This window comes from Rhinolophus sinicus, chromosome 17 (genome assembly GCF_057876585.1).
Source record: "Rhinolophus sinicus isolate RSI-liver-muscle chromosome 17, RSI-T2T, whole genome shotgun sequence".
NCBI lineage: Eukaryota > Metazoa > Chordata > Mammalia > Chiroptera > Rhinolophidae > Rhinolophus > Rhinolophus sinicus.
The window spans coordinates 10884634-10956722 of record NC_142517.1 but is presented as its reverse complement, the minus strand read 5'-3'; the positions used below and the strand labels follow the sequence as shown (position 1 = coordinate 10956722).

At 43.4% G+C, this 72089-nt stretch overlaps 1 pseudogene; it reads right to left on the bottom strand.

The window, feature by feature from the left end:
* Positions 1 to 24026: 24026 nt before the first annotated feature.
* On the bottom strand, positions 24027 to 25515 carry LOC109446647 (isocitrate dehydrogenase [NADP] cytoplasmic pseudogene; annotated as a pseudogene).
* Between the last annotated feature and the right edge of the window lie 46574 nt (positions 25516 to 72089).

The window sequence follows — 72089 nt, the reverse complement described above, 5'->3', positions numbered from 1 at the left end:
CATTGGATCTAGGGCCCACCCTAAATCCAAGATGATCTCATCTCAAGATCCTCAACTTGCTTATGTCTGCAAAGACGCTATTTCTAAATAAGGTCACAGTCACAGGTACTAGGGGTTAGGACGTGGACATACCTTTTGGAAGGATACAGTTCAACCCACTATAGCTTCCAAGCAAATACATGTTTAATCCTTTTCCCACCCAAGTGAAATCCTGCACTTTGTTCTCCCCTTTGCAGTGCATCTTGAAGATTCTCCCATGTCAGCCATTTGTGTGCCTAGTTCTCCACTGTGGGAAATACCACCATTTAGGGGACCCACCCTCTATTGATGGGCATTTGGGAAAGTCCGCTGTCACATTCTAGCAGTGGCTTCGGTCTCTGGCCTCAGGCTCCTCCGCTGTAAGCCAGGCAGCTAGAGAGATGGTTGCAGCCTGCCTTCCAGCTGCCAAGTGTCAGGGTCTACAACTCCCCACCCCTTCCTCCTGTGTGCTGTCATGGGGGGTCTGGGAGGAAAGAGAGGGCAGCACTACCTCCCCTGCTTCATGCCTGGGCACAGACTGCTGGTGGCTTGCACATGTGGGAGGGAAGTGCTGGAGGAGCAAACAGTCCTGACTCGGGCGGAGGAAGCTTCCTGAGTGAGGTCCAGATGGCTGAACACTCCTGCCCCGTCCATGGTGTCAAAACCAGTGGCTCGGAGTGCTGGGAGGAGAAAGACTGCCAGAGCTAGGTACCCTTTGCCAGCCGCATCGCCTCCCTTTGGAAGCACAAGCAGGGCTGTCCCCAGCCTTCATACCGTCCAGGCCACTTTTCAACTTCTTGCCTTTGTGTTGTAATCCTCTTGGCAACCTCCACGCCTTATTAAGGTCCGCATTTCTGAAATAAAAACCAGATGCTGGATGTCTCAGTCCTGTGAATGCTTTTCTAAAACTCCTGAGCCGCTTGTCTCAGATGGTACATGGCTGCCACAAGCAGTGTGGCTGCTGGTGACTCCGGGGTGCTCAAAAGCTCTGCTGAAAATAGTCTCGTGTCATAATATTATTCTTCAGCATGGGTTAATTATAGTCATTTTTCTCAGCTCGCAGCAGCTAGAAAATCCTCAGTGACATGCAAGGATCCAGTGCTGGCATCTGGTACATCTTGCCTTCCTTCCCGCTTCGGCTTCCCTGGCCTCTGGCAAGAGGCTGCTGTCTTCATTCCTTTAGGTCGCTTTGGCTGCTTTGTGCAGTGGCCTGTCACCACGCTGGAAGCCAGGATGCCCGCACCCACTGGCATAGCTAGTGAATCCCAGGGCCCTAATAGGGGTCGGTGGGCACAGGACGCAGCCACACGTGTCCCAAGTGTCTTCCCCAATTTATCCTTTGCACCTGGAAAGGTTCCTGTTTCTTTGTAAAAGCCAAGTTTTCAGATACCAAAACCAACAAGCAGGGTGTGTGGGTCTCCGTGGCAGAGTGAGGGGAGCTGGCTTGGGGTGGGCAGAGACGGATCTTCTGGCTCTGGCTCCCCCTTGAAAGCTCTGGTCCTGTGATCCACCATCACAGACACCGAATATCTGAGCCTCCGTTTACCCATTTCTGTATTCAACCAGGTGCTGAGCCTACAGAAAGAATCAGGCACAACCCAAGCTCTCAAGGGGCTTACGACCTGAGGCGGGAGACAAACTTGAAAACAAGGGCTTAAAGGTGTTCTCGGGGTTTCCACAGAGGAATGTAGGGGTTGAGCAGGAGGAAACAGTGGAGGAAAAGCTCAAATCTTCCCATACTGGAGAGATACACAAGACGGACTGTGGAAAACCCAGTGGGAACAAAAAAGGGGCTCCTAGAGGTTAGAGGTGGAAAAAGCCTGCCATGCCTGTGTAGGGGTTCAGAATGAGCCACCCCAAGATAGGCCTTAGTGGTATCAGATTATTTTGAGCTAAAGACTACCGAAACCCTGAGGGCTCAAGAGAACCTTCTGCTCCCCCTCTTAACTATCTAGAATAATTTAAATTAGGAGCCTGACCCAGGATAAGAGTTATCACCAGAAACTTTTTACTTATCTGTACGGCAGGGCAAACTAATCATTCCTGAACTTGTGTTCTCCCTGCAGTTACCTTTTGGAGCTCCAATGTGCATTACCTCATCCCTAGCTCAGAATGTCTGAAATACCTCAATTTCCCTTTCTGTCTCCGACTCTCTCATGTATATGGGGTTCCCACACATGTGTATGTAGTTAAATTTTGTCATTGTCTCTTGTTAATCCGTCTCATGTCTATTTGATTATTAAACCAGCCCACACAGCTTAAAACCTTTGCTATTTGGTCCTTTATAGAAAAAGTTTGTCAACTCCTGACTTAAACCAAGGTAATAATGTGGAGATGGCAGAAGGGTATAGGCCCAAGAATGATATAAAAAGAGTAGAATTAATGGGCTTAGGCCCCTGTTGAACATGGAGGGAGAAAAAGAGATCATTTTTGTAACTTGGAAGCTTTGGTAAGAGAGAAAAACGATCCAGGTTTCAGGAGAAGATAATGAATTGGGTCTTGGACCTATTGAGTTTGAAGTAACTGTGAAACATCTAGGTTGGGATACACCTTTCTTAAGAAAGATATAAAAGCTAGAGACGAAGACTCAGAAATCTTCAGCCTGTGAAGAATTGATGAAGCCAGGACAGAAAGTGAAATGGCCTGAGACAATGAGGTTTCACCATATAGAGGGCACAGCTCTTTTGGGGAATCTACTAAAAGCTTTGGCCTTCTCACCAGAAAAATAACACACTCAGAAGTCTCTGTATGGTTTCTGGCTCCAGAATCATGGACATCACGAAGTTGTAGACTCAAGGTTAAGAACCTCTGGCCTGGAACAAACTTGAGAGCAAAAAGAGGGTCAAGCATAGGCTGTCGAGGCACATCAACCTTCAAAGCATGAATAGAGAAAAAGAAGCCTGTGAAGGAGGTTGATTAGAGAGTTGGGAAGAGAACCAAGATGCTCTAAGAACTAAGCCAAGGAGGAGATTGTCCCAAGAAGAAGAGATTGAATGATCGAAGTGTTTTGTGCTGGGGGGAAGTTCAGCCACATGATTGAAGAGTCTATTTGGGATTTGGCCGTGGTGGTCATTGGTGAGCTTTGTCTGGATCTGTCAAGGGAAAGCTGGGACTGGGTGCGGGCTGGAATGTGAGTGGGAGGTGAGGAAGGGTAGACAGTGAGTATGGGCTCTTTTGTTGAGGGTTTGGGTGTGAGAAAAGGGGAAAGCCATGGCTGTAGTGGTGGGTGGGATACAAGGAGCCCAGGGACACTTAGTGTGTGGTGCTGGTATTGTCTTAATCTGAGATGAACTTGATATATGGTCCAAAATACAATAGTTTGGCAATAAACCAGCAGAGAAGGAGACGTTGAAAATATAGAAGTAAGCAGAGAAAACTGAGGAGCAAGATTCTGGTCCTGAAGAAGGTGGTGCAGGCGGGTGGGGAGTAGAGGTGTCAGGAGATTTCATTGCTGACTCTCCGGGTTTCCACACTCCCCTCTACTCACCAGCAACACCTCGCTCTCTGTCCACCACCAGAGTGACTTCAGCTGAATGTCTGTGACCTCCTTTAGTCCTTCCTGCCAATTTGTGATAAACGCTGATCAGGTTGGAAAAGTTTTTGTATCCAAAATCTTCGCTTACGTCGAATCTCACCAAAAAAGTCTGGAGCCTAAGTAATATCTGAGCTCAAATTTATCGATGCCATTAGCTGCTTTTAAGGGAAGAAAAAGTAGATGTTGATAGTTTAATGACAGTTATCTTGTTGAGTGGCATATAAAAGTAGTCGTTTTAAGATGTTTGAACCGATCAAATACACACTATGTCAAATGAGAGGTGCAAATTAGTAGCAAATTATATAACAAACCATCCTTTTACAGGTACTGCTGAGTGTAAGAATTCCTATACAGGGAAATAGAAATTACATTAGTAATCGATCAGTGTACATTTCCAGAGAATTGCTAAAATATTCCTGTAAATTCTGAGTGTGGGAGGCTGTTCCTTTGGTGGCCCCCAATGATGCTGGTCCCCACCAGTATTCCCTCCCCTTGAATCTGGACTGGCCAAGACCTGCTCAAATGTAGAAAATGCAGCAGAAATGATGCTGCCCCAATTCTGGGGCTACACATTAAAAAGTCCAACAGCTTCTACTGTTGTGCTTCTGACGTGTAAGAAGTCCAACTACCCTGAGATGAGCTACCAGGAGGAAGTTCAAACTAACTATGTGAAGAAGACACACAGAGGAGAATCAGGGACCGACTCTTACTAGTGCCGAGGCCCCCGACATACGACCCAAGGTGAACCACTTCAGCCAGCCCAAACTGGACCAGCTGCCATGTTGACACTATGTTGGGAGACAAGCTCTCCCCACCAAACTCGATTCATTTTGCAACATCTTGAGCACATAATAAAATGGTGGCTATTTTAAGTTACTAAATTTGGGGTATATTATTTTGTAAGAGTAGATGACAGAAACAAAGAGGTTTCAGGTACATTTAAAACATACAGAATGGGAGAAAATCACATACATTTAACATTTGCAAAGGATCGGTCAGTGGAACTGGCTCAGTTGTTTCGCCTTGGGTGGGGAGGAGAGGGATAAACTTAGGGCCGTGACTTCATCCTACACAAAATTAATTCCGGGCACTAGTTGTATAACGTTTCTGTAAGATGTTATAAGACATGTCAGTAAGACTATATTCATCAGCTTTTGTTCTAATTGTCAAGGTGTACGGCTGGGAAGGGAGCACAGGCATACATACTGTATACTCCTGGTATAAAAATCCTAAAGTCCAGATAAGCAAAAAAAGGAGAAAGTGAGAATTATCTACAGTCCCATTACACTGTCGAGAGATAACCACTGTCGGCATTTTTGTTTATATTCTTCTGGGGATTTTCCATGCATGCTAATAATCATAAAAGTGGGCTCTTTTGTGTAATTGTTATGATCTATTTTGTTTTACTTTGTATCATGAACATCTTTTCATGTCTATCAATAATGTATGTATGAGGGCTGCATAATATTACATCAAATGCATGTTCCATAATTTGTTCAATGAAATGCTGATTGCCGGACATGGAGGCTGGTTCCAATTTTTCAATTCCATGGTGAGTGCTTCGGTGAACATCTGTGTAGTTAGATCTTTGTGCACATATATAAGATTTGTTAGAATAAATTCCAATAAGTGGAATTGCTGAGTAAATAAGTTTGCATATATTAAAGGCTTTTCGATATGTAATTTCAAATTGCTGTGAGGAAACAGACTAAAAATATCCACCTTCCCCAGTAGTTTCAGAGTAAGTTTCCCTGCATATATCCTCTCCCAAACGCTAGGTAAAATCACTCCTTTGGTTTCCGAAGAAGGCACTACCTCCTGAAAATTGTTACTAGTGTTTGACTAAAGTGGACCTGTGCTCCAACTCCAAATGGCCAAACACCAAGTGGAGGGTGGGTGAGGGGGTCGGCTAGTAAAGATTTCAGGTTTTGTGGCCCAAGAAGTAAACATAGTCATTTAAAAATATAAAAACTATTCTTAGCTCCTGCTTGTACCAAAACAGGCAGTGGGTGAATTTGGGCCTTGTCTGGGTGGCAAGTCCACGTTGGGTGATTCATAGGGTGAAACTTTGCACAGAAGTCCCCTCTGGAAGAATTTACTAGAATCCTAGGTTGCCATCATTGTGTGTGGCCTATTAAAATACCCCAGCCATGGCTCCGGTACCTGAGGGGGCCATGGCTGTGTGAGTGTGTACTCACAGTTATGGGGTAGCCAGTTAGCAGAGCCTATGCTGTCATGTCGCTGTTAGGAGATGGGGCTCATTCTCACTGTATATTTTATAATATGAAGAGTTTTCCCCCCCTGATTATAGACATATTACGTACTTGTAAAAAAGTACAAAAAATTATTAAGACACGCACCTTTCAGAGGTAACCTCTGTTAATATTTTGGTTAATTTCCTTTTAGTGATGTGTGTGTGTCTGTGTGCATGTGACTTGTGTGTGTGTGTGTGGCACACACAGAAAGAGAGACAGACAGAAACAGAGAGACATAGAGATGAAGAGACACACAGAAAGAGACAGAGAGAGACAAAGACAGAAATGATGGAGAGAGAGAAAGACAGAGAAAGAGAGATAGGAGAGAGAGAGAGAGAGAGAGAGAGAGAGAGAGAGAGAGAGAGACATAAATAGGGAGAGGAGAGAGAGACACTCCAAAACTGGAATCATATTTGTATATTGTGTGGTGTATCTCTACTCACTTAGCCCTGAGTTACGAGCACCATTGGTTGCTTGATACCATATCACATAGTTGTGCCTTTTTCAAACGAATTCTCAGCTGACAGACATTGGGTCTTTCCCAATTTCCCAATGTTATAAATGATGTTACATGAATATCTTTAAATGTAAGTCTTCATCCATGTCCTTAAGCCTTTATTATTTCCTTAGAATAAATTCCAAGAGCAAGAATTGCCTTTCAAAGAGTGGGCGTGTATTTAATATCTTTTATATATATTGTCATTTGCTTTCCAGAAAAGTTGCACTAATTTTGGCAATGTACTCATATGATCATAATCACATCCTTAGGACAACATAATTTTCAAAGTATTTGCTAGTTTTGATAGCTAAGATGACATTTCATTGTTGGTTTTAATTATGTTTATTTGATTTTTAGTTGATTTTACTACTTTCATATGTATGTTACTATTGGTATCTCTTTTGTGACATGTGTCTGTGGGGACAGAGTCCCAGAGAGCAGTTTTCAGGCTCTCGGCCTCACATGGAAAGGTGCTGGCTCGGGCAGTAGATGGCCATCAGCTGTGACTAGTTGGCCATCAGCTGTAACCAGTGAGCCATTGGCCACTAGTATAACTGCCGTGGCTACACTAGCAAGCGTGGATTGCGGCAGCAAGTGTGGTTAGCAAGCAGATTGTGGATTGCGGCTCATGTAGATCCTACTTCCTGTGTCTCGCCTGGCTGCCAGCAAGACTGGGGTGCAGGAAGACCCCTCGTTGGGGTGCTGGAGGATGTTTGCTTCTGTATCTCAACCAGCCACCATCGAGAGTATTGTGGTATGACTCCCCTATCTGGGGCTCCGTTGTTCCTTTTTGGCCTCATCATATTCTGTGTCCAACCGCCGAGAGCGGGACCAGAGACAGCGTGGTCCTGCCTATTTTCCTATTTTCCTTGCCTATTTTGCTATTTTTTCATTTTCTTATTGTTTTGTAAGCATTCTTTGACTATGAATACTATTAACCCTCGTGTATATATTATTATTGCATATGTTGCAAATATTTTAAGATTTGCTCTTTAGTTGTATTTAGGTGTCTTTTTGGTGTAGAGACGTTTTGCATTTTTCTGTGTTCAAATCTAGCAAGCTCTTTGTATGTGACTTCTTCCCTCGCTTTTATGTTGAGGAGGTTCATCTGTGGGATCATCCTCTAACCCGTAGCACATTTGAAGTTTCTTTGTAAATGGCTCCCTGTTTTCTATCTAATTCTTTAAGCCATCTGGAATTAATTGGAATCTAGGTTGAAGTATAGGATCTAACTTCATCCTCCGCCCTCTCCCCAGAGCTAACCATCTGATCTAGCTTTATGGATTAATCCTTTCCAAACAGTTAATGTGCATGACTTTCTCCTACGCTGAGGCAAGGGGGCTGGGAGGCGGAAGAGGAAAGGAGGAAGGGAGAGAGAGAGAGAGAGAGAGATATTCTGCGCGCCACACTCCACAGCTGCCCAATAAGCTCTGCCAGGACTTTTGTCCCCAGCAGCCTGTGATCCTCTGCAATGCACTGAAAATCCCTGTGCACGGAACCCCAGTCCTCAGCAAGGATCAAGTGGGTGACAGAGGCCACCTGTGGCCTCAACTCGGAGACCTCTGAACAATTCAGGCCTACGCTGAATTATCAGTCCAGGTATGGGGGACAGGTGTCACCATCCCACCGACGTGGGCTCCAGCAGCTTTGTTGCAGAACTGCACTGACCCACCAGGTGAGAATTGCCCTTCTTTTATATGTGTGTAAACAGATTCCCAGTACCCAGGAATTTTCAGAGATGCATCTGTATTGTGATCTGACTCCTGGAGGCCAGGCCCTAGTGTGACTAGTGTGAGCTCCCTTGCTCACACGGCTCACACCACGGACTAGTGTGAGCTCCCTTGCTCATTTCCACTCCGCTACGTTATTTGTCTAAATAGTTAGTTACCATGGAACAACATGGTAACTCACTCAGGACACCCACTCCCCCTCCCTGCCTCTAGGAACCAACGGTCCAAATAGCGTGTGGCCAACAGATGTTTCACTGCTCCTTGGGCCAAAGCAGGACATGTAGGAGGCTCACTCTTCTCGGGACTTTGACCCTGAGCCCACCATCTAACCCTATGCATATTTACTCCAAAGTGCCTGCAGTGTACCCGGACACTTGGCGTTAGAGGAAAGAAGTGCAGACACATTTTAAATAAATATACTACATTCACATAGGTATAAATATTCTTATAATTATACACACACTGTTTGTGTTGTGAGTGCTTATACACATAATAATTCACAAAGACTTTCCTGGCTAGTTTCCACTATTGGTCAAAATGACCCCCAGGAAATGGCAGGCCTGGGAGTCAACCCGAGGCAACCTGCTCGCCTCCTGCCTGTGTCCCCTCCCAGGTTCATGGCCCTTGATCAGGATGGGTCAGTGCGTCATGACCCGTCCTTTTCCCCTTTGACCTCATCTCCGTGTACCTTGCATTGACCTTTTCTTGTCCTAAGTCTAAGGACCCATTGGGGTTACTTCTCTTTCTGTTCTCTTGCTTCTTGCTGGCACCCAACAGCATGTCTATTTATCCCCACCCCGGAGAGCTCTTACTCTTCACACATCTACACTTACAGAATGATGGCATTTGTATAAAAGGCTCTGGCCTTCAGCCCAGAGGGGCGCAATTATATTACATATACAATTGAATATGGTGGCGATTTGCCTTAACGCTCAATCGGTGGATCTCGATGACATACCAGAGTAGAGAGGTCATATGTGCAAAGATTTGCACATTAGGATGATAATAAGTCCTGAGGGACTTTGCTTTTGTTTCTCTCCCGTTTCCCTCCCTCCCTCAGCATAATTATTACTGACATTCTGAGTGAATACATTTTTTTTTTTTTTTATTAACCAGAGAAAGATGCTTGTCTACTGCAGGGTGTCTTCCTGCAAGACTATCCAAGGACAATTTTGGTGTTTCTACTGTGTAGTGGTACATCAGCATTTCCAAGGTCACAGGAAAGATTGTTTGTGGTCTGTTCATACTGGCTGTAACGTGTGTGCAGAGGGAAACAAAAGTAAGCACATTGTTCAAAGCATTTTCTTTTTAGCGGGCTCAGACCCTATTGTTCAGGGAGTGTCAGTCTGCTCACCTCTTGGCTCCTCGACCTCCCTTGATACAGCCGTGAGAGCCCACCTAAAAGGAATGATACTAACAATAGTCCCACTGTGCCAGCAGCTGACATTTCAGTCCCCAGGTGCTGGCACTCTGCTTGGTGCTTTATGTGGATCACTGACTGAGGCAGGAGTTCCTTTTGCTGTACCCATTTTGCAGATTTGGAAGCTGACGACCAGAGAAATTAAGAAACTAGCCCCAAGTCACATAGCTGGTCAGTGCTAGAGCTGGGGTTTGAACTAGGCTTCCTGGCCTCAGGGTCCCCGCTCCTAATCTTTGAGCTATTCTGCCTCTAGCACCAAAGCTTAGTTTAAGGGGATGTTGCGGGGCCGGCCTGGCACCTATGAAGGGCCCTGAGGTGTAGCAGTGATGGTGGTAAGTGCCGGGATTTGTGACGTGCTTAGTGTATGGCTGTCCCTGGGCCGGGCCATGCCCTGACAGGGTCCTGGCCCCTCCATGACACCTCCCCCTCGTAATTGGAGCCACTTGATGTCCACCTGTGGATATGGGCCCTATTTTCATGAGTGATGCTGAACTGACGGCAGTCCCTTACCCTCTAGATGGATGCATTTTACTTGTGCAAACTCCCCTAGACCTCTCGGCCCAGTGAGGTATTATCATTCCCATTTTACACATGAGGAAACTGGCACAGAGAAGGTGAGTAACTCTCTCTGGTCACACAGCTCGTAAGTGGCAGAGCTGGGATCTGAACCCAGGTTGCACAGCTCCAAAACCATCTGTCCGGTCAGTTTGAGAACCTACTGTCTCAGACAGAGAAGTCCTGTCCGCTCTCAGGAATGGTTTTTCAATTGCAAATCATAAATTTAAAGAGAATCTCATTGATTTATAAAATTCATATTAACCCAGCAGTCATGCTCCTTGGTATTTATCCAAAGGAGTTGAAAACTTATGTCCATATAAAAGCTGCACACGGATGTTTATAGCAGCTTCATTCATAATCACAATGCTTGGAAGCAACCAAGATGTCCAGCAAGTGAAGAGATAAACTGGTCCATCCAGATGGCGAAATATTAGCACTAAAAAGAAGTGAGCTATCTAGCCATGAAAAGACAGAGAAAACTTAAATGCACATTGCTAAGTGAAAGAAACCAATCTGAAAAGACTACATACTGTATGATTCTAACTCTATGACATTCTGGAAGGGGAAAAACTATGGAGGTGGTAAAAAGATCAGTGGTTACCAGGGGTTACAAGGGAGGGAGGGATGAATAAGCAGAGCACAGAGGATGTTTAGGACAGTGAAACTATGCTGTGTGACACTGTAATGCTGGATACGTGTCATTTTACATTTGCCCAAACCCGTAGAATCTACCACAGAATGAGCCCTAATGTAAATTACGGACTTTGAGTGGTGATGATGTATCAGTCAATGTAGGTTCATCTATTGTAACAAATGGACCGCAATGGTTGGGGCTGTTGATAATGGAGGTGTTGCATTCGTGGGGGTGGGAATTATATGTGAAATCTCTGCACTTTCTGCTCAGTTTTACTATGAACCTAAAACTGCTCTAAGTAAAGTCTTTGAACAAAAATGATATTACAGTGGTTCTTGGTTGAGCAGCCACCTCACTGCCCTCTAAACGAGGTGGTGTTATCTTCCCAAACTCTGTAAGAAGGTTCTTAACCTACTTGGAAGTCGCTTACCCTTTTGAGAATCTCATGAAAGTGTGGATTCTCTTCCCGTAAAAGAGGCACTTACCAACATGCACGCACATTTTATGTGTAATAGTGGGGATTCCCCAGGAAACCTATGAACCCCACGTTGAGAACCACAACCTGGAGAAAAACATTCATCTTCTTCTCCCCACCCTGCTTGTCTTTTTTAAAATTCTTGGTAAGAAAGAAAGAATACCTAGGAAAATTATTTGGTTGGAGGCAAAGTGATTAAGGCACATTTTTCTTTGGTATTTATAAACATTCATCTTAATTAAAGAGCTCATTAGGAGAGGCAAGCTACGGGCTGCTAGGGGCAGGCTGATACAGAAACCCTTGGGATTATGAAAGGTCATTCATTGCTTGCTGGACCCGGGATTCTGAGTACTAAAGTGACCCTCTGTCTTGCCTGGGTAGCTTTAAAATATTCTACCTGGCAGCAGATTTGGGTTTTTATTTTTCTCTGAAGTCAGCTTTTGCTACAAACTATTGAGTTATGGTATTGTGTGTTATATAACAAATGTTCTTTCCTTATGATTCTACCTTGGGTAAGTAGGCTCCTCTTCCACTTGTTGTGTAAACAGACTCCCATTAAACCAATTAAGAAACATTCTGTGAGGGTTAGTTTCAGGTGTCAACATGGCTGGGCTCTAGTGCCCATTATGTAATCAAACACTAATCTAGGTGTTGCTGTGATGGTATTTTGTAGGAGTTGTTACTATCTTCAAAGAACTGAGGTTTCCCAAAGAAGAAATTCTGCCTCAAGTCTTACCTGTATTTTCAGCCTCCTGGTCTGATCTACAAATTTTGGATTTGACAGCCCCACAGTTACATGAGCTTATTCCTTAAAATAAATCTAGATAGATAGATAAAAACATAGATCTATCTATCATCTAATCATCCATCCATCCATCCATCCATCCATCCATCCATCCATCCATCCATCCATCCATCCATATGTATCTCCTATTGGTTCCATTTCTCAGGAGAATCCTGACTAATAACACATCCCAAGGAGCCCAGCAATCCATGTGGATGGCAATTGCTCTGTAAGAAATGAAAGATCTGTATCTTGTCAAATGTCACCTGCCTATCTATACCCCATGCTCAGCGCTCCTGGCCCCTGGGAGGAGAGATGTGAAATCAGAATGGTGATCTATGAGGCAGACGACTCGGTGCTTCTCCAGTTTTGCTGTGCAGTCGCGTCACTGAGGCCAGGGTGAAAGGTGTGGCGTAAGGAGAGTTTGTTCAAAATGCAGACTCTCAGAGTCCCATCTCCCAGATTTCCGGGTCTATGAGCCTGGGCCCAGAACTCTGCATTTTAGCAATCCTTCACAGCAATTCTGCTAGAGGTGACCCTTTGAGAACTAGAGCATACAGGATGGTCCCCTAGTCCCCAAACCAGATCAAAGTCTATTCTCCACCTGAGGAACTTTTCCTTTGGTCCCTCAGGCTCTGAAGTTGGCCCAGTTTCTACCCTCCGAGTCTCTTCACAAGATTAGTACCTGTTGAAGTGCAAATGCCTAATAACAGGGAACTGTGTAACTTTACTAACAATTGTCGCCCCAATAAACTTTAAAGAAAACACAGGGAAGGCACATATTAGTCCCTATGGCTTCCATGGTATAGTGGTTAAGCTCATGGCCCCTTAGACCAGCCTGCCTAGGCTTCAAATCCCAGCAAACCCTTCCACTGACCATTCTTGTTTTTTGTATTGGCTTATAATTGTACACCACACAAATTCTTTTCTTTCGCATTGTGGTACCAGCATATAGTGAACTTGCGTGACTTGCCAATCCAATAACAGTTTTGTTTTTTCCTCCACAATTCAAAGTTTAAACAATAAAATGTAAATGTCTTGATGTTAACATCTGGGTGGCCTCACAGGTTGACGCTGATCTGCAGACTCATTTCACGGTGCAAACCTCACTGTGAGAGTAAGATAGAAAGGGGCCCCACACCCACGCCAGGCCCTGGCCCTACAACAACCCCCAGCCTTCCTCCCTCCTGACCGGCCTCACCAGGCGATGTTTGCCTGTGTTTGAGGCTGATGAATGGGGCTGACCTAACAGTTCACTGGAGCTTTATTAAAATCTTTACCAGGCAGAGAGCTATTGGGATACCGGGTAGGTTTCTGGGGCAGAGTGCGGAGGACAGTGGGGAGGAGTAATGGTCATAAAACACGAAGATAGGGAGGCACAGGCCTCTTCCTGCAGTGTTTGTTCAGTTGGAGCAGACCCCCCACCTTCGCATGGCGTTCTGGGATGGAGGTCTCCCTTATCCTCCCAGCACTCGCCTACTTCCCCCATCCTTCACCTCCGGCCTTTCCTAGAAATGGGCCTGCAAACCATCTGAAAAAACAGTGCTGGGCTGCCGTGGCCAGAAAAAGAGGACTCAAGGAGTCTGTTTAGTTTTTAAGTTCTGATTTTATCTTGTTTATAAAATCCATACGGAGAGAGAAGGAAAAGAACAGTGAGTTGGGAACAAATTACTGTGGGCTGCTCCCAGGGTATGTTTGTTTCTGGCAGATGTGGAATCTCGCTTGGGCCTGGGGTTTTGCTTTGCCCGTTGCATTGCTCACAGCATCTCATCGGGGCAGACTGTGCTGCTTTGAGAGTAACTCGTAGAAAACCTTTAGTAGAAGAGGAAGCTAAAACTCAAGGCTTAAACTCCACTTTTGGGATTGCTACCAATTTCATCACCCGAGGTCCTCCTTTCCTGTCACCTGAAGAGACAATGTATGTATCTAATCTGGGCTGGGCTCAGAAGACTTCGTCCAGGTCTCTGTGCCCTGATGGTGTGTGACCCTGGGTGAGCTCATTAGCCTTTCTAAGTCATAGTTTTCTCATCCAGGGAGTAGAGGTAATGCCTCAAGGATTGCTTATGAGGACCTGGCACAGTGAGGGCTCAAAAGATGTTAGCTGTTTGGTGACTGAACAAGTACCATATTTCCTTTCCTGGAATTACCACCCCCCGCCCCGGCCCTCCCCACACCTGCCACGCACACACCTTATGGGGTTGTTGGAGAATTGATTGAGACGAGGATTCAACCACCTTGTGAATGTGATTCAAATGGCACATGAACATCAGGACCGTGACCGTCACCTGTCCAGCCCACACCAGGTTGTTGCTCATCTTTGCTTCTCTGTCTGGAATTCCCTCTCTCTCCCCTATTTTCTGCCTAATGCATTACTCAAGACCCAACTATAAGTCACTCCCTCCAAGAAGCCCTCCCCAGCCTCTGCAGACCTTTGGTTATTTCTCTTACTGAATTCATGAAGCTGTAGTTACAGGTTTCCAACCAGACTCCACCACTAGAATCCAGGTTCTTCTAAGGGCAGGAGCTTTGTCTTGTTCTTTTGTAAATCCTAAGGTCTAGCAGAATATTTGCACAGAGTACAGACCCAGTGAATAAATTAATGAGTGGATGGATGGATGGATGGATGGATGGATGGATGGATGGATGGATAGGTTGACATATGGATAAGTGGATGGATGGATGAATGAATGTTTGGATGGATGCATGAATGCATGGATGGGTGGATGGATGGATGGATGGATAAATGGTGAATGGATAGAAAAATGTTGTAGACATGTCTCAAGAACCACCAACAACTGATATCTGCTCTCAGCTGTCTCTGAATATTACGCTAAAGTGATTCCCTTGTTTTCCGTGATATTGAGCAGTGATTTGCACAATTAGCACAGGAGGACTGAGAGACTTTTAACAAAAAGTTAGTTCACTAGACTCCACACCTAAAATGTGGTCCTGGGAGATTTCAGCCTGCATTTGGTCTCCCTCAAGGGATTAGCTTGCAGCAGGTTGGATGCTTGTCCCAGTTGGGAGTCATGATATCTCTCCCACTTTTCAAACTCCCGTGGAACATCTGCCATGGAAAGCCCCATCAAATACGTCACAACCTTAGTGCTCAGAGTTTCTCAGTATTTTGAAGAATCTCTCAGGCCGTGGTAGAAAATTACTCCCTCTTTTTAAGATGAAACATGGTATTTAACAAGGATCGCTGGATTGAAAACAGGACATCTGCTCCTGACCTGGTTTTGCCACTAATTTGCTCTGGGATTCGGGGCCAATCACTTCACCTCAATAGACCTCAGCTTCCTTGTGAGAGAAATGAGAACTGTGTGGATTTCAAGGCCCCCTTCAGCTCGACAGGGTGTGGTTTTACGATCTGCAGGGCCAGTAGGCTCAGAGGGAGACAAAATGCCTGGACCAGGCCCTTGACCTTGCCTCTCACAACTTCAGGGGAACTCTACCAGTCCTGCTCTGCCTGCTGTCTGCCCAAGGACTTCCCACCATGGGGAGCACACAGCCAAGGCGGAAGCTGTTTAGCACGGTGGTTATGAGCACACAGCTTGGCTCTACCGTCTACTAGCTCTGTGGACTTGGGCAAGTTCCTTAAGCCCTCTGTGCCTCAGTTTCCTCATGTGTAAGATGGGAGAATGAAAGGAGTCAACTCCTAGAGCAGTTAGAGGATGAAAGGACACGACATACATGAAGCACCTATCCTAGTGCCTAATGCACAGTAAGTTCTGGAAGATTCGAGTTGCTCCTTCAGGAGTTTATGAGAAACTGATGGCGGAAGCACGGCTTCTGGCCTCCTGTCCTCTGAGTGCTCACTGCAGCTCAACAGCAGAATGCTGAGCCTCGTAGGGTCTGCTCTGTAAAGGGACATTCAGCCTACACACTGTCGGCAAGCGCCTGCGCCAAGAACTGGAGCCCTAGTGGCTTGGATTAAACCGTTGTCTGGATTAAGGGGCAGCCCAGGTCTAAGAGCAGGTCATGAGGAGCAGGGACCTTCCAGGGCTTTCTGGCCTGCCTATATGCCTTTTGCTCTGTTTCCTGCCTTTGTCCTGTGGCCTTGTCGGTACTTTTAATGAGCACAGGGGCTCTGATCCCTGACCGGGAAATGGCCGCATTCCTCCTGTGTGGCCATAATTGAAAGCTGCACCAGAGCTGGATCTCCCTGGGCCCAGGAGGGCCGCTTCCACACGAGGGCACCTGGAGCAGGCAGCTGCTGCATGTCTGAACATGCCAAGCATGGCATTGTCTCCAACAAGCAGCCCTTGGCTGCTAGCCTCCTCCATGCAGTCGAGCAAGAAGGTGGCAAAGTGGGGCATCACTCACAGAGTAGATAATGTGGCTGTCCCACTGCTGGTGAGAAGGGAGCTCTGAGGTGACATTTCAGTCTGTTCAGGCCACTGGAACAAAGTACCACACACTGCGGGGCTTAAAGAACAGAAGTGTACTGTCTCACAGTTCTGGAGACTAGAAGTCTGAGATCAAGGTGTTGCTTCCTCCGGAGGACTGTGGGGACCATCTGTTCCATGCTCTGCCCTGGCTTCTGGCGGTTTCCTAGCATTCTTTGGTGTTCTTGGCATGTAGATGCATCACCCCGATCTCTGCCTTCATACTGACATGGACTCCTCCCTATGTGGGTCTGTGTCCTAATTTCTTTCTTTTCTAAGGACAGCAGTCATATTGGGTCAGGGGCCCCTTACTTCAGTACACCCTCATCTTAACTAATTTTATCTGCAATGACCCTATTTCTAAGTGTGGTCATAATTTGAGGTATAGGGGGTTAGGATTTCATATGAATATGGGAGAAGACAGACACAGTTCAACCCGTAACAGTTGGTTTTTCCAAAGAAGGGTCCATTATTGAGTCTACATATGTGTTTCAAAGCTCATGGGAGACCATCACCAAGTGTTTCTGAGGCCTCTCGTAGAAAGGAGCTTGGAGGTCAAGGTGATCCATCCTCTGTTGATTGGTCACCTCTCTGTCACTCATGATGTCCATCCTGAGTTGGAATACCTCAAACAAGAAGAACTTATTTCTACATTTCCCTTCTTTGGGCAGCTCTTTAATATAGCTGAAATCTTTCCCCATAGCTCCATCCAATGCATCCTGCTTCTTTCTTTTGGACCACAAAGAGCACATTGAACACCTTTAACTTCGGCCTCCTTAAATCACAATAGCCAACATTTATTGAGCACTTACTATGCTCTTAGAACTCTTCTAGGCCTTTCACACATCATGGCATCTTTACAACGATCTTATGAAATGTGTGATGTTTCTTAATATTCCCATTCTACAGATAAGGAAGCTGAGGCACAGAGAAGTTCAGTAGCTTGCTCACAATAACCCAGCTGGAAAGGAGCAGAGAAGTGTAAACCCAGAGATCATGCTCCTACCCCGACACAAGATATCCAGCAGGCCTACTAGCTTCCCAGCAGGTGGAGGCCTAGGCTGACTCAGTTTCAGGAGTTGTTCTACCCAGAAGGCATTCACTATGGGCCGTGGGGGCTGGTGAACCACAGGATAGCCTTTGGGTGCAGAAGACCCGTAGACAAGACAGTGCATCTCATAGATCCCTTCAGAATGGGCATGTTTCATTCACTGGGCTGTGACTGGGGACTCTTTCGCCATGAAAAGGCAGCAGGGGAGACTCATAATGTGACTGAGAAAAGAAACTTGGGAAGAGGGACTGAGGGAACAGGAAAGTGGAAGGAGAGGAAAGAATAGAGAGAGGGGACCTGGGGAAGATAAACTCCTTCAGGGTGGCTTCTTCCTGAGGCTTCCTTTTGCTGCTCACTGTGGCAAGCAACAGGGGGGAGAGAGGCAGACGCAGGAGCAAGCAGGTGGAAGGCAAAGGGAGCCAACTCCACAGGCAGAGGGTGGTTACCTTTAATATCAAGGAGACCTGACAGAGCCATGTGGGAAAGGCCCAAGTAAAGATACACAAGGGACGCCAGTAAGTAATTCACAGAGGACCAGCGCAAATTTCTAATGATCATGCAATAGATATGCAAACCTATTGGGAAAGTTTTCAGTGACAACACCTAATTTGGGTGAGAGAAGTATACAGGAGGCTCAATGTGGGAGGTCCTGACAGCTGTTGTAGTTACAGCACAGATGGAGCGGGGGGTGTGAGAGGTGCCCTGGGCTGGTGTCTGAAGACCTGGCTGGTACCCCATCTCTGTCATCCACTCCAACAACTTGATGGATGACCTTGGACTGGTCATCTGGCCTCAACAAAACGGGATGCTGTGAGCAGTCAGTAAAATAAGGCATGTGAGAGTGGGTGGGCCATGGTGGACTCTCAGAGGAGTAAGCTGAGCAGAGCCGGGAGTGTGGGGCCACGGGCTCCCACTCCCCAGCTCGGTGACCACAGGCAGCTTAGTCACCGGCACTGGGCTCCTGAATTCTGGGGGTCAGCATGACAGTACCTGCCCCGGAGGTTCTTGAGACGAATGCTGGATGTGGAACACACTCAGTTTAGAGCGGCCGGCACCGGGGGAGGAGGGGACAGGAAGCAGGAGGAACAGGTGGGCGTCCTCTCCCAGCAACTGCGCAGGTGACTATGGGACAAGTCTCCAGCTCCTCCTGTGTCCTGCTTTCCTCCTCCTCAAAGTGGAGGTCATGAGAGTTGGGTCTGAAGTGAAGAAACACTTGTGATGTGATAGGAAGACTAAGAATTGCATTTCAACGCGTTACTGTTCCATTCGATTCCACTTCTCAGTGGATGAAAGTCCCTCTCCACACGGCTCCCCACCCCCACCGCAAACCACCTAAAGAATGGGGGACGGGCAGGGAGCGGTCAAGAGGCTCAGACGGAAGGAAGAGAAGGAAAGGAAGGCAAACGCCTTCTTTTCTGCTCTCCTCACCCTGACTTCTCCGAGGCTGGGCCTCTCTGCCCAAGTCAACAGTGTCTGCCATGCTTTGTCCTTCTCTACCTGCCTACACTCCAAACCCAGAGACCCTCCCTCCAGCGGAAGGCTTCTCTGCCACCTCCCCTCAGCCTCTGCCATCCTCTGCCATCCACCCTCCACAGAGAAACTGCCTCCTGACACCAGCTTCCTGCTTGGCCAGCGTGAATGGATGTCTATGTAACATTTTAACTGAAAGACCAGTTTCTCTTATTTGAGGTGTCTGCCACTGTACAGAAATGGAGGGGGGAATATATATATATATATATATATATATATATATATATATATATATATATATATATATAGAGAGAGAGAGAGAGAGAGAGAGAGAGAGAGAGAGAGAGAGCGAGAGAGAGAGAGAGAGAGAGAGAGAGAGAAAGAAACTTTAGCCGAGATGCCAAACAGCAGCAGGAAAAAAAAAAAGGCACTATTAGCTGTTCAGTCATCTTGCTACACTAAATTTGTTTTAAACTAAGATATGAAATCATTTATAAGGTCTCGCCAGAAGTGGCATATTATTTACTCTTCATGGAAGGCAAGCAGTTTGAAAGATATTTTTTAACAAGCAAGGAGGAAAGAACAATATGCCAGAATACAAAGCTAAAAAATATTTTCCTAGAAAAACAAAATCTATTTATAGTGTATAGCTAATGGTATATAAAAAAATCTTTTCAGGAGCATTAACGGTGATCTGAAGAGCCATTCTTTGTCAGAGCTGGGTGAGTTCAGTGAGTGGAGGGAGGGAGAAAGCCTAGCTGATTGGGACCACTAAGACCTCCCCACTATCCCTTGCATTTTTGCCCGACCAAGAGACTGTGGTCCAAGTGGTAACTGACGTTTACTGAGTACCCCTATGTTCCGGGTCTTTCCCATGAATCAACTCACTTCATTCTCTAACAGCTCTGCCCAGACATTAGTATCCCGGCTTTAGAGAGGCAGAAGCTCTGACGCTGAGACGACATAGGGCTCCCTGGGCTTTGCTCCTTCTGTACAGCAGAGCAAGCATCAGAGGCAGAGCTCTAGCTGGCTTCTCTCTCGCACGGGCTCCAGGGCTCCAGGAGGCTTGGCTAAGCCTGCCTCCATTCTGGAAGGCAAAAAGGGCGTGGGTTGTGAGCCAGTGGGGAGAGCCTGAAAGAGGAGGCAAAGAAGGCCCACCTGTCCCTTGCTGCGCTCACAGGCCTCCAGGAGAGAGGCTTGGGGATAATTTTTGTGAGGCCTCCCTGAGAGGCGTGCGAGGCCCCAGGGAAGCATCAGGCTTTGTGGACCGAAGGTGGCCCGACGGCTGCCTTCTCTCTCCAGGTTTCCGATTCTTGCATGTGGCCTGCCACATCACCTGAAGTGTCAGGCCTCTGGGAAGCTCTCCAGCTCCCCAAGGCCAACAGTCACTCCCAAAGGGCTGTATTCGCGATTCCACAATCTCCTTTCCAGACAGCATCATGATTCGTTCACGTTCTCTCTCCCCCCAGGACTGTGGCCTCTTCACTGGGCCCCACAAATGTTGACTTTTGGGAAAAAAGGGACCCCACCCCCATCCTTCATACCCCAATAAAGAAGTAAAGGAGGACGGGCTCTCGTCACAAAAGAGGGGCCTGGACAGAATGTACAGTACAGATGGGCAAAATAACTCAAAGATTTCAGCTGTGGAGCACATGGTGTGCACAGGGCAGCAATCAGCCCAGAGAGGACATGAGCATTTGTCACGACCCTGAGCAGGTCACTTCAGGTCTCTGGGCCTCGGCTCTCTTATCTCCAACAAGGGGTGAGCACCGCCGGGCACATTCAGGGTAGCTAAGAAAGCCAAGAGAACAGACACTTACAAACCAAATGTGTCTTAGAATCTACAATTCTCACAAATACCCAGCACTGTCAACAGGGCCTAATTATTCACAGATGGGACCAGAGGCATGGAGTCTACTGATCTACTTTTCTTTAATTAAATAATTAACTTACACTCTTGCCTTGTCCCAGAACATATTAAAACGAGGCAGCTAAAAATGTCCATTAACATCTTTATCACAAAAGTAAGTCATTTTCATTGCCGAAAATTTAGAAAATAAAAAGGAAGCCCCCACAACCCCCAAAACACTGACCATCATCTCCCCAACCTCCACATACAGCTAAACATTGTACACATTTTAGTATTTATTTTTCTGGGCTGTTTTTCTGTGCCTAAATACAATTTAAATATTTACTTAACAAATGCAGGATTTTATCTGAACTCTATTCTTTACTTGATAAATTGTATCTTACAATGTAAATAAATGTAAATTTGCAATGAGAATTTTTAGTAGCTCCTAGTATTCTGTTATAATAGCGCCATCCATTTTAAAAGAATCACTTATTGTTTCATGTATTGTTTTTTTCCTGGTGTTTTTTTTCATCCCGATAGGTATTAATGGTAGGTTGAACATCTTTATACAGATTATAGATTGAGAGCTAAAGATAACTGAAACAGGAAGAAGACCATGGTTTCTCCCCTGTCTAATTCAAACTGGAAAATAAAACCGATGAATAAACCTTAAAGGAGGTTCCACAGATTCTGGTTTGTCTATGATGACTACTCTAGTCCTTTTTTTTTTTTTTTTTTTTAAATATCAAATATACAATTCTTGGAGGAAAAAAAAAGGTTTCCTTGTTTTGCTGATGCCCAAACATGTGCTTAATTTCATCTCTTTGTGCTTTTATGCTATCATTTCTTAGATTGACTCCCCCAGAGGATAACTGGGCCAAAGGATATGCATCTTTGTAAGATTTTGAAGACGTATTGCCAAACTATTGTCCAGAAATAACATTTATCAGTTTACATTTTTGGCGGTGAACCTCCTTCTGCATACCCACTTTGCTTTCTGTGAGGCCAAAGGTGACTTCTCTTTGTTTTCATATGCATTCTATTGAGGAAGGAGGTGCAATGCTTTTTTTTCTTCATATATTAATTGGCTCTGTGTACTTATTGTGAGAATAATTAGTTTTTATTCTATCCCATTTATTTTATACTGAACTATTTGTCTCTTATTGTCTGTCTGTCAGATTTCTTTGTATTTTAAAGATATCAAACCCTGTTTTTCATATGAGCCGTAGCTATTTTCCCAGATGTACTTTACCTTCCATGTTTTTTAAGATTTATAATAGTAAAATATTTTTTATAATCATTTCTCCCAATATGTTACTTTATTGGTTTCTCCTTCGTTGTTATGCTTAGAAACTTTTTTCTACTACAAGCTTACAAAAATTTTACCTCTTTTTCCTTTGGTACCTTTATGTTTTTAAAAGTATAATAAACCATATGTAAGTTATTACCTTGTATGTTATGAGGAGGGAATCTAGCTTGATTTTTTCCAAATGGTTAGTCAGTTATTCCAAAATCGTATGTTGAGTGATTCATTCTTCCCCGCTTAATTCAGACATCATCTTTATCATATCCTGATTACTTATGTATAATTAGAGCTGTTTCTATACATTTAATTCTGTTCCTTATCTGTTTGTTCCTAAGATAGTATCATTCTGTTTATGTTTTTCTCACTTTAAAAATATGTTTTAATATCTGGTAAAATAAATGCTCCTACTTCTGTTTTAAGAAACTTATCCAGTTTCACACATTCTGCCAAATCAACTTTAAAATTATTGTCAAGTTCCAAAAATAATTTTAGCGGATAGAGACAAAATCTAATGAATATATATATATATAGTTAGTTTAGGATGAATAAACATGTTTACAATGTTAAACTTTCCCAATTCTATTCTTTCTATTTACAAAGTGGATTTTTAAAAACTTAAACTCAGTAATGTTTGTCGTTTTCTGACTCTAGATCCTGTACACCTCTTTTCCCCCCAGCATTTTATATTTTTGTTACTGTTGTGAGCAGGCTGTCTCTCCCCCTCTCTTTTCCTTTATATTTTCATAATAACCACACAAATGTTGCTAGTCCATTGTATTCCATCTCCATGAGGTCAGGGGCTCTGGGCTTATAGGACGTAGAGATAATCTTTTCTCCTATTAATGTCAAAGCTGAGGATTTTGTAAGTTCTTCAAGAATCTTCAAGAAAAGTTCTTCATAGACTCAAATTTGTTGGAAGTTTCTGGGAATTCACAGAACACTCTTTCAGAATCTCTCAACACCCTGAAACGTGATAAAGCAAAACTCAGCTATCTGGACACTTTTCATTTGTTATACTCCACAGGAAGTCTACACTCAATTTTCTCTTCAGCTTCTCTTTAAAGAAAGACCCGGACACTCAGACCCCACTCTAGGATGTCCAGACTGAAAGCTCCTTGATGGTCTGTTTCACACTTCCGTGCATCTGTCATGCCTAGCACAATAATGGGCACAAAATTCACACACAAAAACGATGGGACTCAGAACATAAAACTTGATTTAGACCACTTGGAGACCAGATTCTGTTCAATGATTCTCAATGCTGCTGAATATTAGAACCATCTGGGGAGTTTTAAATATTACTGATGCCTGGGTCCTACCATTGGAGATGCCGGTTCAACATCTGAGATCAGGCATCAGTAGATATTTTTTTTCATTAGCACTTAATTTTAATTAAAAGTAATAGTTTTGATGAACAGGCTAGGGTAATGTTCAAAACCAACTTCTGAAAAGTCACATTTATATAAAGGAAATAAAATAGGCCAGCAGAAGTCCGCAAAAGGTGCGCTTGTGTTATTGCACTTGGATGAAATATACTGTTCACGGTAGCATAATCCTTAGGCCACACAAGGCCAGGAGGAGGGGACAAACACAGGGGACAAACCCCCAGGTAACATTTATCTTAGTGGCCCCCAAAATCTTTAGCATTTTCAAAACATTCAATTAAGAGATCTTTACAAAAATGACTGCTGTGTCTTCAATACATTTTGGTTACGACCATACTCTTCATGTCTATTCACGTGCAAGTTTAAGCTACAGCTTTACCTCACATGATGGGACACCTGTTACACCAAAACCACCCAGAGCCCCAGGCCATGGAAAGTGGGGAAGGGAATGAATTTCTACTTTACACAATTTTAGGGACCAATACCGCGGCTTAGTTTACCCTTTCAAGCACTCTTCATTTTGGTCATTTATATTGATCGGAACATGAGAAAAAGTGACAGTAAGTACGAATCAGCCCTAAAGTAATTCCTGAGCTACTAGTAGAAAATAAAATAAAAATTTAAAAAGTCCCCAGCCACATTCGCGAAGGTGGCATAACTGTATGTACAAGAAAAAAGCTGTAAACTTATAGAAAAGATAAACTCTGACTTCAAAACGAATTACAAAATGGATCTTGCCCTTACCCTTGAGTGTTATAGAGAAAAGTGTAAACCAGTGGCCCTAGTTACCAAAAATCACTTGTCCTCCTAGGCTGCAAAATGACCTTAAAGTTTGGCCTGAGCTAGTTTTATCTTCAAGTTTTCTCCGACTTTGTCAATGAACTCAAATGTATTCAAGTAGTCAGAATGTTGCACATTGGGTAAACCTTTAATACAAGCAGCCAAGTCTTTGGTCATGAAGCCGGCCTCAATGGTCTCAACACAGGTGTCCTCCAAAGCCTTTGCAAAGAAGCCGAGCTCTTTATTGTGATCAAGCTTCGCTCTGTGAGTTAACCCTCTGGTCCAGGCAAAAACAGAATCAATGGGATTGGTAGACGTCTCCTGTCCCTTCTGGTACATGCGGTAGTGACGGGTTACAGTCCCATGGGCAGCCTCTGCTTCTACTGTCTTGCCATCCAGACAAATCAGCACACTGGTCATCAAGCCAAGAGAGCCATAACCTTGGGCCATGGAGTCCAACTGTACATCACCATCATAGTCCTTACAGGCCCTGGTAAAGCTTCCCTCTGATTTCATAGCTTGGACCACCATGTCATCGATGAGCCTATGCTCATACCAGATCTTCTGGGCTTCAAACTTGGACTTATACTGCTTGTCATATATGTCCTGAAAGATGTCTTTAAAACGTTCATCCTATTTCTTCAGAATAGTGTTTTTGGTGCTCAGATACAAAGGCCAACTCTTAGACAGAGCCATCCGTAAAGAACTGTGTGCAAAATCTTCAACTGACTTATCTTGATTGTACATCCCCATGGAAACACCACCACTCTCTTCAAAGTTATGTACCAAGTATGTCTTTTTTGGGGATCCATCACTTGGCGTGTAGGTTATCTCTACTTTTCCAGGACCAGGAACAACAAAATCAGTTGCTCTGTATTGATCCCCATAAGCATGGCGACCTATGATGATGGGTTTTACCCATCTGCTCACAAGCCAGGGGATATTTTTGCAGATAATGGCTTCCCTGAAGACAGTACCATCCAGAATATTTCTAATGGTGCCATTCGACGACTTCACATTGGTTTCAACTTGAATTCCTCAACCCTCTTCTCATCGGGGGTGATGGTAGCACACTTGATACCAACATTGTACTTCCTTATAGCTTCTGCAGCATCCTTGGTGACCTGGTCATTGGTGGCATCACAGTTCTCTATGCCTAAGTCATAGCTGTGCAGGTCCAATTCCACATACGGAAAAGTGAGTTTTTCTTTAATCAACTCCCAAATGATTCGCGTCGTTTCATCTCCTTGCATCTCTACCACCGAACCGCCATGGATTGTTTGAAACATTTTGAATTCAATAAACCTTTACAGTGAGTCAACTTCTAATCACTCCAAATCCTCTTAATTTTGCAGGCTCAGCCGAGTTCAGCTTACGTCCTGCAGGGGAAGGTACACTGACGATGAGGCAGGGGCGCCACAGTCACTCACAAACTCAAACTTACAAGCGTACACTCTAGCACTCCCAGCTGGGTCCCAGCTGTTTCGGTGTCTGACACCACCTCCGTCAGGCATCAGTATATTTTAAACCTCTACCCCATTCCCATCCTAGGGGGCTCTAATATGCACCCAGGGCTTAGAACCACTGCTCTAAATGATGCCTAACTTATTCATAACATTCTTATTTACAAGCAACATAATAGAAAGTCATAAATAGAAAATTAGGCACAAAAGCAAATATTTAGAATCAGGAGAAAAGCATAAAAATTTAATTGTTTTAAAAGCTGACAAACACCATACTCACAAACATCATAAAATTTAGAAATATTACATAATATTTTAATTATTTGCCTGACATACCACTACAATATATTTTTCTATTTAATTTTTGGCTGTGTAAGAATATTGTTATAAATGTAATTTTATAATCATTACTTGAGAAAGAACAGATAATTCAGTCTTTCTTTAGCATTGTTGATCCAAATTTCTTTTCTAAGCAAACTTTTTAACAAAGATCACTTTTTAAAATTATTCAGTTTTAAAAATTGTATTAAAACTGTATCTAACATGCAATATTATATTAGTTTCAGGGGTACACCATAGTTATTCACATTTATATGCCTGAAGAAGTGATCACCATGATACATCCTGCAACCATCTGACACCATACTATGCTGTCACAATATTATTGACTACATTCCCCATGCTGTACATTACATCCCCAGGACTTATTTGTTTTATACCTGGGAATTTGGAACTCTTATTGCCCTTCATCTTCCCCTCCTTTTTAATTTTTCAATTATAGTCGATATTCAATATTATGTTAATTTCAGGTATAGAGTATAGTGGTTAGACATTCATATAATTTAAGAAGTGACCCTCCTGACTAGTCTAGTACCCACCTACCATTATACATAGTTACTAATATATCATTGACTATATTCCCTATACTTTACATCCCTAAGACCATTTTGTAACTACCAATTTGTTCTTCTTAATCCCTGCACGGGTGCAGGCCCAGGTCACACACTGCCTGTGACGAGCCAGGGGCTACCTGGTAGGAGCTACAAATAGATCTGCAGTTGTTTGCTGCCTGTGCTAAACCTGGAGGCAAGTGGGAGAGGCCAAACAGCGAATTGGGTGAGGCAGAGTCTCACAGAGTCACTGGAGTGGGAAGAGTTGTGTTCACCAAGTTAATGTAGATTCTGGTTTGGTGCCAGTGCTGAGCCTGGAGCTACTCAGCAAAAGTCTCAGAGCACACCCAGGCCAGTTGCTGCCTGCCTGGGACCTGCCAGACTCTGATAGTTTTCCAAGAAAGAGTGCAATATAGGCAGGGGTGGCTGTTTGTGAGAAAGTGCCTCCTGCGTTGGGCGATTTGGGTGGGATGGGGTTACAGTGGAGCTCACCAGGCCAATCAGATTCAGATTTGGTCTGTGTGGGAGGGCTCAACAAAGGAAAGATGGCTCCCACCTGCCAGCTACACAGGAGAATGACTCCACACAGGGAAAATGGTAACTGTCCTCCAGCCCTTGCACTGAAGCCACATACCTCAGTCTGCCCCCTGTACACCTCCAACACCCCCCGAGCTACTGTCCCTCCACCGGAGCCCCAGATGAGTGCCTGTGAGGGAGTGAGTCTGTGCACAGGTCGTTTAAGAGGAACTCTGGGTTTCCTACAGCCTTCCGTCTCACTCAGATGGTCAGGATTCCCACTGTTTTTCACAGCCAGATGTTGTGGGGGTGCCTCTTCCCAGCACCAGTGCTCTGGGCTGAGGAGCCTGGCGCAGGGCTGATGTCCCTCACTCCTCCAGAGGGAACCTCTGCGGCTGAGGTATCCTTCCTGATTCTCAACCACCAGAGGGAGGTTTGGGGCCTGTTCTGTGTCTCTGCCCCTTCTACCAGTCTGGATATGGCTTCTTCTTTATATTTCTAGTAATAGGACTTCTGTTCAGCTAGACTTCAGATAGTTCTCCAGGTTGATTGTTCTATCATTTAGTTGTAATTTTAATGTGTTCATGGAAGGACACAAGGGTAGTGTTTATCTACTCTGCCATCTTAGGTCTCTCCTAACATAGAACACTTTCAGATTTAGGGAAAAGTTGTGAAGATAGTGCAAAGAGTTCCTGGATACCCTTCACCCAGTTTCCCCTATTGTACATTTATTACAACTAATTAACCAATCTTGAGACATTATTATTAGCTAAACTCCATACTTTATTTGAATTACATTAGGTTCTCCCTAATCTCTTTTTTCTGTTCTGGGATGTCATCTAGGATGACACATTACATTTATTCATCATGTCTCCTTAGACTCCCCTGGATTGTGACAATTTCTCAAACTTTCCTTGTTTTTGATGACTTTGACAGTTTTGAGGAGTACTGGTCAGGTATTTTGTAAAATGTACCTTAATTTTGGTTTGTCTAATGTTTTTCTCACAGTTAGATGGGTTATGGGCAGTTGAGAGGCAAACCACACAGATAAAATGCCATTTTCATCCCATCATATCAAGGACACATGCTACCACTGGGATTTACAATGATGATGTTGACCTTGATCACCTGGCTGAGATGCAAATGTGTTTTATATTATTTGTAATTCAGAAAAGTTTCTTGCAGCTTCATACCCATTATTGGCAATGTCATGTAATGTTGTAGGATTGTTGTCAGATTTGGGAAAAGCTCTACAAAATTTCATTTGTGCTATGAAGATTCAGAAGGATTTTCTATAAATTAGCTTCTGGCTCTCTGCATTTGCAATGTTGTTTCTCCTCCACTCTCCACATAATTCCAGACCTGGCTTTAGGGACATATCCACACTGCAGTACAAATTCTGGCCCTGCACCTTCCTGTCATGAGGCTTGGTGAATTGGCACAGTGGGCAGTAGAAATGTTCCTGGCAGCCATTCTGACCCCAGGATGGCTAGCAAAGGCTATGGAAATGATTACAAACATCATAAAAGTTGTCACACCAAACCCATACTAAATGTATCCTGACCTAGCTTCACACTTGTTCCCCAAAATACTGCAGTCACTCTGAGAACACACAGCACAAAAGGAAATGTGATAAATAGTAAATTGGAGATTTAACTTGGAGAGGAAAAAGACAAAGTTTTAACCAGTAGCAGGTAAAACATTTTGCTTTTGCAGATTTTATAAAAACAAGTGAACACATGGCTGGTCCTGCCTTCCAGTCCTTGGAAGAGGCTCATTTTGGTGAGGAGATCTGAAGTTTAAGAATCATTAGATTCACCATTAATCTGGCTTTGTAAATTCCTCAGTGTGCCCAGATGACCCATTGACTTCAGACCCAAGATGCTGCTGTTTGGACCACTAGCACCACTGTCTCTGGACATGAGATGTAGCTGCTACCACACTAGAAAAGATTCTCCATTGTGCTTGCTTGGTATGTCACCACCTTCCAATTCAAAGTTGGGGTGTTTTTGATTAGCTGAGCCTAGATCACACATTGTCACCCTACCTGAGGGGTAAACTGGGAATGTATTTGTTAATTTGAGCCCTGACTTCCAAAAAGAGGAAGGTTCATTGCTGGTATTTGCATAAAGAAGCAGGAAATGACACAAAGGAGCTAACAAACCTGGTTATCTATAGGGGAAGTGTTGATGGGGGGGTTTAGGAGCATGACTCCTTAATGTGAACATTTTCATAGCATTTTGGGTTTTAAAGCATGTGTATATATTATCTAGTCAAAATTAAAAATTGTTAAAAGGCAATATAATCATATAATCAAATGTCACAAACTTAGGTCATTTCTTTCTTTAATCGACATTCTCAGCAAGGATTAAAAATGGGACACTACAAAGTACACGACATTTAAATCTGTGTTATTTAATGCCACCAATCCATCAGGCCAATTTGCTAGCCTCCTTTCTTTGCCTATTTTGGCACCCTCCCAAATGACTCATTTTCAATACCACCATGAATTGGCAGTGATTACCCTCGCTGGGGTGGGGAGAAATGGTGTGGATTTCCCATACAATGCAATATAATATGACTTGGTTCCTTGTTGAGAAAGTTCAGAACAGTTTCTCACGCACAAAGGAGTCCTGTTAGAACCAAACCACGTTGAGGTACAATGAATAAGTAAAATGATTCTGAAGATTTGCTCATTGCCCTGAGATGAATCTTTAAGGCTTGTGAAGTACTGGGGGGGAAAAAATCACCATCTAATTGAGAGGTGGAAAGTTCCAGAAAGTGTCCTCTGGGGCATTCTTTGACCATCAGAAAGACCAAGGATTCCTCTTTGAGAAGAAAAAGCCCTTGATGGAGAAGACAGAAGATCCTGCTAGAGTGATATTCAATATAGTTAACAACTTGTGTGGGAAATACCTGACCAATCAGAATAGATTCCAGTTTGTTATGTTAGTATTGGGTATACAGTGAATATTCTCAGCCCTGTCCCTAATCACCCACATCAGCATTATCCTTATTTTGGTCATCAGTGCTCTTTGAGCTTCTCCAAGGCTCCAAAATCCATGGATCCAGGAAGAAGAAGTAGAGAGACAACTAACTTCTGACTTTCATGGAGCAGCCAGATGCCATCACATAATCTTTATAGACTTTGGATAAATAAGAGAATGTGCACCTTGCACTTAGTTCAATAAATATGCTTGACTTAGGGTGGAAAATAAGGTACTTAAGAGTAAACTTTGTGGTGATAGCCCTGGGACTTAATCTATTGCCAGGCACCTAGAAGGTGTTCAATAAATATTATATATATAGACTTATTAAATGAGTGTGTTGGCTACAGTCTCTACAAAAGTCTTTATATGAAGATCCTCCACTTAATTTTTGTCTTAGAGACATTCAATACTCAATAATCCGTCTCAATCCAATATGCCTTAGCCTGACAAATGGCGTAGAAGCTTGGTTCTGGATTGAACTCTTCTGTTGGGGCAGACATGGGATAGGCAGTGCAGGCAGGGCAAGCATATCTTCTCCTCGTGAGCTTGTGAAGAATCTTCGTGAGGGATCTTGGAATCATCTGTGGTCACTCTTGCTTTACATTCCAAGGAGAAAGAAAGCTTGTCCTCTTTGGATGCCATTTGGAAACTGTAACCTACTCCTGCACCCAGGCCCTGCACTTGTCCATCAGAACACATGAAGCGTCAGCTATTCTGGATATAATTACCTGCTCTACAACCAACTCAAGCTATGTATTACTTGGAAACTTTCAAGTGCCCAGATTAGTCATAACCAACGTGACTTAAATACCTATTTGGCTGGATTTTTTAAAACAAATTTTCTGTTGGACCACTTTAGTCCTGGATTTTTTAATGAGAGAGATCCAAAGCATCATAGGACAAGCACCTAAGAAGAACAAGCTCCTGATATGTCAACCTTGGGTGTGACCCCCTACTCATCTCATGTCTGCTGATCTTCTCTGTCGAGACTTTGGGGCTTTTTCTCCTGTGATAGTCCTGAGATTGACCCTTGGATACAAAAACAGTTGAGTTTCTGTCTGATCCTCTGTCACAGGTTTTATCCTTTGGTCTGCCCTGGGAATAGGCTTCCCTGATCAACAATGACCTTTCTGTGCAGTACAGGATTTACCTTGCCGAAAGGAAGGTTTGGTCTTTGCCCTAAGCTCCTGAGGCAAACTCTAAGCCCTTGGAATTCCCTACTTGATAAGTGTGTCTTTGTTTATCTGGGGGCCTTGGGCCATGACAGAGTCTATGCTAACAATGCGATTTATAGTGGGGACCTTGGGCCACATGGTATCAACTTGACATCTGGAGGGGCTGGTGACAACAGTGAGTCACACAGATGGTCAACCATGTCTACATGACTGAGCCCCAATAAAAACTCTGGACACCAAGGCTTGGGCTTCCCAGGTTAACAATTCTCTGTGCATGTCTCTGCACATTGTACCATATCATGGAGAAGTAGGTGCTCTTGGTACAACTTGCATCTGAGCATCTGATGATTCCTATACTTTGTCCCATGTGCCTCTCCCCTTGGCTGATTTTAATCGGTATTCTTTCTTTCTAACAAACTGTAACCATGAGTATAATGACTTTTTTGAGTTCTATGAATCCTTCCAGCAAATTATTGAACCTCAGAGTGGTATTGGGGACCCTCAAACTTACGGCTGTTGTCAGAGTGAGAGTGGTCTTGGAAACCCCCAACTTATTAGTAACTGAAGTGAGTGTGGTTTTGGGATTTTTGAACTTTGCAACCCTGAAAAAAAACAAAACCCAGCATTATCCCACGTGGCCAGAACTCCCATGAAAGCAATCAGCATAATTAGACTGTGTAGACATTATATTCTTACTCCCATCCTGGTTGACAGGTCTCTCCTTAGTCACTCAATGCTCAGAAGAGTCTACCACTGACCTCCTAGTTGCCCTTTATTAGGGACACATCCCAGGCTCATGTCTATTTAAATGATGTCTTCTTCCTGACAGTCAATTCCCGAATCATCAGAATTCACCATATCTTCTGGGCTAGCATTTGCACATCATACCAGCCTACTGAAAATAACTTTCAAAATACAGACCCAAGAAGATCCAGTTAAAATAACTCAGGAAAGTCACTATTTACCACAGAATTACATGAGAAAGTCTTGAAGTAATTGCAGAAAAGCAGGAGTTCTCCAAATTTTAGAAGAAGAAGCGATGTGAGAATTGGAAAGGACAGTTCTGCAGCATTTATAAGACAAATCCATTAAACAAGGGAGAAAAATTAGATTTCCTATTTTGTTTTTTCAGTAGTGATCTAATTAATACTTAGGCTAAATGCCTTCTACAATAGTATCATATTTCTTTAAGTCTCAGATTAAATGTTGGTGAAGTGCAGTAAAAACTCAATAATTTGAATCAATTGGCAAAGAACTCGATATGAGTTCATGAAAGTTAGAATTACAGAACATAATGGAAGAAACACAATTATATATTTCCAAGTATCTACATAGAATTTTAAAAAATGGTAACCACATGTAAGTCTTGTGGGTCAATTGTAATAAGTAGACAATTTTCATATGCCATTTCACATTATTTTAATCCAAATTGTTATTGTTCATGTGCTTTAATAATGTGGAAAATACTTTCCATTCTTAATCAGGTTAAATATTTTCCTTCCAAGCCATCTAAGGTTGTTTGGTAAATTTTGTAAAACGGTAATTTTTAACCCTCATGAAGATAAAATTTGAGGGAGTAGGAGGGGTGGGAATTAATTCCTAAGTTAATAAGGAAGTAGTTGATTTTAATGAGTTGACATATTATAGATCTCCAAGGTCGAGATGGCTTGCTCTCCATGGATAAAAATAGATGCACATTGAGAAATGTATAATCCAAGAAGACACTATTCATTATTTACCTCATTCATTTATTTATTCTTTTAGGCATTTGTTCATTCAACAAACAATTCTTTAAGACCTATCTCATTTAATTTCTCATGATAGTTTTGGTGATCACAAGATGTGCAAAACACTATTTCTGCCCTCAAGGAGTTGCAGTCTACTAAGAGTTCCAAATAACTACAGTTTTGTGTGATAAACGGCTTTCTGGTGTGTTCTCATAGAGCACAGAGTGGGGGAAACTCCCCTTTTCTTGAACATAGAACTGGATATTTCCCAGCACCCACTGAGGTCAAACGTAGTCACCTGACTCAATTATCTCAATGAAAGGCAGACAGAAGTCATGTTGTCTACAGCTGGGGCTAGGCCTTAATAGAGGGGCATGCCTCCTGCACTCTTCCTTTCTCTTGAAACGGAGACAGAGTGGTCCAGCTTTGGCCACAGATGAGGACAATGCCTTGAGTCTAGAGAATGATGGAGCAGTGACTTGACAACTTGGAGAAAAATCATTCCCTGCCCACAAGCCTGGCACCCCTGAATTAGCAGATGGAACAGAACTGCCCACAAACTTGGCGCACTTGCTTTGAAACTGTTACTTGGGGGGTGAAAAAAATATAAGCAACTATAATTCTAAAACCACTTTATGATGGGGTCTTTTTATTTATTTTTATTATGAAAAATTTCAACTATATAGCAAAGCTAAAATAATTGTGCCATGGACATCCATATGCCCACAGCTTGAATTCTACCAATAACAGTTTACTATACTTTTTTTTATTATTAAAATCCATCCATTTTTCCACTCATCTATCCATTTATCAGTTCTTACTTTTTGGACACAATTCAAAGTATATTGCAGACATCTCTACACTTTCCTTTAAGTACTTCAGCATGCATGCTGCTAACTAGACTTGAATAATTGTATTTCTCTTGATGAAAAATTTACATATAATAAAATGCACAGATCTTAAGTTGAATTTTGACAAATATTACACCCATGTAAACCAAATCCCTATTAAGATGAAGCTTATTCCCTATTAAGATGTTCTAGTAGGTTATTTCTATTACGGTTATAACATGTAACATATTATATAATATATATATAATATATGTAATACATATAATATATGTTGTATGTTATACACAATACATATAATAATATATGAGTAATATAATAACATAATAGAATATAAATTTGTATTAGCTTTACCCTAACTCATATACAGAGTAATAATTTCAATAATAGGTCATTGAATTGAACATCTCTTATATGTAAGGAATATATAAATATATTTATATGTCTTATTTAATTTTCACAATAATGTTATGATGTAGGTATGATTGCCTCTGTCCTATAGACAGGAAAATGAGGTTTAAGAAATTGTTCAGGTTTACCCAGCTACTAAGTAGCAGAGGTGGGCTCTGATCCAGGTGTGTGTGATTCCAAAGCCTACAAACTTCCCACTATTCTCTGTGTGACTGACCCTGCTGGGGGGCTCGAAGAAGCTTAGCTTCACAGAGGAAGGTCATCGGAGCTCCATCTTTAGCCTCAGCCCTTGAAGGTTGAGGTGAATCCATGCACCAGAAGGACAAAGCAGGGATGGGCCTTCCAGGCAGAAGAAACATGATATACAACGAAATGAGGTGTGAGGTTGTAGCCTTTTGAGATTTGCTACCATCTCCATATGCCTAGAGCTTAGAGTAAAAATGTAGGGGCAGCAGAAGATGAGGGTTAAAACTTGACCAAGATTCCAGTGATTTTGCTAAGAGGATTGGACTTGGTCCTCTAAGCAGTGGGAAGCCATCAAAGGGGCTCAAGCAGAAAAGGGACATAATCAGATTTGCATTTTATAGTGCAATTTAGAATACTGTTGGTGATGTAGAAAATTATATGGGAAACAAACAGGAGCTAAGGAGACTAATTATGAAACAGGCTAAAAAGTCCAGATGCTTAAAGATCCAAACTAGGGCAGTCACTGTGAAGACCAAGAGCACAGCTGGGAGGCATGTCAGTCTTGATTCTGGTTATTTCCACTTCCCAGACAAACGTCCATCTCTTCTGTTGTGCTCCGATTAAGGAAATCTTCTCTCTGTACTTTGTGGTGGGGACCACTGTTGTTTCCAACCGTTTATTCCTTTCAGTAGTAATAGAAGTTTCCACTTGGTTAATGCAGTTGAAGACTGTTTCCCAGCCTCCCTTGCAGCTCAATATGACCAACTGTATGGTCAGGTTCAGGACACTAGTATGTGAGTAGAAAGAGTGTGCGCAACTTCTGGGGTGCTCCTGTAAGAGAAAGAGTGCACATGCTCTTTTCCTTCCTCTTCCTTTTCTCAGAGGCTGGAATGTGGAGGTGATGTAGAGCCATCTTTGACAAATTGTTCTAGAAGACTCTGTGATGCAAAGCAATGATATGGAAAACTCCTGGGTCCACACACAATGGAACTGTGACCATGGATCACTTGTCTGGACTGTTTCATGAGAGAGAAACCAAATCTTTATATTATTTAAACCACTATATTTGGGGGAATCTTGTTACAGGAGTCCAGTGTGTAATAACGAAATAATCTCGAGTAGATAAGAAGATGGATTCACCCCATGTATTATAGGTTCTAATCTTGATGACTCCTCAAGTGCAAAATGAGGCTCTGAGAATACTTGGCAGGAAAACTATCCTTAGAATTAGAAACAGCAGGGTTTGAAGCCAAGCATGCCATTGGCTCAGTGGCCTTGAACAAGCTATTGAACCTCTCTGGACCTTGTTTTGTTGTTACGTGGTTGTTTCCTTCTGTAAAATGGGAGAAATGGCAGTGTTCCTGTGAAGAGCAGGAAAAGGCTGATTTTACTTGTCTTGTAAAAGTCTGTGCTCAGTGCTTGCCACGTGGTGGCCTCCATGATAGTAGTGATTGTCATTATGAATAGCTGGGTGAAGAATGTAGGGACAACCAACCCAGCAGGGACAGTAATCTCACAAAGTTGGTGCCAATATTTGCTTTCTTCTCTTAGCTGCATCATACCTGCTCTCTGATTTTTTTTTTTTTAATTTTACTTTTTAAGAGCAGTTTTAGGTTTACAACACAGTTGAGAGGGAGATAGAGACTTCCCACATATCTCCTCCCTCTACACACGCATAGCCTCCTCCATTATTAAAATCATTCACCAGCGTGGTACATTTTTTACCATGGATGAACCTACATTGACACAGAGTTTACCTTAGGGTTCACTCTTGGCTTTGTATATTCTATGGATTTGGACAAATATGTAACCACATGTATCCACCATTATAATAGCATACCAAGTATTTTCACTGGCCTAAAATTCCTCTGTGTTCTGCCTATGTATTCCTCCCTTCCCCCTACTCCTGGAAACCGCTGATCTTTTTATCACCATAATTTTGCCTTTTACAAAATGTCATATGGTTGAAATCATACAGTATGATCTTTCAGATTGGTTTCTTTCACTTGTATGTGTTACGTGCTGTTGAGCCACCTCCAACTCCTGGCAACCTTGTGAATGAGTGATGTCCACAGTGTCCTGTCCTCAGTAGCCCTACTCAGCTCCTGTAGACTCATGCCTATGGCTTCTTTTATGGAGTCACTCCATCTCATATTGGTCTTCCTCTTTTCCTGCTGCCTTCTTATTTTCCCAACATTATTGTTTTTTCCAAAGAACCCTGTCTTCTCATGATGTGCCAAAGTAGGACAGCTTCAGTTTTGTCATTTTTGCCTCCAACGATGTTTCGGGGTTAATTTACCTAGGACCCACTTGTTCATTTTGCTGGCAGCCCAGGGTATACACATGCAAACACCATATTTCAAATGAATCAATTATTTTCCCCTATCAGCCTTCTTCACCCTCCAACTTTCACGTCCATATATGGTAATTGGGAATACGAGGGTGTGGATGACCTTGGCCTTCATCTCTAATGACACATCTTTGCTCTTGATGATCTGCCCTAATTACTCATATTCCATTGCTCCCCTTCTGAGTCTCAGCCTTCTCTTGACTTCTTGGCTGTGGTCTTTATTTGAACTGATGACTGAACGAAGGTAAACAAAACCTTTAACGATTTCAATGTCTTGATTCTCTTTGTTAAAGTTGTGTATTTCTTCTGTAGTCATGACTTTTGTCTTGATGATGTTCAAATACAGTCCTGCTTTGGCACATTCCTCTTTTACTTTCATCAGAAGTCATTTCAAATCAGTGCTACTTTCTGCCCATAAGATGGTGTCATCAGCGTATTTTTAGTTATTGATATTTCATCCATCGATTTGCTCTCCTTCTTCCTCTGAGTCTAGCCCTATTTTCTGTACACATTCTGCATACAGATTGAACAAATAGGGAGATAAATTCACCCTTGTCTGACAGATTTGTCTGTAGGAAACCATCCTGTCTCTCCATATTCCGTCCTGACACTGGCTTCCTGTCCACAGTACAGGTTTCACATCAGGACAGTCAAGTGCTGAGGCACCACCATTTCCTTCAGAGCAACCCACAGATTTTCACAACTGATGTAGTCAAGACTTTACTACAATCTATAAAACAGACTAAACTTCTTCTGAAATTCTTTGGAGCACTCCAGTGGCCAAAGAGTACTCACAATTTGATCTCGCGTGCCTCTTTCGTTTCTGAATCCAGCTTGAACATCCCATGTTTTGCTCCATATAAGGTAGAAGCCTTTGTTGTATCACCTTGCACATCACTTCATTTGCATGGGAAATTAGAGCAGTGGTCCTCCAGATACTACGCTCTTTGGCATCTCCTTTCCTGAATATTGGGCTGTATACTGAACATTTCCAGTGGGCCATTGTTTTGTTTTGCATATTTGTTGATATATTCTTGTTAGGATTTTTTTTACAGATTCAGTCTCTGTGGCTTGAAATAATTCTGTATCCTATCTACCCGTGATGATTTATTTCCTCCCAATATTTTCACTTAGCTTTCTAGAACTATAGGGTTTTCCTCATTGGATCTTCTTCAAAGGTGTCTGTCATTCTTTTGTCCCTTCTGTATAGATTTTCAGTATACTGTTTCTACCTTCCCTTTATTTTCTTCTGATCATATAATGTGCTTCCTTGGTGGTTGTTCAGCATGCCTAATCTAGGTTTGAATTTACCTTTTATTTCTTGAATCTTCTGGTAGAGATCTCTTGTTTTTCTTTTTTGTTGTTCTCTTCTTTCTCCTTACATTGACTATTGTAATAGTTCTCTTTATCTTTATATGATAGTTGTTGAAAAACTGTTTGAGATTTTAATCCTGCTTTTGTCACCATTTACTTTTGCCTCTCACCTGTCTTTAACAACTTTTAATGTTTCCTTCATCATTCATCTTGATCTTTCTTTCCTTCTTACTTCCGGAATTGTCTTTTTGCATTCCTCCCTAATAATACTTCTAGTTTCAATCCATGGTTCTTCTGGTTCTTCGTCAATTAAGTTTAACTGTACAAATCTGTTTTTTTTTAATACGAACTTTAAATCCATCAAGAAAGTTATTTATGTTATATTTTGGCACTGCGATTCTTTTAGTGTGCTTCTTCAGTTTTACTCTAATGTTTGATACTTACGGTTTGTGGCCAGTACCCCAATCTGCTCCTGGTCTTGTTTTGGCAGAGAGAATATAGCTTCTCCAACTCCTGCTTCCAATTACATAGTCTATTTGGTTTCTCTATTGGCCATCTGGTGATGTCCATATATGCAGTCGTCTGTTCGGTTGTTTGAAGCATGTGTTTGCAATGGACAAGTTGTTGGTGTCGCAGAAATCCATGAGCTGATCTCCTGCTCCATCTCTGACTCCTGGTCCAAATTTTCCAATGACATTTCATTCTGCTTTATTTCCAATCACCTACAATTAGCTTTTGCTTAATGTTATGCATTTAAATTTCCACCATATCTTTTATGGCTTGATAATTCATTTCTTTTCAGCACTGAATAATATTTCATTGTCTGAATGGCCACAGTTTATCCATTCATGGACTGAAAAGCATCTTGGTTGCTTCCAAGTTTTAGCAATTATGAATAAAGTTGCTATAAACATCCATGTAGGTTTTTGTGTGCACATATGTTTTCAACTGTTTTGGGTAAACATCAAGGAGCACAAATGCTGAAGTGCATAGTAAGAATACGTTTGGTTTTGTAAGAAACCAAAGTGGCTGTACCATTTTACACTCCCACCAACAATGGATGAGCATTCCTGTTGCCCCACTTCCTTGTTAGCATCTGGTATTGTCAGTGTTTCAGACTTTAGCCCTTCTGATAGGTGTGTAGTGGCATCGCATCATTGTTTTAATTTGCATTTCCCTGATGACATATGATGTGGAGCACCCTTTCATATGCTTATTTGCCATCTTTCTTGGGTTGTCTGTTAAGGTGTTGCCTCCATTTTCTACTTGGGTAGTTTATTTTTGTTGTTGTTGAGTTTTAAGAGTTCTGAGTATATTTCAGATAACAGTCCTTTATCATGTGTCTTTTGCAAACAGTTTCTTTTAGTCTGTGGCTTGTCTTCTAATTCTCCTGATCTTGTCTTTCAAAGAGCAAAACTTTTAATTTTAATGAAGTTCAACTTATCAATTCTTTCTCTCATAGATCACGTCTTTGGTGTTGTATCTAAAAAGGCATTACCATGCCCAAGAGCAGTTGGGTTTTCTCCTATTACCTTCTAGGAGTTTTATAGTTTTTCACTTGATATTTAGGTCTATGTTCCATTGTGAGTTCTTTCTTGTTGCTTTCTGATTTTTCCACTCTTTATTTCCTCTTCTTTCTATCCCTATAAGAGAAGAGGGTTTGTACAATAAGCCTAAGTCCCACATGTGAATCCCAGCTCTATTGCTAATGAGATCGGCATCCTTGGGCAAGATGCATGATGTTTGTGGTTATTGGAGGGTTCAGGGTTCCTGCAAGACCAACAGCCCTGGTTTGGAGTTGGGTTTACAGGTTAGCCTCGCTTTCCAAACTGCAGAATAAGCCTTAGCTGCTTCATCAGCTGTGCTTATTGTGCATGTGGAGAAACAACTGCCTTCATGGAGGCTCGATAACCAACTTCTTCCCATCTAGTAAGGGTTGTGCTTCAGGTTGATGGACTGTTCTTACCAATCCCATAGCCCTGTCTAACCAGGGAGAACCTGTTGACGCACAAACCACAAGGAAGGAAAAGGAAAACAGAATCTGTGTTTTAGGAGGCCAATGCATAAATGCTTTTCTTTTTTGGAAGTGTTTGATCTGTATTCTCTTTCCAGCAGGAGTCATCTTGCTGAGTAAAAACATTCTTCTTCTCTTTGACTTTCAGTCTACAGATCTTAGATCCGTGGTTCTCACGTTCACAGTGGATCAGAGTCACCTGAAAGAGCTTTGAGAAAATTCAGATCCCTGCACCCCATTGTCGAAGGAATAACATTCAGTTGATCTGTGGCAGGGTCCAAGCATTTGTATTTTGAAGAAAGCACCATTTTTATAAAGAATGCTCTAGATAGAGTGCATGGACACTAAACTTGATTAATACTTTTTGTCATATTAACATCATTTTGAAGTATAAACATTCCTAATGAAGACAGAATGGCAACCCCTTGCTTTGCCCTGGCATCTGGAAAGCCCAGGGTCCCAGTTCTCCCCAGTGCCACGGTACGCCTCCCCCCACCACACCACCACTTCGTTAGCTCTGAGAGCAGGGAACGAGAGGTTTTCAACCCATTTTAGAAGGAGGGCCTGTTAAAGTGAAGGACATTGAATAGCCCTGTAGTCAGAGTTTCCATCCAGAGTTTCCAATTTCTGAAAATGAACTTCCAGAAATTTTCAACCTGGGATCATTTTCCTGACCACAAGTTAAAGAGAGACATAATTTTCATGGTTGACTTGCGAGAAGCAGACTGTTTGCCTCCTCCCTCTCCTGTCTTTCCAAACTCATCTTTGTTTTCAGATGTGTCATTTGGCTCTTCGTGGGGAAGGAAACTCTTTCTCAGGCTGGAATACAAGCAAGGAGCAAGTGCACTTTACAAGACAAGCCCTCCCTGTTCCTCTGGGAAGGCTCTATGAATGGGAACTCCTATTTTTTTTCCCCCCCTATGGCTTTTGATTTCTTCTCTCATTTTAATGGATGACCAAAGATTTTCCAGATCGGGCCACAAAAGCATTTGTAGGGGAAGATGAGAGCTTTTATTAGAGGGGATGTGGGTAGAAATGAAGGAGGCCAGGATTAAGAAAGTTTAGGCAATTTTGAAAACATGGCCAGTCCACAGATTCAAGAGGCGCTGTCCTAGTGTCCAGGAGCTACTCAGCAGCGAGGATTTTGGTCAGCTGGCTGCTCCAGTCTCATAAGCTGCAGATGACCCATCACCTGCTCATGTCCTGGCCCTGGCCCCTCACTTCTTCTGCCCCTCCTTTTCCCCCAACCCCCCAAGAGCAAGCTTTTTACCAAGGACCCTCTCCATGGCTACTCAACCCCCAGGGATCCACCTACCTTTGACCAGGACCAGCCAGCTCTACAGTGGGGTCACCTTCTTCAAGAAACCCCAGCCCTCATCTCAGAATTTTGTGTCTTAGTTTTCTAGAACTGTGACAAAGTACCGTAAACTGAGTGGCTGAGAACAGAAATCTATTGTCTCGTAGTTCTGGAGGCTAGAAGTTAAAAATCAAGTTGTCAGCAGGGCCATGCTCCCTCTGAAACCTGTAGGGGAAGGACCCTTCCATGTCTCTTCCAGCTTTTGGTAGTTCGAGATGTTGCTTGGCAACATAACTCCAATCTCTGTATCCATCTTCACATGGCCTGTTCCCTGTGTCTCCGTGTCTTTTAAAAAGAATACCAGTCATATTGGAGTAGGGGTCCACTCTACTCCAGTATGACCTCATCTTAACTAATTACATCTGCAATGGTCTTATTTCCAAATAAAGTCACAATCTGAGGTACTGGGGATTAGGACTTCAACATACTTTTTCGGGGGGAGGGGATAAAATTTAACCATAACACTTGGGACAAGGAGGAGTTTGAATTGGAAAAGCCTGAGCCCTGAGGCTGAGCTGACGGGAAAACCTCACTTCCTCCCTGCCTCCCTCTCCCCGTCCCTCCTTCCCTCACAAACCTGCTCTTACATCTTTCCTTTCCTCTCTCCTGTCCCTTCTGTTCTTCCTTCCAGTATGCCTGCCCCACCCCTGCCCTCCTCCATCTGTCCATCTCCTTAGGAGGCCCCCAGTGAGACACACAGATGAGGAATGTCAGGCTGTCCAGAATGACACCAGCTGGACGCAGCTCACAGACAGCTCCAGGCCCCCGGGAAGGGGGAGGAGGCCAGTCTCAACCTGAATGTCCTTCTGCTTTGCAAGCCTTGTCTCTGCTGCCGTTTTTAGCAGCAGCTTAACTTGCTGGGACACTGCCCTAGCCCTCACGCTGTCATCCCGGGCCTGCAGGAGCTGCTTCAGCCCCCACTCCCTGCTGTCACGGGACACCAACTGCCCTGCTGACAGCCAGCCTGCTTTTCTGACATTGTGAGGCGTCTGCCTGGACAGCTGAGGACAGCGCTGCAGTTACTGTGGAAACCCGAGTGCCTGTGGGGACTCTAATGGGACTCTGATCGACTACTAGAAATGCCCTGGACGAGATATCAAGAGTTTAGGGATAGTGGTCAGTCTTCTGTGGTAGCTTTTGTCTGTGGTCCACGGGATGCCACTCACTCACCTTCACAGGGCCTGACCTTGCTTTCCTGGTGATGAATTACAACACCTGGCTACCTGCTTTACATGGGGATAAGAGGTAGTATAAGAAGCACAAACACAAGCTAACATTTAATTTAAATGGATGATCTTGCCAATCGCATGGGAGCTTCTGTTTTGCTATCCATGGGGGTTGGGTTTATACCTATAGGAAGAGAGTGATAGGAAAGATGGAGGAAAGGAAGATACCTGGTTTGCCTGGTTCCTCTGTAGAGAAAAACCTGAGGGAAAGAAGCAGAAGACAGCTTTGATGAGAGGCATTTTGAGTCTTGCAGCCCAAGTAGTACCACCCCGGGGCCCAGGAGGTACAGTGGGGGGGATGGGCATATCAAATTCCCTCTACCCCTCAGTTTTGCCTGAGTAGTGGTGTATCTCAGCACCTCTGAAGGCTTTGGCTGCCCTGAGCAGAGGACTTTGGGACAAGGCAGCATGTGGCCGATAGGCCAATTCACCAAGGGCATCTCCCTCCAGGATCTGCATGCCAGTGAAGGGCTATGAAGTCCTTGGAGGTGCCACAGAGGTGGCCCCAGGGCTGAAGACCATGAGTTAGTTCTTTTCACTTTGAAACACTTTCACACTTGCAGTTACCGGTTGTGGCATCCTATTTAGGGATTTTTGACAACAAACAATTTTTGTTTATAGATTCATAAGGATGTATATCATTTACAGAGAACATGGTTCCCCAGGATCAGCTGGACTACATTTCCTAGCTTCCCTTGCAGCCCGCCATGGCCACGTGACTAAGTTTCAGCAAATAGGAGGTCGTGGAAGTGATGTGTGCCACTCCCAGGGCCCTGTTCTTCAAAGAAGCTCGCTTGCTCTCCAACCCTCTTATGCCTGCTGAAAGATGGAGTTGGGGAGAGTGCACCATTTCCAATAAGGATGACACCACAGGGAGCAGTGGAGCAGAGAGAAAGAAGGAACCTGGATCCCTGGCTGACCTGGTAGATCAAGACTACTGTACTCCCCACCCCTTGGACTGGCTGGGATAGCTCAAACTTTAAATGAGAGAAAGAAAAATGAAACACCTGTCTTGTTTAAGTCACTCTTATTTTCATCTCTATTAAAGCAGCTGAACCAATATATCCTAACTGGATCAATAAGTAATTTGCTTTATGACTCTTATTTGCTTTTACGACTCTTACTGGTCTCTGAAAAACATGAGAGTTAAACTTGAATTTACCCTTTTTTGTCGAAATGTCTGTTCACATGTGGCCTGTTTTTTTCCTGCTAACCAACATAATCTGCCACTTCCTCCCCCCCCCCCCCCCCCCCCCGCAGAGCTTCTTACATCCGGGAAGGCTGCCCAGGCCCCTTTTAAAACATTCAGATTCTCAAATAGCCAATGGAAAGGTCAAATCAGATGGTTCCAGTCCTGAGATGGACCCTCAGAAAGAAACTTGCTTTGAGGACTTGTAGGAAGTCCTGTGGGCTCTGTAACCTTATAGCCCAGATTTTTATGACAATTTTAGTGGGAAATATTCTTGCCTGAGTGTCTTGTAAGTGTGTGCATCATAGTTTTTGTGGAGAAATGTGGTTAGTCCCTACGGGCCCCTCAGCTGAACGCCATCCCTTGTCACGTTGCCCTTCAGGTCCTCTGACTGTCACCACCAGAAGGTATAAACTCAAAAGACTGAGGACGGTTCCCTCTGAGCCACGCGCCCTGGCCTGTTCTCTGACTTACTTTTTCTATTCTAAGATTTGAACTGAACTGCACTTATTTGTAGAGAAGTGTTTCTTTTTCTTCTTATTATTCTTTTTTGAGAAATTAAGCTCCTTTAGAGATTAAAGTTTGGCTCCCCCAGCTTCTTTGCAAACTCACAGTATTAAAATTGGGTCATAGAAAAATAGTTGCTCCATTTTCTAACCAGACAATAGCTTCAGGCAGTGACAAGTTCCCCTCCCCTGAGCCCGCCTTCTGGACAGGCTGCCTCTACAACCTTCCATCCTCCTGGGCCAAGGGCACTCACCTTTGTCACTTACCAGCTGAAGCTGCTCTGTCCCCTTTCCCTTGTCATCACTAATTGATGCTATTGGCCTCCAGGGGCCTCTTCTCTGCTTCCTGCTCCCTTCTGCTTCTCCCTCCTCCCCCAAGGATGCGTGGGTTCAAGGTCAAGGACATTTTATCAGGTCATGGTGCTAGGGGGGGAAGTCTGTCTGCGCTCAAGGGTTTAATGTTTTGAGACTGTGGTAGATGGTGTTATTATTGAGCAATATTTGCTGGCCCTTCCTGAAGGAGATGATACTCTGCCTATCCCCAACATCAGGCTTGGCATTACGACTTGCTCTCGCCAACAAATGCAAGAAAAAGTCATGTGACAGTGTCATCTCCAGGCCAGTGCGTGGTTTGCTGTGTGTCTTTTCCCTCTTTCACAAGATGGACAATGGTCCAGAAAGAAGCTGTGCCATCAGCCTAGATCCCAAAGAAGGTGACATGAAGAGGGACAAAGTCAATCCATGATGGACATGACTTGAACAAGAAATAAACTTTAGTGGCTGTAAGTCATTGTGGGTTGGGGATTGTTGTTACTGAAACATAGCTTAGCCTTTTCTGAGTGTTCCAGAGCATATGTGGAAATGGGCTCAGATTCTTCATAAAGCTGTGGTTAGCTTGTCTTGGATAGGGCGTGCCAGGAGATGGCTGCATCATGAGCTGTTGTGGATAGATTAGTTTACCTCTGCTCTATTCCTTAGAAAGACTCTCCTCTTCCATGCCCCACCCCCATTATAGACTTGGTGTGACCTTGATGTCATCTCTTTCTGTGTGCCCTGTCTTCATTGCTGGTCACCTTAAGGCAGGACATAGCCTCCCTTCTCAGAACCCAGAAAGAGGCCATTACACCAAAAGAACTAGAGAACAATATTGACTTTACTAAAGATTTCATCGGGAAAGTAGAGAGGTTTACATCTCACATCTCAATGCCAACCATCCATGCATGTCTTTGGCAACTCTACAAGATACAAAGCGCTCTGGAGCCAAACCACCTGGGTTCAGATGACAGCTTTACCCCTTACTGTGTTATCTTGGGCGAGTTACTTAAATTCCGTGGCTGAGTTTTCTCTTCTGTAAATTGGGACAATTACTTCCTGTTTACTAGGATTGCTATTATTGGTCTCTGAAAAGCATGACAGTTAGACTTGAACTCACCTGTTTTTGGTTGAAAGCCTGTTTCAATCCTTTATCTGTTTGTTTTTTCCTGGTAACATGAAATATCTAAGTAAAATGAGGCAGGATGAAAATACAATGCTTGACACACAGTAAATACACATTAATGTTTGTTATCATTGCCAGTCTTTCTGTTACTTCAATGTCTTCATCAGATATGCTTGCTGTCCTATGTCATTTCCTCCTACCATGTTGTTGGTAAATGATTCTTTCCTTTGACCTTCCTCTGCAAAGCATCCAACCTTATGGGCTCTAGTCTCCTCCCTTCTAGATGGCAGCTCTCCCACCACTTGGTTCACTGGTCTTTCTCCTTCTCATTTTCTCTCTCAGCTGTTCCACCTTGGAGACATTCCTTGCAGAGAACTGCCTGGAATCTGCAATGAAGCTCCTTCCCCAGTAGAATAAGACAGACTTGAGGGAGTATATCCCACAGCCCCAGGCACCAAAGATGGAAGATGGACTCCCTCAGAGCCCCCAGCCTCCCAAGCTGGGTTTTCTCACCTCTTCTGCCACTGAAGGCAGTCAGACATTGAGGAAGCTCCCTGAGCATCCGCCAGAGCTCGCCAGCAAAGGCGAAGGGGGTGCTCACTCCATTTTGCACCAACTTGAATCTTTAGGGGCTCGGGATGAGTCAAATCTACTCTTAAAAATTCCTCCCCTTCTCCTAGTACATTTTCTGAAGTAACAAGATCAAGACTGCTTCATCCTCTACATGACAGCCCTTTAATATTTAAAAGCAGCTGTTCTTTTTCTTTTTTTTTAATCTCCAATACCCTGAGCTAAATATATTCAATTCTTTCATCCATTATTCCTACAGGATGGTTCTGAATTCCTTACCATTCCGAACGGCCTGATTTGAGTACTCCCAGATTGTCAACGCTCCCTTTAAAATGAGGCCCCAGGAACTGAGACCTCTGTAGAACTGGAGCGAGTAGCAGACAGCCCAGGGGGGGATATCCCTAACTTCGGTCTGGGCTTCCTGGGCGGCGGCTGCATTTCCTTAGAAGCTGGGTCGCCCGGTGGCTCCCTTAGACTTTGTCTGCTCACATAAGCTGCTGTCAGTGGTTTTCCCACCTTTTTCTAAACTTGGACAAGAGATTTTTTTCAAACCTAAATTCAGGCTTTTATGTTGATTATTATTTAAACTCGTCTTAATCCCTTCAAAACAAAATTCTAGTCAAATTCCACATGCTCCCTTATCAATGGCATTATCCCACCTTTTCCATTTCATATCACCTTCAAACTTGGAAAAAACAAAACAAAAAAACTCTCTTACACATTTGCCCAAGAAAAATACTGAAAAGAAATTCTGTCAGAAGCAGAAAAAAGGCATTGGGTTACCAATTAAAGAGAATTCTCCAGAAGATTGTCTGTTGAAAGGATGTCCTGCCACACTAACCATCAATAAATTTTAAGCAGGTGACTTGGAAATAAGTTAGAAAAAGGATGGCGTGATCCTCATCAGCTAACCAACTAGTTAACTGAACCAGCTATAAATGAATACGATTACATCTCATCCACCAAAAAGCGATCATGGTAGACTTTGTGGAAATGCAATCACATGAAATTCAGTCTCCTGAATTTTAAAATTAATACCATTAAAGAAAAAAGCTGAAAGTTGGTTTGTGTTTTTCAAAGAATGCATGCTGGGGCGGCCAGATGGCTTAGTTGATTAGAACGCGGGGCTCTGAACAGCAGGTTTACCGGTTAGATTCCCGCATAGGCCAGTGAGCTGCACCCTCCACAACTAGATTGAAGACAACGAGCTGTCACTGAGCTTCCGGAGTGGCAGCCGGATGGCTCAGTTGGTTAGAGCACGAGCTCTCAGCAACAAGTTTGCCAGTACAATTCCCGCATGGGATGGTGGGCTGTGCCCCCTGCAACTAAAGATTGAAAAGGGCAACTGGACTGGGAGCTGAGCTGCGCCCTCCACAACTAGATTGCAGGACAACAACTTGGAGTTGATGGGCCCTGGAGTAACACACTGTTCCCCAATATTCCCCAATAAAATTTATTTAAAAAAAGAATGCATGCTATTCATCTTTGCTAAAGTCTTGTTTCTGGGTATTTTCAAAGGTAGCTTTTCTTATGAGTCAGCAGAGGTAGAAACAAAGTAGATCAGAAGAATGAAGTTTAAGGCACCTTAGCAAGTGTAAACGTGATTGAATTACAGGTTGAGCCACCCCTCCCTCATTTAATTCATTTAATTATTTCCTTCCTTCTCTCTCTTCCTCCTCCCACTTCCTTCCTTGTTTTCTCTCTCTCTCTCTCTCTCTCTCTCTCTCTCTCTCTCTCTCTCTCTGTCTCTCTCTCTCTCTCTGTCTCCTTCTCCTTTTCCTTATCCCTCTATATTGAAAGATTTTCTGCTATAAAAAGAAAACACAATTAATCATCTTTAACTCATTTTCTATTTCTCTAACTTCCAATCAGAACTTATCACTTTAGAATAAGCAGTGTTACCATATTCGAAAGTAACCAGAGCCCCATGGGGGGAAAACAATGCACGCTCATCCCTAAGGATCACTAAAATTTAAAATGTCCACAAATCACCTGTTTGATATTCAAATTCAGTGGGAGTATCTTCACCCCTGGCCACATTGATTGGTGACATTGATTGATATGTGACGAGTTTCCTTTTTGTTTTTTTTCTTTTGGGGAATTGTTCTTCACATAAAACCAAAAGAGCCCTTTCTATTGTTTGTAGTGGGTCGAATGGTGACCTCCCCTCAGCCCCAATATGTCTGTGTCCTAGTCTCCGGCATCTGTGACTGTGACCTTAATTGGAGAAGTGGGTCTTTGCGGATGGCATCTCGAGATGAGATCATCTTTAATTATCTAGGTTAGCCCTAAATTCAATGGCAAGTATCCTTATAAGAGACACACTCGAGAGAGGAGAAGGCAGCCACGTGAAGATGGAGACAGAGGTTGGAGTGACGCAGCCACAGGCCCTGGAATACCTGCAGCCACCAGAAGCTGGAGGAGGCAGCAGAATCTCTCCTAGAACATCTGGAGGAAACCAGCTCTGCTGACACGTTCATTTTGGACTTCTGGCCTCTTGAACTGTGAGAATAAATTTCTATTATTTTCAAATCACCACGTTTGTGGTAATTTATCCTGGCAGCCTCAGAAAACTACTGTATTGTTCCACTTTTGCATCAGCTCAGAGAGATAACTAAGGAGTGTTATTTGGACCCTGATGTCTTATAATGTTTCAAACACCAGGGACTGAGCCAACAGATGCCGTGCTATATTGCAGATTGCCTATTTCCTCTGACCAACAGTTCTCTCACTGACTTAGTCTGGGCATGCCTGCCTCATTCTTCACTCAGAATGAGTTATCGCCTACAAGTTTCCCTTAAAAATAGGTTCCTGGGGAGTCTGTCCTCCCATATCCCTACTTTACCATTGGGAACTGTTAACAACTCAGGCATTTGAGTTGGCTAGAGCAAGATTTGAATTCCATATTCCTGTGAGACCATGAACAAATCGCTTTACATTTTGGAGCTCCATTTTCTTCCATTGGAAAATGGGAATATCAACTCACTAGGTATTATCTAAAGATTAGATAATACATGCAAAGCACAGAGCAAGTGACCTGGCCCGTGGTCCATGGTCCATTTGCTCTGTAAATATAAATTATGAGTATTTGTCAGTTTGGGCTGCTGTAACAAAAATGTCAAAGACCAAGGGGCTTAAACAACAGAAATTTGTTATAGTTCTGGGGGACTGAAGTCTGGTTTGCAGGTGGCTGCCTTCTTACTATGTGCACATGACAGAGAGAGAGAGAGAGAGAGAGAGAGAGAGAGAGAGAGAGAGAGAGAGAGAGAAGCAAGTTCTCTGGCCTCTTCTTATTAGGGCACTAAGCCCATCATGAGGGTGGTGCCTTTGTGCCCAATCACCTCCCAAAGGCATCACACTGGGGAACTGGGCTTCAACATACGAATTTTGGAGAGACACAAAGATTCAGTCCATAGCACCAGGGTATGTGGCGACATATATTTGAAGCCCAGATTAGGATTTTGTTCAGATACTGAGCAGCACTATGCACAGAAAAGGTGTACCCAGCCGCATGGGGGTAAGTCATGCTTTGCCAGAGGTGGTTTAGGAGTGGGCGTGGGACCCAGTTTGGGCAAATAAGCTGACACAGGGAAGACTGCAGGGGTTTCTGGGAAAGATTTCCTCCCTGATAAACACAGGCACACGAAGAAGTGCCCACTCCCACTTTGTGCTTTTGGACACGATGATGTAAAGGTATAGTGCATCGAGTGCTGGCGGTCATCTTGTGACCACTGAGGCAAAAGCCCGGAAACTCCCAGTGAGCAGGCGTAGAGTCCTAATGTCAACAAGATGCTGAGCAAACCAACTCTGCAAACGCTGACCTCCACACCCCTTGAGGTGTTATATAATAAGCCCTGAACTTCTGAGCCACTTTTGCAGCCAAAAACCTCCTTAAATGCTACTCAAGGACTTTTAATATTGTGTGGTTATTCTTGTTAGTGATACAGTATTTTTTTTTTAAACTAAAGTTTATTGGGGTGACAATTGTTAGTAAAGTTACATAGATTTCAGGTGTACAATTCAGTAATACATCATCTATATGTCACATTGTGTGTTCACCACCCAGAGTCAGTTCTCCTTCCATCACCATATATTTGATCCCGTTTACCCTCATCTACCATCCTCCTCCCCCCTTACCCTCTGGTAACCACTAAACTATTGTCCGTGTCTGTGAGTTTTTGTTTCTTCGTTTGTTTTTTCTTGTTCTTTTGTTTTCTTTGGTTTTACATACCACATATCAGTGAAATCATATGGTTCTTGACTTTTTCTGTCTGACTTATTTCACTGAGCATTATACTCTCAAGATCCATCCATATTGTTGCCAATGGCACTATATCATCTTTTCTTACTGCCGAATAGTATTCCATGGTGTATATATACCACATCTTCTTTATCCATTCATCTATTGAAAGACACTGGTTGTTTCCATGTCTTGGCCACTGTAAATAAAGCTTCAATGAACATCGGGGCACATATATCTTTATGGATAAATGTTCTCAGATGTTCTGGGTAGTGAAACACTATTTTTAAGCTTAATGGGCAACACCTTAAGGTAGTCCCATGACAGCTCTTACTATTAGTGACTCCTCAATTCTGAAACCAAATAAAGTTTCATCCTCAGTGCTCTGTCTTCTATTGCTGTATTTTCCCATCATTTGGGAGCAGGGGTCGGGGGAGGGTTTTTCCCACCCAAATCACTCTCCCTGTAAATCTCAGCACATGGTAATCAATTTCTGCATGGAGCTATTATTCACATGAAAATCTAATCACAGCAAGTGCCTCATATGAGAACCAAGTGAGCAAGAGAGCAACTTTCCAAAACTACATGCTGAATCAGACACAGTTAGGAGCTGTGTTACGTGGGTGCTGAATCCTGTTCAGCTTTGATGGTGAGCTCTGTCTTGTTTCATTTCAGTCTCCCCAACATTAGTTCTCTTGAACAGAAACCAGATTCTTCCCTCCCCCCCTCAGCAACAGGCAGGCCTCCCTGCAAAGGGCTCCAGAGTCCAGGCTGTGGGCTGACTGATTTAAAGGAGACCGAGGGGAAACCCCTGCTCTCCCATGCATAAATCCTCTCCACTCTGCCTAATGCAGTTGCCATGGGGTCACTCCCCCCACATTCTAGGAAAGCCCTAAAGAATGCCTTCTAATTGATTAAAACTTAACCCTTAACCACCAGGTTGAGTATTAAAAGGGTTTGGATGCCATGGGGCCAAGTGTGTCTCCTTTTCCTCATCTTTCTTCCCCTCGGTTCTCATCTCCTCTCCTTCCCCACCCCCATCCTCATTCCTTAGACTCGTGACATGGCCTCCCAACTGGTCCATGTTTCCACTTTTGTCTCCTGAAGCCCATTCACACAGAAAGTAGAAAACTAGAACTTACCTGTCACTCCTTTGTTCAAAATATTCCAGTGCTTCCGCTCTCACGTGGAATACGATACAAAGTTCGCATCACAGAGCGTCTGGCCCTGTTTAGCTCTCCTACCAGCTCCCTTTCACTTCCTTTTGCAGACACAGCCCTTGTCCCCTGGAGACTTCACAGTCTCCAAACTCACTCTTAACCCTCAGGATTATGCCATTCCTTAGATATTGCACAGCTGGCTCCCTCACTTGATGTGGGCCATCGTGTAAGTGCCAACCCTTCAGACAGACCTTCCCTGATCACCTAGTTCACAATGGAACACTGGCCACTCTCTGGCTCCTTACCTTGACTCTCATTTACTTTTAGGGGAGTGGGGGGAATATGAAATATTTCCGCTTAATTTTTTTATTGAGATATAATTTACATATAGCATTATATTCATTTCAGATATACACCATAACAATTCGATATTTTTATATACTGAGAAATGATCACCACAGTAAGTCTAGTTAACATCCATCGCCTCACATACTTACAATACATTTTTTGTGAAGATAACTTTCAAGATCTACTCTTGTAACAACTCTCAACTATACAAAACAGTATTGTTAATTATCGTCATGATGCTGCACATTACATCCTCATCCTTGCATTTTTTAAAAAGATTTTTATTAAAAATACAGGTAACATACAATATTATATTAGTTTCAGGTATACATCATAATTATTCAACATTTATAGACCTAAATAAATTATCACCATGATAAGACCAGCAACCATCTAATGCCGTATTATGCTATCATAATATTGACTATATTCTCCATGCTGTACATTACATCCCCATGACTTATTTGTTTCATACCTGAAAATTTGGACCTCTTATTCCCCTTCTCCTTCCCCACCCCCTTTTTAAATTTATCAATTACAATTGACATTCCATATTTTGTTATATTAATTTCAGGTGTACAGCATAGTGGTTAGAAATTTATATAATTTAAGAAGTGATCCCCCTGACTAGTCTAGTACCCACCTGGCACTATACATAGTTACTACCATATCATTGACTATATTCCCTATGCTTTACTTTACATCCCCATAACTACGTTGTAATAACAAATTTGTACTTCTTAGTCCCTTCCCCTTCTTTCACCCACACACCAACCCCCCTCCCATCTGGCAACCATCAAAATGTTTTCTGTATCTATGAGTTTGTTTCTGTTTTGTTTGTTAATTTTGTTCTTAGATTCCACATATAAGCAAAATCACATTGCATCTGTTTTTCTCTGTCTGACACTCCACTCAGCACAACACCCTCTAGGTCCATCCATGCCACTGCAGTTGGCGAGAACCCATCTCCTTCCCTGGCTGAGCAATGTTCCACTGTATATAGGTATATATGTACCAGCTCCCCTTCATCCATTATTCTATTGACAGACACCCAGGCTGCCTTCAACCTTGGCTATTGTAAACAATGCTGCAATGAACATATGGATGCACAGGTCCCCTCGAAGTAGCATTTTGGGTTTCTTCGGATAAATACCCCGAGTCTTCCTTTTGTGGGTTGTATGTGTTCTCCTGTTATAGTTGAGCTTTTATTGCTATTGGCATATCAGCACGTGGGCTTGACCACCAGGTTGACCGGCTGTGGGGTTGGGCCATATCCACAGCTTATGGGCTGCTATGTAGGAGGCATAGCCCACTGAGTGGGATTTGCCCCAGCAGACTCTTTTGCCTATTGAGACCGCCCTTTGTGCCACTCGTGGGGCTAATTGGGTGGTGCTCTGTTGTTGTCTGAAGCCAACCTCCAAGTATGTTGGTTTTAGGGCCTCTTTGGGGGGGCTCCTGTGCAGGCCCAGGTCAGCCACTGCCTGTGACTGGCTAGAGGCTACCTAGTGGGAGCTACACGGTGATCCACAGTTGTTTGCTGCCTGTCTAACCCTGGAGGTGTGTAGGAGAGGCCACGCTGCGAACCAAGGACGTCTGCCACCAGTACTGGGTCTGGGGTAACTCCGCAAAAAGCCAGGACATTCAGAGGCCTGCTGCCACCTGCCAGCTCCCTTAAGGTTCAGCCATTGATAAGCCTCAGGCAGTATGCGATTTGAGAGAGGGAGGGTCTCAGGGAGTCACTAGAGTGGGATGAGTTGTGATCACAAGGTTAATGTAGACTCTGGTTTGGTACCAGTCCTGAGCGTGACTGACTCAGCAGAAGTCTCAGAGCATGTGGAGGCCGGTCACCACCTGCCTGGGGACCACGGAGTCTGATAGTTTTCCAAGAAAGTGCAATGCAGGAGGGGCTGGCTTCTCTCAGAGAAAGTGCCTCCAGTGGAGCTCAAATTAGGTGGGGCAGGGTCCCAGCTGAGTCAGCACGACAGAGCAGTGGAGCTCACCGGCCTATCAGATTCAGATTTGACCTGTGGGCACAGGCTCAAGACAGGCAAGCTGATGCCCGCCTGCTGGCTGCAGGAGAGTAGGACCCCTCACCAGGAAAATGCTGACTGTCCTCCAGTCCTGCCCTGAAGACACACTCCTCAGTCTTCCCCCCTCCCCATATGTCTCCAAAGCTCCCTGAGTCACCGTCCCTCTGCTAGAGCCCAAGGCGAGTGCCTGTGAGTGAGTGAGTTTGCATGGGCTGTTTAAGAGGACGTCTGGGTTTCCCGCAGCCTTCTGTCCTACCCCACTGGTTAGAATCCCCACTGTTTTTCACAGCCAGATATTGTGGGGCTCCTCTTCCCAGTGCTACTACTCTGGGCTGGGGAGCCTTGTGTGGGGGCTGGGGTCCCTCACTCCTCCAGGGGACACCTCTGGAGGGATATCTCAGCCGCTGAGATATCCCTCCTGATTCTCAATGGCCACACAAAGGTTTGGGGCCCATTCCGCGTCTCCACCCCTCCTACCAGTCTGGATGTGTCTTCTTTCTATTTTCAGTTATAGGACTCTGTTCAGCCAGACTTCTGGTGGTTCTCCTGTTTGATTGTTCTATAATTTAGTTGTGATTTTCATGTGTTCATGGAAGGATGCAGGCACAGTGTTTATCTGCTCTGCCATCTTGGATCTCTCCTTGAGTCTTTTTTAAAGTCATATTTATTGAGGTACAACTTACATACAGTACTATTTCCTCTTTTTGGGTGTACAGCTTTCTAGTGTTGGCCAACGTACACAGCTGGACAACCACCACCACAGTCAACGTGGAGAGGATTTCCAGTACACCAAAAAGCTCGCTTGTGTCGCTTGGCAGTCAGAACCCTCCTCCACCCTAAGTCCCTGGGAGCCACAGGCCTTATTTCTGTCCCTCTACTTTTGCCTTTTTCGGAATGTCACATAAACAGACTCACAGTATGTAGCCTTTTGTGAATGGCTTCTTTCACGTAGCATAATGCTTTTGAGCGTCATCTGTGTTGTATGTATCCATACATAGTTCATTCCATTTATTGCTGAGTAGTAAGCAGTTCATGAAGTGGAGGTGCCACGATTTGTTTAACCATTCACCCTTGAAAGGAATTTTCGTTGTTTTCAGTTTCTGGCCATTACAAACAAAGCTGCTAAGAACAATTGTGTATAAATTTTTGTGTAGTCATATATGTCTCACTTCTCTGGGAGAAATGCCCAGGAGGGTAATTGCTAAACATTGCGCTAAGTGCATGTTTAGTTAATTTTGTTTTTTATTTAACTGCCAAATTACTTTCCAAAGTGTCTATAACATTTTAAATGTTAATTTTGATAAAGGCCAATTTACTAATATTTTATTTTATGGGTCATGCTTTTGATTTCATGTCCAAGAACTTTGCCTAACCACAGTTCACAAAGATTTTTCCTGATGTTTTCTTCTAAAAGATTTACAATTTTACATTTTCAACTTAGATCTATGGTTGATTTTTGGTTAACTTTTTGTATAAAATATGATGTTTAGGTCAAGGTACATTTTTTTGTTTATGGATGTCCAGTTGTTGCAACACCATTAACTTTCTTCTTTGAATTGCCTTTGCATCTTTGTCAAAAAACAATTGACCATATTTGTGTGGGCTTATTTCTGGGCTACTTTGTTCCACTGCTCTAGGCACATGTTTTCCACAGTACCACTCTCTTAATCTTTATAGTAAGTCTTAAAATCAGGTAGCATGATTTCTCCGAATTTATTGTTCTTTTTCAAATATTTTTGCTGTTCTCATGTTTTGCCTTACCATATAAGTTTCAGAATCAGCTTATCTATATTTATAAAAATAATCTTCTTGTGACTTTGATTGGAATTGAGTTAGTTCTATAGATGAAGTTGAGAAGAATTGACATGTTTGCTCTGTTCAGTTTTTCAATCCATGAATATGGTGTGTCTCTCCATTTACTTGGATCTTCTTTGATTTATGAGCAATTTTCGTTAGATATATGCTTTGGTATTTCATTTTGGGGGTGAAAGGAATTGTAAAATTTCTGAATTTTTAAATTTTAATTTCAATTATACATTGCCAGTATATAAAAATATGATTGGCTTTTTTGCATATTGATCTAAATTTCTTGGGTGTTGATCTGTGTGTCCTATAATTGCTATTTATCAATTTGAAGAAATCTTTACCTAGTTTGCTGAAATTTTTACGAACCACGAACGCATGTTGAATTTTGCCAAATGCTTTTTTCTGAATCAGTTGATATAATCATGTGGTTTTCCTCCTTTAGATTGGTAATATGACAGAGTGTGTTGATTTTCTAATATGGAACATCCTTGAATTCCTATTGTGTGATATGTTGTCCTTTTTGTGTATTGTTGGATTCAATTTATTAATATTTTACAATAATTTTTGCATCTGTGTGCATGAAGGATACGTGCCTATAGCTTTCTTTTTTGTAATGTCTTTGTTTTTGGTATCAGGGTAATGCTGGGAATTATTCTTTCTTTTTATTTTCCTTTGTAACATTTATATACTGACATCTCTCAGATTGCTCTCAGATGCTCTCATGAGCATAAGGACCTTCCTCCCTTTGGTCACTCTTCTAGCCTAAGCATCCAGAGCTGTGCATGGCACACTATTGGCAATCAATAAATATTGATCCTTTGTTGTTGTGGTTGCTGAATGAATGAGTGAATGAATGAATGCACTCTGCCTGAATCAAGCAAGAAAAATGGAGACCAAGAAGGGAAGAGCAAGAGAACCTAGGAAGAGGACTCTAGCTTGAATTGAGCTTGGAAACGTGATGATATAAAAATGGTGTTGAAGTCAACGTGCCTCCGTCGTGAAAGGAAAACGACTGCTTGGGAGTCAGACTGTCGGTTTGGATCCCGCCTCGGCCTCTTACAGCTGTGTGTCTTTAGGCACATTGATTAGCCTCTTTGAGTTTCCATCTCCTCTTCTGCCAAGTGGGGATGATGGTAATATCTACCTGGCAGGCTTGAGATGAGTGACGACGTATGCGAGGTCCCTGGCAGTGTCAGCTCAACACATGGGAGAGACAGGAGCAATAATAATAGATTCTTTATTGAATAGCTTCTAGCAATTGCTTCTACAACCAGAAATGGACATGAGCTGAAAAATGAGCCAGAGCAGACTGGAAGGAACGGTGCCCAACTACTCAGAACGGCTTGAGATCTGTAAAATATAGGTTTAATTCTTCGTCAGTTCACTTTAGGTGAGAGAGCAAAAGTAATTATAAAAACATGGGTTGACTTTGGCCTTGACAAGCAAGTCTTCGCCCAGGACCAATCTCTGCCCATCCACCTGTGTTGTAGCGTCTTGGCCTTCACCCAGACCCACGTCTGCAGTACAGTGTCAGCCACTTGGCAGAGCACACTTCTACCTTCCTGTGGAAGAAGGGGGCTGAGAGACAAAAGAGGGAAGGGGAGCGAATCCCCAGGCTCAGGCACTCAGTAGGAACACTTGGGTTTCTCTGGTGAAAGCTGAAGCCGAGAATGTTGGGAAACCAGGAAATCCGAGCCAAGTATTTGGTCATAGTCATTCTCTAGTTCCCAACAGAAGTAAAAGGCCTAAGAGAGAAAAGCTGGAACGAGGCCACGGCAAGAACGTCCTTCTATCCTGGGATCTGAAATGGGCGTGATTGAAGGAGGATGGGTGTTGTGGGGGGAGAATGCATGAGACACAGAATCCACAAATCCTCCCACAGGATTTTGTGAAATGTTATGCATGGCTCCATGATGTTATCGCTCATGAAACTCTGGAACCCAGGCTGAACTCCTGTGCGGTCCTGTTGTGCTGCCACCAGCTGTCACAGTGGCACCCATCCTGGCTCTTTCCCTCACTGGATTCTCCCCTCAGTTCTTGGCATCAACCCCTGTGACAGAGCACACACTCACAAGCCATTATCCCAACTGGCATAAGCAAAGGCCAACTATAAAGCAGAATGTTAGGTGGTCACTGCAACTTTCGGTAACACAGAAACACCGAAATGACTTCCCTGCATAAATGTGGCTGTAACGTCAGTAACTATTTCCCACGAGCCAAAGTACAACTCAAAGTCAACATCACACCAGGCCTTTTTAATTTCCCAAGGTGTTTATTTTCCCTCCGAGGCCAAGCAATCTCCTTTTATTTTGTTTAATGATATACACATGAGGGAAAATAAGAAGAGGTAATTTGAGGTTTCTGTAAGAAACAGGGCTTCCTCCCACCTAAAGGGATTGCATTTCTAGCTTCACATGCTATGTTCTCCAAGTGTGAAACGAGAATCTTGGAGATGATTGTCCATGGGATGGAAAGCCAGTGTTCAGCTGGTTCTGCTGAAATGGGCAGACTCACTGTTCACGGTCTGGGAAACAGGATTGAAACTGGACCAGCCCCTTTGGTTAAGAAGTGCCACATGGTCTAACTCAGTCTCTTTTCCGATGTGTATGTATCATACTGGGCTCCCGAGTCCATCCCAGCTTGGTCCGAGTAGATATGTTTTGCCTTGTGTCCTATACTTCCCCCTCTTCAATAATTTCTCACTGTATACAAGAACGTTTGACTCTTACTATAGAGGAGGCTGTCAACAAGGGTATGAGAAAAACGCATTCTGAAGGTCATATGTGATTTACTATTTTTTCCCTTATGGTTTAACGTGATATCACATTCATTACATCTGAAGCTGTGTCCTTCAATAGTTTCCCATTATTCTCAGCAATGATTATCAGATTCTTTTGATGAGCAGCAGAACTTGTTTTTCTCAAATGACATTTTCCTCAGATCCCCAATATGTAACATAGATAAAAGCTCGTCACACAGCGCAGGGAAGAGACTGGGGCCTGACCAGTTCAAACCTTGCTGAAGCGCTGCTAAAGCGGGAACTGAACCCAAGTAACGATGGGCCCCTGAGCTGAGCCTGGTTGCTTCCCTGTTTAAATGATTAGAAGGCGGGAGAGCAAGGAGGAAGGAGGGTTGGGGGAAAGGCCAAAGCGTTGCCTGCCACAGAGCCCCTCCTCTACCCTGCACTGAAAGACTGCAGGCCCCCCACACAAGGAAGAGCGTTCAGGAAGCCACGTCCCCCGTTCCAGGCTCGGTCACCCTGTGGTGGGGTAGAGGGGCCCAGACACATTTGCACATCTGGTTCTCATGACTGAAAACCCATCCAAGTCAGAGTGGGTTGAATTTCCCAGAACAGCTGCCATCCCCCGCCCCCTTTGCTCTGAGAAATCCTTCTACAGGAAGGGAAGCAGGCCTGTTCTCCATAGGAAATGTGCTCTCAATAATGTTCGCCATCAAATGAAAACATGCCTCTCCCCTTGTTCAAGAGAATAAGAACCAGTCACACTGAAGCTGAGATTCTGTTAAAACAGAATATTTCCTTCCCCACTTGGCTGGAGCGAGCTATTATTTTGGAACCCATCACCCTCTAAGACAAGATGTCTCACTGAGAGCGAGGGTTTGCAAGTTCATGGTGGGACTGCAGAATGGGCTAAACTCTCTGTGCCTGAGTCTTCTCACCTGGAGAGGGTTGGGCTTAAATATCCCAGGTTTCCCCATAACCTCAGTCTGCCAATTCCACTCTCCTTAAAGCTTTTAGCTTTAAGGGTGTCAGAGAATGAGCTGACTTTCAAGGAGCCACCCAACTGAAAGGAACCGAGCTGACTTTCAAGGAGCCACCCAACTGAAAGGAACCGAGCTGACTTTCAAGGAGCCACCCAACTGAAAGGAATCGAGGCTGCAAGCAGTCTAAGGCCCTGCACATCAGGTATGGTCACCCTATGTGTCCACTTGGCTGGGCACATAGTGATTGAATCAAACTCTAATTTGGTGTTTCTGTAAAGATACTTTGTAGCTGCCATTAACCGCTACAATCAGTTGACTTTAAGGAAGATGGGTGGGCCTCATCTAATCAGTTGAAGGATTTAAGAGTGAAAACTGAGGTTTCACAAAAAAGAATTCTGCTTCAAGACGTATCATAAAAATCCTGCCTGAATTTCCAGCCTAGTTGCCTTCCCTACAGATTTCAGACTTGCCAGCCCTCACAATTGCGTGAGCCAATTCCTTAAAATAAATCTCTTTACATGAGGTAAGTGGTCTTAAATCACGTTATTCCTAAGAAATCAGACCAGAGCCCAAATCTCCGTGGACTCATACTTCATTCCCGTTCTTTCCACCAAGATACACAGCCCTCCAGTTTACTCTGCTACAACCTAAACACTGATTTTAAAATGAACTTCCCTTTCTGAAAGAATGTAGAGAGCGTTCCGGCTGAGCAGCATTTTTCACTGTGACCCTTAGAAACGGATTCCTGTTATGTTGCAACCTGATACATGCACGGGCTCACAAACATGTTTAACATGTCACAAAACAAAAGTTGCCTGAAATGGTATTTTTCAGGTGTGACACACTTGATCATTTCTACTCTATTTTACTTCATTTAAAACAAAAATGCTCATCATATCCGTTACATTTCTGTGTGAGCCAAAATTGCCCAATGTGGCAGACGCATCTGGTGCCCATAACATAGCTCCTTGAGCCACCTCTGGTTTCAGCCACAGCTGTGGTGGAAAGTTCCATGGGAGCCCAGGCTCACTTCACTCACAGCATCCCATTCCAGGCATGCTGTACACACCTTTCTGCTTTGAACCCTGGGCCTTCTGGTGGTACCTTTGGCTCCCATACAAGTTCAACCTAGAAGTGGGAGGCAGTTTACACATCCCGGGAGCAGTCCTCAGCCAGTGGGGAGAGTGAGGAGAGAAGTTGGTGGGTGGGTGACCCAGCCCCCATCCTTCAAGTGGAACATTTGGAGAGGCATTCTGTATGCTTCTCAGGAGGACCCCTCCCTCCATGGAAGGGGAACCCCGTGCCTGCAGCAATGACCTTGATAATGCACCTTATGTTAGTTCCTCCTCTTTTCCTGTCTTGTCCACCCTGCTTCAAACTACTGGCTCCTGGGGTTGTTTCTCAAATCAATGACCTGCCCCATGTCTATGCTTCAGGCTCTACTTTCAAGACCCATCCAAACCAAGACCCATCCATCCTCTCACTGCAGGAACCTTGTACAACCCCCTTCAGATGGTCACTAAGCATTTGCTGGTATCTCCATGGATGACAGGAGTTCCTATTTTCTCAGCTAAGTCTTTGCATTGCTGGACAAGACAGGGACAGAAGTGAGCCAGGGGTCTCCAGGGCTTCCCATGGTGAGCACAATGCTAGAGTATTCTCTTACTCTTGTTAAAAAGTACTTTCTTTTTTAAAAAGTTAAAAACAGGCAAATTAATTTTTATAACACCTTTTTTGAGATAGTTACATACCATACAATTCACCCATTTAAAGTGAACGATTCAATGGTGTTTTGCATATTCACAGAGTTGGGCAACTATCACCCCAATCAATTTTAAAGCATTTCTAAATAGACATATGAAAAAATGCTCAACATCACTAATCATCAGAGAAATGCAAATAAAAACAATGAGATATCACCTCACCCCAGTGAGAATGGCTGTCATCAACAAGACAAATAGTAACAAGCGTTGGAGAGGCTGTGGAGAAAAAGGAACCCTCATACAGTGTTGGTGGGAATGCAGACTGGTGCAGCCATTATGGAAGGTAGTGTGGAGGTTCCTCAAAAAATTACGAGTAGAATTACCATATGACCCAGCAATCCCTCTCCTGGGTATCTACCCAAAATATCTGAAAACATTTATCCATAAAGGCACATGTGCTCCAATGTTCATTGCAGCTTTGTTTACGGTGGCCAAGACAAGGAAACAACCAAAATGGCCTTCGATAGATGAATGGATAAAGAAGTTGTGGTATATATACACAATGGAATACTATTCGGCGGTAAGAAAAGATGAAATAGGACCATTTGTGACAACATGGATGGATCTTGAGAGTGTAATGGGGAGCGAAACAAGTCAGACAGAAAAAGCAGAGAACCATGTGATTTCACTGATATGTGGTATATAAACCAAAAACAACAAAAGAACAAGACAAACAAATGAGAAACAGAAACTCATAGACTCAGACAATAGTTTAGTGGTTGCCAGAGGGTAAGGGGAGTGGGGGGTGGGGGGTGGGAGATGAGGGTAAGGGGGTCAAATATATGGTGATGGAAGGAGAACTGACTCTGGATGGTGAACACACAATGGGATTTATAGATGATGTAATACAGAATTGTACACCTGAAATCTATGTAATTTTACTAACAATTGTCACCCCAATAAATTTTAAATAAATAAATGTTTAAAGCATTTCTATTACCCAAAAAGAAACCCCTACCCATTAGCAGTTCCTGATTTCGCTCCAATGTCCCCAGCCCTAGGCGATCTACTTTCTGTTTCCATAGATTTGCCAATTCTGGACATTTTATATAATGGAATCATATAGTACATGGCCTTTTGTGTTCAGCTTCTTTCACTTAGCATAATGTTTTCAAGGTCCATCTATGTTGTAACATGTGTCAGTGTTTCATTCCTTTTTATTACTGAATGATATTTCATTGTATGAATGCACCACACCCTGCTTATCCATTTCTCACTTAAGGGATATTTTGGTTGTTTAAAAAAGTAGTTTCTTACTTTGAATTAAACTTGGCCTTAGAATTCGGTCTTAGCTTTTGACTTTCTAGATTAACCCATGACAGACATCCTCCTCCTTCATGTGGGAACCCCTTTCATGCGTCAAGGCTCTTCTTCACACAATCCCTCCCCACGTGTTGACGTGGCGGCATGATCTCTAGACCACACCCTCCTCAGCATGCTGATCGTGTCCCTCTGACAAACTCCAGTTTCCCACACCCACCCTAAAAGTGGGACCATCAGAGCAGAACGTCACAGCAAGTACGCCTCCTTTTAACTACTCATTTATATTATAATTAATGATAAAATCACAGCTCAACGGGGAACCGTACTAAAAGGCTCTGTCCAAAACAGGGCACATGCAACTGATTTTAAAGGATTAACATCCTCTGAGAAAACTGAGGAAGGGCCGCTTACCACAATGACATTCCTCTGGGCCAGGAGGAGGGCCCAGCTGCAATAATGTCATTCACTCGGGAAGGCTTTGTGAAGTGGCTCCATAATGTTCTTTTCTCAGCTGTGTAAATGTGACCGCATAATTACTTGCAGCCAAGGAAGAAGTTTGACAGGGATAGGCCTGCTCCACAGGAGTCCAGGAGAATGAAGGGGATGGAGAGAGCGGGAAGGAGTAAAGAGGACTCCACAACTCTCCTGTACTCCTTCTCAGGACTGAGCACTCTAGCTTCATTATCTTTGCTTTAGGAGCTTGTATTCTCAGATCACAAAAGGGCTCCTCTGGCACAAGGGCCCATCTTCAACTTGCCCCTTGTATCTCACACAGCCCCTACAAACAAAGTATGTGCTCATTAAATACTTCTAGAGAATAATAGGTTGATGGGGGATGGATGGTGGATGGATGGTGGATGGATGGATGGATGGATGGATGGATGGATGGATGGACGGACGGATGGATGGATGGATGATGTCTGGATTAATGGATGGGTGGATGGATGGATGATGGATGGGTAGATGGATGGATGGATGGATGGATGATGGATGGACGGACGGATGGATGGATGGATGGATGGATGGGTAGATGGATGGGTGGATGGATGGATGGATGGATGGGTAGATGGATGGATGATGGATGGATGATGGATGGGTAGACGGATGGATGGATGAAGGGAAGAAGGGACAGGAGGGAGAGAAACATGACCACAAACAGAATCATCACCTCAGAGGTTAATCAAAAACTTGTACTGAGAACCAGCTGGTCTAGTTCTCAGTGTAGCCAGCTTCCAGAGGCTCATTCTGCTTCTTCAGGTTGGTCAAGGAATGGAACTTTTCCATATACCTGTGTCAGGGTCAGGCCTCCCATACACCTGTATCTGGAGAAAACTGGGTTGCTTATCTTAATAATTCAGATAATGTCCATGGAAGGCTCTATAACTATAAATCCTCATTTGGATACAAATTATGCAGGACAATGACACTTCTATTTCCTTACTGTGTTTGGGCACAGGGAGCTGGTAAGTATTCTCTCTGCCAATTAGCAGTAGCTGCAGTCTGCCATGACCCTTCTCAGTTCTCTGCGGAAGGCAGAAAATTGAGTATTAAAGGAGGTCAGATGGTTATAGGATCTGACCTTAAAAATGGGATCACCTTGCCCAATTACCTCTTTGTACAAATGAGGAAACTGAGGATGAGAGAGGAGAGGTGACTTCTCCAAGGTCACTCAAGTAGTTAATTGATTCAGAAATGGGACCCAGGTCACATGATTCCTACTTGCTGTCCCCTAGGCTTCCTCTGTAACCTCCTTGCTGGATCATTTCATAAAGATCAGCATTCATCTGAAACACACGGCCGTTAACCTTTAATGACAGCTTCCTGGCAACCCAGCAGAGTACAGATGAGTGCTATAAATTCTCTTCTGTTCCTGCTTTTGAGCTTGTTGACTTAATGGTGGGGTCTCTTGGCTCCTTTCAAATTCCTTTCTTCCAGGGTTTCCTTTAGCTCCTTGTTTAGCCCAGTGGCAATGAGTTTGAGATTTGCTGGTGGGAAAGGGAGCCTTGGAGAGCCTTTGAGAAGCAAGTGACGTCTCTGATGACGCACAACCTCATCACAGGGTTTGGTGGATTTAAAAAAGCTCCTTCAAATCACTCAGATTATTTCCCCTGGTAGAGATCTGGCCCAAAATATCCACAGACCATTCCCAGGGCACTTTTCAAACCTTAGATGCTGCTAGGACAGTGATCTTAGTGGGAAATGCAGCTGCTGTTACATAATAAGGGTAGGTACTTCCGTGGTTTAACAGATGAAACTGCTCTGTTTATTGGGAAAAGGAATAAGAATTCATCAAAATTATATGCCATACTCAGCCCCAACACTAACTTTTGCTCCAAGAATGCTTCAAGCTAGAGATGCACCTCATCTCTGCCTCTGGTGGAAAGCAAGCATTTGGGTTTAGGAGTCAGAAGACATGGACATTGGAGAAACTGCCAGTTCCTAATTGTGGGATGTTGGCTGAGTTTCAGGGTCTTTGTCTGTGATGCAGAAGTAGTAATAATAACAGCTATGTCACAGGTTGACATTACAACTAGCAAAAGAATGATTTAAATCAAACATGCTACAAAAGAAAAAAAATTAGTCAATGACACTTGTTAAATCATGATAAGGAAAAGTTTATTCAATAGGGGTCATGGCAATAGGTATAAGGACCACTGCAATGGGGAGAAGTTGGACTCAACTCTGAATACAACATGGGTAAATAGGATTTTATAGCCAAGGAGTAGGGGTCAGTGGATGGAAAATTACTACGAGGAAACATCAGGGGTACAGGGGATTCTTGCATAAGACAGGTCAGGGTGATCAGACATCACCTGGAGGGTGGTGGGGCATGAGAAACCGGATCAAATATCAAAGGTAGGGGATTCTGACTTAGGATAATGACTTAGCGGATTCTTGCTGAAATTGGACAATGCAGAGATGAACGTGGAAGTCCAAAAGCCAAGGCCTACTTGCAAAGTTCGGGGGAGCCTGAGTAGAATTTGGTGAAGGAGAGAATCTTTGTCAATATAAATATTAAATGTCTCCAACTTGCTGTTGGGAAAGGCTGATAGCAAAAGGCAAGTGAATGGAGAAACTGAGGCACCAACATGGTTCCGAACCAGCCCAACAACTGACTTTCCAGCCAATTTCACCTTGCCCGGGTGTGATGGTGAATACCGCAAAACATTTCTTGCTTAAACCTTTGATGCCATAAAAATTCATCTCAGGATTTATTTCCTGCTTTCAGATTTTGCACATAAGGAAATAGTAGAGCAGAGACTAATGGTTGAAAATTGCACAGTAAATCAGCTGGGAAACATATGTGAACTCCCAGGTCTTTCCCCACCTGAACCACAAGAGACTCAGGAGGCCACGTGTGATCTTTCCGGGGAGATCCCGGCTGGATTCCCACATCTTCCCGGGGCTGAAGATTTTGCATCATTTTTGACATGCACTCCAGGGTCCTTTGGACTGCAGGTATGTTTAAAACTACATGTCTTTCAAAAAGCAAGCTCAGAAACCTATGCATTTATCAAGGATGGCAAAAAGATTGACTCAATTTAACATATCAAAGGAAGCGAGGTTTCCCCTTTCACCTTTCAGGCCACTTCAAGCGAGTCAGACAGAAGACACAGAGGTTTTCCTAGGATGCATTGGAACAATGCATTTGACCTTGTGAGCTTCTTTCTGACCATCTGTGCTCCCTACGCACTGCAGTTAAAGCAAAGGGATAAGATTGAAGAATTCACCCCAAAGAGAAAACCGTGAGAGTCAGGCAAAAATGGGATGAGGGAAAATTAGATTTTCAGAGCAGAAAAGAGCAGACCAGAGCTGCCCATGGACAGCAAGCTGCCAGCTCCCTCATGCTGGGTAACCACTAGTGGGCACATACTCGCAGCGTGTTGAACCTTGAGTGGCCGCAGGCGGTAGCTGGCATTGGACAGTGTCCTGCAGGTTGGGCAGAAAATTATCACTTCCACCCTCCCCTGCTCGGCCTCCAAGGCCTCACTCTGAGCTGCAATTAAACTTTTCAACTTGGAAGATAAACACAGGGGACCCAAAGGGATTGATTCAGAGGCCCCACAGAGATAGCTAAGAGATTGGCTTGGCAGCGGCCAGAAAGCCATGGGCTAGAGGAAAGGGCAGGCAGAGGTGGGAAGGTCTGCATGCTTCCCACTGCCTCCAAGGCCAGCGGGGATCTCAGTGTTCGGTGAGAAAGGGAAGGAGAGAGAGAGAGAAAGAGAGAGAGAGAGAGAGAATAGGGGCTCTATGGAAAGAAGGAAGAGAGAGGAGGAGATGAGAAAGACAGGTACAGAAGAGGAGGGGGAAGTGAAAGATAACGGATGGGGAGAAAGGAATCATTTAAGGTGCACAAGCAGAAGCAAGTTTCTCTTAACACTTATGAAACCCAAACCACACACACTTGCCTCCAATTCTTATTTTCTAAAATTAACAGCAGGGTTTCAGAAGTAGCTTAGATTTTGAATATAGTTTTAAAGGACTATGTGTTTTTAAAATGTCTGAAGGGAGCTCCTGCATAACTGCCCATATCTCCCTCTGGACCCCAGACTCTCCCTCAAATCCCTTTGACTCCGCTCCCCTCCCCTCCAAAGTTGTTTCTGTACATAAATGAGGCTGCCTTTTATATCCTTAGAATATTAATATTTGTTCTGCGTCATTGGTTTGTTTTTGGCTTTTCTAAAGGGCTGATGAGACACTCTTGCATGAATTCTGCAGATACTCAGTTTCAACGGCAATTTAGAAAGTTAGTGTGAAGCCAGGGAGAACCAGAACCTGATCTAAGGAAGGAGAAGGGTCGTTGAGTAGAGGAATGTAAGGCCAAACTATTAGCCATCCTTTATGCATAAAAATTTAAAGTATATCAATTTCAACCAACAGGCTAAGCTCTAGTCACCTGTTCTATTCAATAGTTCTATCCCCTAGGGATTATCTTGTGTTTCAAGTATTCTCTTACTTTTAATGAGCTTTATGCCTTCAGCTGAAAATTTGCTCCAAAGGTACAGGCTGGATTAAATGACTGCTCGGGGTTTCAAAAGGACTCCCAGTAATTCTCGACTCCCAGAGGGGCTGATACTTGATCTTCGAAAGGCCTCTGCCCAGGCCCTGGCTTTGAGGACTGCCTTCCACCCACCATTTTACAGATCAGAAAATATTTATTAAAATGGAATGCAAAGCAGTCCTGCAACATATTCAAGTGCAAACAGCCAGTTAGTGCCAAAGTGAAGCCTAGCTTTCGAGACTCTCAACTCCATCCTGAGTTCATGAGTCTCACTACACTGACTTCCTTCAGTAGCAACCTCCCAGAGGAACCTCGTAAGCCAAAAAGATGGCATCTTGTGCTTGAAACAAAAATACGCAATCTGGTCAGCAGAGTGAAAAAACATGTGTCAGGGGGGTAGCTATAGGCAACCAAGGATAAAGGAGGAAGCAAAAATTTGGAAAGTGTCAAGATTTGGAGGCCCAAAGGAGAACTGACGCTGGGTGGTGAACACACAATGGGATTTATAGATGATGTAATACAGAATTGTACACCTGAAATCTATGTAGTTTTACTAACAATTGTCACCCCAATAAATTAAAAAAAAAAAAAAAAAGATTTGGAGGCCCAAGAGCCCAGAACAGTAAGAATGTGGGTGGGAATAAAATCAGGATCCACACAAGGCAAAGCAAGGTCTCCCAGGTCTGTGTAGCCAGAACACTATCTATCCGTAACCTGGGTCTCCCAAATCTATGTGGCCAGGAGATCATCCCTCCCTAACCTGGCAAAGAACTGTATCAGAGTTTACACTCTGGAGAGGTTGAACCCATGTGTCTTTGATCTGAAAGGTATCAGGAGTAGCATGATGGGGTGAAATGCCACACTAAAAGAAGGAAGATTGGGTGAAAGTAGGTGTGCCCTTCACCACCTGTTAAGCTCCAAGACATTGGGATCCAGGCTTATATCCCCACACAGACAGGCGATTAGAGCATTCCTCATTGGGGAAACTGCTATCTAAGGGGAAAATGCCAGTGGAAACTGACACTTGGAAATACCTAGTGAGATGAAAACATTCCAGATCAATTCCCTAGGAATAGCTCTACCAGCCAATGGGCCCTTCCCATGCACAACAGAGATCCTAGTCTAGTTCCAATGTAGTTTTGTGCCTCTCTTTCTCTCTCGCATGATGAAATTCACATAATATAAAATTAACCATTTTAAAGTGAAAAGCACGGGGATCTCAGTGTTCGGTGAGAAAGGGAGAGACAGAGAGACAGAGAGAAAGAGAGAGAAAAATTGAAGTTAGAAGATAAAGTTAAAAAAGATCACCCAGAGATAAGACAAAAAATGTAAAATAGGAAAGAGAAGATAAGACAATTAGAATCTATGAGTCTATCTAATAGTGCCAACAATGAATAATAATAGGAGTTCTAGAAAGAGAGAAAAGAGAGTATAGAAGGAAAGATGTTATTAAAGGACAAATAGAAAAACTTTCTAAAACTGAAGGCGTTCATCTCCAAATTGAAAGGGCTTCCTTGAGTTTCCTGCACAAAAAACGAAAGAGACCCACAACAAGGTAAATTTCCTTATAAGATTTGAGAAGAGCTGGTATAGGAAAATATCCTAAAAATTCCAGGATGGAAAAAAAAATGTAGGCCACATATAGAGAACTTGGAATCAGAATGGTATCATATTTTTCAATAGTAATAATGGAATCTGGAAAACAATGGAACAATGTTGTTAAAACTATGAGTGAAACTTATTAGTAAACTAAATTTTTATACCCAGCTGTCTTAGTTAGAGTTCTCCAGAGAAACACAACCAATAGGAGATATAGATAAGAGGAGATTTATTACAGGAATTGGTTTCTACAGTTATGGAGGCTGAGGAGTCCCACGATCTGCCATCTGCAAGCTGAAAACCGGGAAAGCCAGTGGTATAATTCAGTCTGAAGTTGAAGGCCTGAGAACTGAGGTGCCACTGTGTAAGTTCCAGAGTTCAAAGGCCTGAAGTCCAGGAGCTCTGATATCCAAGGGCAGGAGAATATGAATGTCCCAGCTCAAGAAGAGAGAGAAGGGAGTTGCTCTTCCTTTGCTTTTTTGTCCTACTTGGACCTGCCCACATTGGTGAGGGTGGATCTTCTTTATTCACTCTACTGAATAAATGCTAATCTCTTCCAGAAACTCCCTCATAGACACACCCAATGATAATGTTTTCCTAGCTATCTGGGCATCTCTTAGCCCAGTCAAGTTGACACATAGAATTAGCACCACATCAGCCATTCTAACAATCAAGTGTGAAGGTAGAATAAAGTTATTTTCAGACCTTCATTGACTCCATTTATTAAGATGCTCAACCAAAACAAGGAAGTAAATTTTTAAAAGAAAATGATATGAAGTCAAGGAAACAGAGTCTCCAACATGGGAAAGAGTTAAAGAGAACCCCCAGTGTGGGAGTGAAGGGAAAGCCTACGATGAGTGATGAGCATAAAGGGAAATGACAGAATTGCAGTCTGGAGTCTTTCTGGAGACAAGTTCAGAAATTGTCCATGAGAGATGTATCTAAGATAAAAATGGTACTTAATGTGCTGGTATTCAAAGGAATTTAAGCTCTGGTAGAGGCAATGGATTAGTGGTGAATACACAGACAATTAAATAAATTAAAAATGAGGCAACTACTAACTCCAGGAAAACAAAAATTCCATATGAGAAAGAAAACATAATCATGGCCAGCTCTATGGTTCAGCTGTGACTGATATTTACATGGTCAAAATAATACAAACCCTGAATACTGATTTGACCAAGCATTGTTATATAGCTCTACAGCAACGCTGGGGAGACAAAGGAAGTGTGGGGAGGGGGAGAGTATGAAAATATCCAAACTACAGAAATCAAAAAAGAGCAATATACTCGTATGCATGTTATTTAGAAACCCTGAGGTAAATACTATAAGAAACATCTCAAAAAACTTGGAAGTGTGTGTCTCAGGGAGGAGGAGTTAAATAGTGAGGGAAGAATGGGTCCAGGGACTGCTGTTTTTAGTAGAACCCTTTTAATACTGCTTAACTTTTTAAATGAAGTCCCTGTGTTTCTTTAAATTAAATTTTTAAAAAACTCCATTATTGTAACAACTTGGCCTGCCAACCAAGCTATCACAAAGTGAGTTATACCCAGTGCCACGTGACAGGCTTCCTTCCTATAAGTAATTCAGAGAAGAAATGCTACTCACTGTCAAGTCCCATTCCTGAAAGGTGTGACTTCTTTTTCACCCGGAGGAAGTGGAGCCACTAAATACGAGTCAAATCCAGTTACAGTCAAAATCCAAGTGAAGTGTAGCCAAAATATGTGTAAGCCCCAGGTAATGGCCTAGTTACCCTGGAATAATTTGTTATCACATTTTGGAACACTAAAAAAGTTACAGTAGTTGCTTCCACTCTGAACCCCTATCGCATCCTACTTCTTTTACCAGAGCATTTATCACACTTTCTTATACTTTCTTGTTGGGGACTTTTAAAGAGTTTGTTTAATGGACTATCTGCATGAGGGCAGAGACTGATTGATTATTTGTCTCCTGTGCCTAACACGGTGACTAATATATAGAAAGCGTGCAGGCAGTGTGTGAATAAATGAAGGTGGGGGGAAGGTTGAAATAAATGTAAAAAGAAATAATTAAAGCAGCAGCGGGGTTAACGTCGCATGATGAAAAGGTAGGGTAAAGAGGACCCAAAAGAGGGCTCTGTTAATAGTTGCAAACACGGCAAAGCAATAACAAGAGTGACTGACTCTTACGCAGTGTCTGCTGTATGCCAGGCACTGTTCTAGAAGTGGAAGATGTATTAGCGCAATTAATTCTCATGAAAACTCATGAAGCAGGTTATCACTACCCTCCTTTAACAGAGAAGTAATTGGCCCCACATCACACAGTCAGCACATGATAGATGAGCCTGGTTTAGGACGCAGGCCACCTGGCTCCGGAGTCTGCTCATCAGCACATCATATCTGTGCTAAGAAGGACTGAGGCCCTTTGAGGTCAATGCGCAAGGGATGCGGCCCCAGGGAGCTGACCTGGCTCGGTACCTTCAGCTGGTTTGGACTTCTTAAGAAAGCTCCAGGGGAGAAGAGAAAAGGGGTCTTCAGTATTGAATGAGAGCTTGTAGGATGCAAACTACCTGGAATCTTGGGGTTCGGAGCCAGGCCTCGCCCCAGGGCCCTCCACTGTCCAGGAGGAGGGCTGCCTGTGTCCTGACAGATGCTGAGCTGCCTAGGGGAAGAGCCAGCTGATGGGACAGAGTGCCCAGGCACAAGTGGGTGTGTGCCAGAGGGCGGGGCTGCGAGGTGCTCCTAGGGGAAAACACGCCAATTGTCCAGTGTCCTGGTGCTCTCTGGACATCAGGGGAGTGGCAGGAGGGCTGAACAAGGGAACATAGAAGCTGGCGCGTTCAAATTTCTGCAGAAAACTGAGAAGA